This window comes from Theropithecus gelada, chromosome 5, assembly GCF_003255815.1.
Source record: "Theropithecus gelada isolate Dixy chromosome 5, Tgel_1.0, whole genome shotgun sequence".
Lineage (NCBI taxonomy): Eukaryota > Metazoa > Chordata > Mammalia > Primates > Cercopithecidae > Theropithecus > Theropithecus gelada.
In genome coordinates, this window is record NC_037672.1 from 13,308,441 (window position 1) to 13,380,529 (window position 72,089).

The following is a 72,089-nucleotide window of genomic DNA, read 5'->3' on the forward strand; positions in this document are numbered from 1 at the left end:
ATGTAAGTTAAATGTTAAACATAACAACAATATCCACAATCTGTAAGAACCCATACACATGAAAGAAGAGAAGTAAAATAAGACTAGAATGGTTGGTTTTGTAAAATAAGGAGATAAGAATAAGAATGGACAACGATGCTCAGCAAACTAACACAGGAACAGAAAACCAAACACTGCATGTTCTCACTCATAAGTGGGAGCTGAACAATGAGAACACATGGACACAGGGAGGGAAACATCACACACTGGGGCCTTTTAGGGTGTGGGGAGCAAGGGGAGGGAGAGCATCAAGACAAATACCTAATAATGCGGGACTTAAAATCTAGATGACAGGTTGATGGGTGCAGCAAACCACCATGGCACATGTATAACTGTAACAAATCTGCATGTTCTGCACATGTATCTCAGAACTTAAAAAAAAAAAAAAACTGGAGAATGATAAAATGTAATAAATAAATAAATACAGCCAGATTGTATTTATCAATGGAATCAACAATAATCTGAGGAGTATGACAGATTCAACCTAATGCAATGTGAGGTTAAAAAATACATAAATTAATCATAATACACGGGGAGGTATATTATGAAAACTAACAGGATCAGAGGCTATAAAGAAAGGACTACAATATTTCATAGGAAACGTGATATAGAGGATGATGGAGAATGAAGGGTAAAAAAACCTCAACGATTATACCTATAAAAAGAAAAACAGCTTCCAAGTTATTCTTTTATTCACCACGTGTTGTTACATACATTAGAAAGAACTACATGGATGTCTACATTATTCTAAACAAATCTGAAACACTAGGTTTGTGAACTGTGAACTGTGTGGGCAGAGGTACAAATTCAGTAACGTAGGGGAGTAGATATCAGGACTATCAGCTTTTTCTTTCGGGATGCTAAGGCAAGACTGCAGCCTTGAGGAAGAGGAGGAAAAGCAGAGAAAGCTATCCAGGGCAGGGGTATCTAGGGACCCGGTCACCAGATAACACAGGGAAAGATAAGGAAGGGCTTACCATGGGAGCCAGGTAATGGTGTTGTGGTTTCTCTACACTCATAGGCCCAAAGACAGGCAGGAAATGGGGTATTTTTTTTCTTTTCCACATTTCTTTCTAGGTGATAAAAATTCTATTGAATGTAGTAAAATATTTTTTGTTTAAATATTTATTATGAGAGTAATATTTGCTTATTATGCAACATTTTAAAAGCAAAGAAATGCAGAGAGAAGAAAAAAACTGTTCATAATCCAGTGAACTATCATTATCATTTCAATATGGTTTTTTTTCCTGGTCTTTTGCAGTATAAACCTACTTTAAAAAGTTATAAAATATGCTTGCATGCTATTTTTTTCTGATTTAACATGATTATTTCAGCATTTTTTCAAGTAACAATTCACTTTTCACAAACATCTATTTTAATATCTAAATAACATTACACTGAAGTAGATAAACAAAATTTACATAACTCTTCTCATTTTCTTGTCTTAGGATATTTTTTCTCCTCATAATATAAATTAATGACTATTCTCTGTACTTAGAGATTTATTTTTTCTATATTTCATACTATTTCCTTGGGAGAGATTTCCACAAGTCAAATTGTTAAGAATAAAGATGATAAACATTTTAAGGATATTGATATATGTAGTAAAGTTACTTCTAAGAAAGGCTGGGCCAGTGTATACCATCACCAGCAAAGGATGTAGGTGCCTGAGGACATATTTGAGCAGTTGCTATAATAGGTCAGAAATTCCCAAACTATTTTATTTATAAAAATCATATGAGCAGCTTGATGAACTCCAGGTTTCAGACACAACTCATATACAACCTGATTCAGTAGATTCATGTTTGCAGCTTTAACAAGTAACCCAATGTGACTAACATAAGAATTACAAAGAATTCATGTTAAAGATACCATTTTGAGATATTACTGGGGAGCCTTTTATGTAGGATTTGTTTCTATAGCTAATGAGATGTTATGAATCCAGAAATCCCCCGTTTTCAATAGAACATGTAAACTTTAAGATTCTGATCACGCTACCTTGTGTTTTACCCTGAACCTGCACAGTTCCTTTTTCCTGGATGAGTCCAAATCAGGTAGCTCTTAATTAAATGCTGACTTCATGGACATAAGGTAGAATTTTAAAAGTATCGTTACATTACTAGCTAAGCAAAAATGCTAGTGAAAGTTTGTCAAGCGCCAATATTTTTGGTAGGAGAAAAAAATGTCGGCCGGACGCAGTGGCTCAAGCCTGTAATCCCAGCACTTTGGGAGACCGAGACGGGCGGATCACGAGGTCAGGAGATCGAGACCATCCTGGCTAACACGGTGAAACCCCGTCTCTACTAAGAAATACAAAAAACTAGCCGGGCGAGGTGGCGGGCGCCTGTAGTCCCAGCTACTGGGGAGGCTGAGGCAGGAGAATGGCGTAAACCCGGGAGGCGCAGCTTGCAGTGAGCTGAGATCCGGCCACTGCACTCCAGCCTCGGCGACAGAGTAAGACTCCATCTCAAAAAATAAAAAAAAAAAAAAAAATAATAATAATAATAAATTCAGTAGAAGAAAAAGAAATGACACTTGAAGCATCTGGACTTCAACATGTTCTGCATCTTGGAGGCACTTCTCTCCAGATATGCCTCCCCGTCTCCAATTCTGGCCCTGTTGAATACCAATACACAGGGATTCCAGGAGTGACTGGGGTATCTGTGTCTAGTGACCTATGTGAGTCTTCCTCCTGTACAGCAGAACGGTTTATTTTCTTCCATTGTCTTAGCAAAGTTGCCCATTTAGTGTCCTTAGCAGCGGCTAGTGGTTGGGAGCTGTCTATGGTCCTGTCTGGATTGAAGCCGGCATACAGAGAATAACAAGCAGGATTAGGAAATAGAGAAGCAGCTCTAAAGTCCTTTGTTCTGGATTTTTGTTATATCCATCTGTTTTCTTGTCTTTCCATCAGCTTAGAGCTATTCTATGGGGTACCCTAATATCAATGAATAATTTTTTTTAATGTATAAGCTTATTAGAGTTGGATTTTTATGACTTGCAGGGGGGATACTTTTAATTCACTCATCAACACAGTCACACTTGCTTCCAGAGACTGTTGGCCACACCACTGGGCTTTGTGGAAAATGAGAGTAGAGGGTGTTTTGGGTGAAAGCAGGTGTTTGCTGTCTTTAGTAAGCCCTGTGACAGAGTGGAAAGTGCTAAGTATTTTTGAGTCATACAGGTAGAGATTAAATCCTAATTCTCCTACCTCATAGTTGTGTGGACTTCAGTGAGTTGTTAACTTCTCTTAGCCTCCATTTCCTTTCTATATAAAATTGGCATATTTTATCTTACATGACTTTACAGTTTTAGTGAGATTTTACGTGCAAGTGCCTACGATGGAGCCCTTGGTATAGCAGGTGCTTCATATAACCCACTCTGGATTGTAGCTCTAGCATCTTTCTTCAAATGATGACTTTGAAGTCTGTATTTCTTCTGCTTCTATACATTTTGCCTTGCCTAGCACCGCTGAAACCAAGCGTTCTTTATTTCTTCCTTTCATAACCAAAACTAGATTTATTGAAGTGAAGGCAGGAATAATCAAGTTTTTAAATTGGCTTTGGAAAATTTTTTTCTAATAATCATTTTCCTAGGGGGTGATTCTCTCAGAAAAGTCAAGTTCACTTATGGATGAGAATGATTATGAGTAATCCCATGAGAAAAAAAAAAAACTATTGTTTTCTACCACATTTTAATTCTATACAGTTTTCTGTGCATTATCTCATTCAAGCTTCATAACATCCCTGCAAGATAGTTAATGAGAATATTATCATACTAATAAATAGAAGTCGAAACTGAGACTCTCCCACTCGTTAATTTTCTCAGAATCAATATTGCTTTCTTGGGCCAGGCACTATCTTAGGTACTGGGAATCGATGAAAAGAATACTAAGTTGTGGTCTGAACCTTCGAAAACCAGGGTGGAGGAGAGAAAAACAAATAGAAAGTATAACTTGGAGTTATGGAGGAGTCAGGGGCACACCTGGGGTTCACATCACCAAGGGCTCACACTGCAGAAGAGTAGGAAAGCCAGATTTGAAATAAATTACTTTGCTTCAGGATCAGAACTAAAACTAAAGATGAAAAGTGATGGCTCTTTCTGATATTTAACATTTGTTGTGCCATGGGAGATAGATTTGCTATTGTGTGTTCTGGTTAATCTAATATTCCACATAATCATGAATTCTATATACTATATGATAATTGAAGTTTTTAAAAAATCAAATAGAAAAACAATGTAACAAACCACTTTTGGTTCTGGCCTTTAGAGATGTTTTTCCAAACATCAATTTGCATCTAATATACGCCAGAAAGTCAGTAAGGTGTAGTGTGGTAATTAAAAGTAAGGGCTGTGAGATCACGCTGCCTGTACTAAAATCCTGGCTCTGTCCCATGCTGGGAAAAACTACTTAACAACTCTGTGCCTTGGTTTTCTCAGTTTAAATGGAGATAGTGATGGTATCTACTTCATAGAATTTTTGTCAGCATAAAGGAGGTAATTAATTCGCAGCCTTTGGCATAGTGCCTGGTACATGGAAGACAATCAATAATGTGTTAGTGCTGGAAAAAGTGATGGTTCATGATGGATAAAAGGGTTCCTAGGGCCCAGCACAAAATGGTCTTAGGGTTCTGACTGTGCTTCCCTGGAACCTTCCCTAGTCCTGTTATTCCATGGGTTAGGAAGAGTCTCAAAGCCTGGGTTACTGCTCTGTCAGTACAGGCAGAAACAGTAAGATGACAAGGGTGTAGCAATTCCTCCCATTCTCACCATCTTCCTTATGAAATAGGGCTCTCTGGCTGTAAGACTGAGCAGTTAGCCTACCTAATCCTGCAAGTGGGAGCTTCACAGACTAGCACAGTGGTCCAGATGTGGTTCCAGAGGGTTTCATTACATCCTTATCTGCTTAGGAATAGATAACCAAGCAGCCCATCAAAAAAGTTTTGGAAAACCTTAGTCATTTTAATGAGTAACTTAAGAGTCAATTCATTCACATTAATAGCTCATAGTTATTAATCAGTAGGACTGATTAGCAGGCAAATTTAATGACCCAAGATGGAAGAAGTAAAAATTCAGCTTTTTGAATTAGGTATTTTTTAAATGACTCATGTCTATTACACAAAGAAAAAGAGTCTTAACCCCTGGAAAAAATTAATTATGCATTACTAATCTCCTTTATCAATATCATTTTCCTAATTTAATGCTGTTTACATTATTGAACACTTCATGAAGGCTAGGAGTGCAAAGTCTACGCATAGAAAGCTTTCCCACCATGATGATTATCTCAGAGTACTCAAGACCACATAAATCTGCTTGAGCCTTAATTATCAAGCCAATGGCAATTAGAGATACTTCAGAATGTTATATTTTGGGGTTCAATTTATTTATCTTTCATAGGGACAAAAATAAATGTTACTTTTTTTTTTAGATGGAGTCTCACTCTGTTGCCAGGCTGGAGTGCGGTGGTGCCATCTCGGGTAAAGTCACGTGCCCAAAGGCCACTTAGCTGGTTAGTGACTGTGCTGGGACTTGCCTACCACCAAAACTTCTGCTCCTTTTACACTATGGCTTAATTCCCTGCTGCATGTGTTGTGTCCTGGTGCCTAAGACATTGCCTAGAAAATGGCAGGCACTCAACAAACATCTGTCAAGTGGACAATGTACAGCACCCACACCAGCTTCATCCTCCCTTTGTTGTCACTAGCTCTCTCTCTGGAACATCTGATCAATCCTGCTCACCTGTCCTGTCCATATTTGCTGTTTCTGCATCAGTCTTAAACAGATAAAGAAAAGGTCCTTAATCTCAGCCCTATCAACTGATAAGGGTTGGATATTTCTTCTCACAAAAACAAAGATTCCCCTATCACAGAAAAGGATTCTAGAAACCTATAAAACCCCAGAATTGTAGTGTTTCAGATTCATTTCCCTGTGGGACACTCAAAACAAAATTCATGCTTCCTCTCTGGTTTTCCTTTCCAAAGAGGCACACCATGTGCTCTGAAGTGCTCTTACACATGACAACCACAAAAATAATTGACATCAACTGGGCCTGAGTTTGCATTCTGGTTCTCCACTTGGGGCTTATTAGTGTGAGCAAAGACATCAAATTTTTGGAATGTTTTTCCCATTTTTTTTTTTTTTTTTTTTGAGACAGAGTCTTGCTCTGTTGCCAGGCTAGAGTGCAGTGGTGCAATCTCAGTTCACTGCAACCTCCGCCTCCCGGGTTCAAGTGATTCTCCTGCCTCAGCCTCCTGAGCAGCTGGGACTACAGGTGTGTGCCACCATGCCCAGCTAAATTCTGTGTTTTTAGTAGAGATGGGTTTTCACCATGTTGGCCAGGATGGTCTCAATCTCTTCACCTGTGATTCACCAGCCTTGGTCTCCCAAAGTGCTGGGATTACGGGCGTGAGACACTATACCTGGCCTACATTTTTTTTTCTAATTTAACTGTTTACATTAAATCTATTTGTAACTATAATGCTCAATTTTTTAAATTTTGTTTTTGTTGGCAGATATATAGCATTCTCTTTGCTGGAAAACATACCATGGCACTTTGATTTTCAATCAAAATAATCTCCCTTTTCTTGAAAAACAAGTAAAAATATCACTTTTCCTTGATATTCATGGCTTTATCAGTAGTATAAGCTTGTATGTTTTTCCTTCCTGATAAAATATTTATGACGGGGAAAGATACCCTTATCTATGAAATTATATATTATAATTCAGCAAATACTTTATCTTCTGGAACATGAGTTTAATTGGCATATTTAGGCTTGGGCAATTCTTGCTAGATTAATTCAGATTAAGATCTCCAAGGTTTTGCTTTTATGCCAATCTCTTGAAGGAAAAAAAAAAAAAATCTGTTCTAACTTCTCCCAAAGTGTTTTGACTTTCTGCAAGCTGTATAACAATGGTTTTATTCAAATTGATGCAAATTTGAAAAGCCCTTGACATTTTCCCTTAACCAGGCATTAAAAAAAAATTGCAAGCAGCAGGTGCTGGGTTTTATGCAACCAGCCATCAAATGAGCTTCCTATTTTATTTTTCTTAAGTTTTCAGCAAACTCTGAACTCACTTTACAGTTTAGGGAAATAGGCCATTGATTCAGCCACACATAAAACCAACTGAGTTTTTGCCCTGAAGTAGTGTTTGGCAGATGTTTCTGTGGTGATTTGAGGAGCATCCTAAAGCAGATTGTCAAGGACACTCTGGAATAACAGCTGCTATAAATCAAATTCTTCCCTCTTCTTCCCTCTCCTGCTCAACTTCATCTATTAACTGTAAAATAATGACAACTGAAACTCTTCAACGAGTACCATGAGTACTACAAGGACTTGCATTTACTGCAAAGCCTGTAAAACTCCAATCTAGTGTTTAATAAGGTGGGAGGAGGAGAGGGGGGAGAATTCCCACGAAGTTAGAAGTTTATGGAATTCATTACTGGAAAGTTTCACTGTGTGAAGTTTATAGACTTGTGATTTGATGCCTGCTAACTTTAAGCTCCTGGTGCTTCTTGTTATTGTATTTGGTGTTTTGCTTTGTGATATGGTTGGAATGTTTATCCCCTCTAAAACTCATGTTGAAATTTAATTTCCATTGTAACAGTATTAAGAAGTGAGATTTTAAGAGGTAATTAGCTCATCAGGGCTCTGCTCTCCTGGGTGGGATTGGCAACTTTATAAAAGGGCTAGTTTCGTCCACCCTCGCCCTCTTACCTTCTATCATGTGATGATGCACCAACAAGGCCCTTGACAGATGCTGGCACCTTGTTCTTAGACTTCCCAGCCTCCAGAACTGTGAGTCAATGAATGTATATTCGCCGTAAATAATGCAGTACCAGGTATTTTGCTATAGTAGCACAAAATGAACTAAGATATTTTATTTTTAGTGTTTTGGGTGGTACTATTGATTTCTTTTTCCTTTGTGATCTTTTAATTCAATATTTTGATTTACTTTCTGCCTTTCCTTATAATTAAAGGCCAAAAAAAAAAAAAAAAATGACTCCTTCTCACCTTTCTATGCAATTTCCTCAAAAACTTTCAACACTGTCTTCTTTTGTCCCGGTCTTTGAGGATTTGGAGGACACCAACAATCTAGTTTCAAGAGATGGTATTTGCTTTGGTTTAATGTTTTGTGCCAAGTCATTATTTTTTACAGGTTCAGAAATGACTCTATCATCTTGCAGGCCTTTGAGTCATTCCAAAAATTAACCTCATAGTGTCCTGGCCATATTTTTATCCCCCCACTATTTTTGGTTCCCATTGAACTCTATGCAGCTTTGCCACCTTGATTATCTGGTGCCATAATTACCTGGGAGGCAGTCACGGGCAGTGGGTGAGGTTTAGGATTTTCTATCAAGCAGTCCCTAACTCTGACTTTCTGAACATCGTGACTTCACACATGGATAGGGTAGGTAATCACAATGTCAGCTTCATGGGAATATTGTGAGAACTAATAAAAATTCACCACAAAACACCATACATAGCATGTACTCATGAAATGGTCACATTTAGCTGAGTTCTTGATTATCTTTTCAGGTATCCAAAAGCTCCTCCAGAATAGAGGCAGCATCTTAACTCTTCTACCTTTCCAGCCCAGAAGAGTACTTTTCACATAACTCAAACTCAACGAAGAGATGTTGAATAATCACATGACTGAACCAAATTCTGGTCTCAACTGCTTTCCTTAATGACTGCCTGGCTCAGGAACACAATTTGTGTTTAATTTACCCAAATGTAATTTCCCTTATCAGGTGTTTTACACACCCTTTAAGACTCATCTCCTCCAGACCAATTGTCTTAACTGTTCTTACCTCTGAACTTTACAGTCCTTTGTCTACTGTCCATGCTATTTTAGACCTCTTTCTCTATGAGGAATAGATGTAATATTTCCCATATCAGAAGCCTTTGGTAGATTCCTAGTATCCTCAGGATGGAGTTGTTAACCCTCACTGTGGGATGCAAAGTCTCTATTGTCTGGCCACTGTCCATCTCTCCAGCCACCTGCCATGACACTGTCATGCTTTTTCAAGACTCTTCTATTTAAAAACTTCAAATTACTTTTTTCTCCCTCTCTGTAATACTGACACAGAATTTTAATTGTTGGATTACCTCTCACTAATCATTCTGCCATAATGGTAATCTTTTTTTTTTTTTTTATCCTGCTTGCAAACCCAGTTCCTGAAACATAGTTAGATATTTAAAAATGGTGATTGCAATCCCAGCACTTTGGGAGGCCAAGGCAGGTGGATCATGAGGTCAGGAGTTCGAGACCATCCTGGTTAACACAAGGAAACCCCGTCTGTACTAAAAAATACAAAAAATTAGCCAGGTGTGGTGGCGGGTGTCTGCAGTCCCAGCTACTCAGGAGGCTGAGGCAGGAGAATGGCGTGAACCCGGGAGGCGGAGCTTGCAGTGAGCCGAGATCATGTCACTGCACTCCAGCCTGGGCGACAGACCCAGACTCCGTCTAAAAAAAAAAAAAAAAAAAAAAAAAAAATGGTGATTGAATACATAATTCTCATATATTTGGAATACCAATCCCTGTACATAGAATGCAATTTTACCCTTTGCCACCTTAAAATAAATGTTCATGGTTAAAATCCTATTTAGTCTCCATCTTCATTATCAGGCTTTCCTGACAACACCCAGAGGAAATGATTCATGCTCTCACCTTGTACATTCCTTTTTAAATGGCATGTTTTGCTCAGAATTGCTTGTTTACATGTGCATCTCTCTTCTACTAGGATGTGAGTTTGTGGTGTGCAAGGACAGTATCAACACACTTTCTGGTACTCGAAACTACAACAGACTTGGCATATTAGAGACGCTCAGCCAGTGTGTTGATTCGTTACTCTGATTTCCAAATACTGGCAGGTTTCTCATTCATCTAGCAAATCAATCTTCAGCTATTCCAGAGCACTGTAAAGGGTAATCCCATCATCTTTAAGCTATTATTGAGCAATTCATGAAAATGTGCTGATTAATAAGCCACCAAACTGGAAGAGATTAATATTGCTAAAACCCTTGTTAGGGAGAGGATTTTACAGCCTGGTGGCCAAAAAGACATGTGCCTGGAATATCTGAGAGAGACAGAGAGTCTTTTAAAGTGTGAATGATGGAATGACAAACATTAGGAATGTGCTTAAGTTTCTTTGAAAGATATAAATTCAGGTAGGAATTGGCACTGAGCAGAACCCACACCACCTTAAGATTCTAGAAGCATGATCCAGGGCTGCAATACTACTCCATGAGGGAAACACACATGGAAAATATCCTGGGACTGGAGAGGAGGGAGCATTCTAAGGTAGTGTTGTGTAGTGGAAAGAGCACTAACAAGCTGTGTGATCTTGGGCAAGTCTGTTGACCTTCCCTGGCTCCATTTCCTTTATTTGTAACATGAGGGCATTAGAACAACTAGCAGTTTCCAAATATTTAAGTAGATACAAGCCATATATAAACACCAATGTATGACATAGTTAAAACTGGTGTTGCTCTGATTGATGCTGGAATGGATCCTGGAAACCACTTTTCAATCCCTTTCAGAAATGGCCTCTAGGATACCCCTAAGGGACTTTAAGACACCTAGGAACACAGTTTGCAAATCAGTGGTCTAGATTAAGCCAAGTTCACATGTACATCTGGCATGCTCAAATTTTGTGATTCTGTAATTTAATGCCACCTCTCTGTAACAATAAGTGTAACATTAACAATAGCTACACACATTCACATACACAGGCATACATATGTGTGCACACACACACGCAAATATTTTTGTGTTTACACATATATTTATACAATTACACACAATTGTATAATTACAATTATGCAATTATCATTTATACAATTATATCTATTATTGATTTCAGTTTCACTTCTGAACTTGGAGGAAGGTACGGCAGGAATTGATAGTCTCATTTTACAAAAGAAGATGCAGCAATGGATTGCTGATGTGCACTTGGCGATTGTGGGTCTTGGCAAGGCTTCTGATAGGCATTAAGTGGATGGCAGTCTTTTAAGAGTTGCATGATATTGAACAACTTGGATGTGCTAAGACTATATTCAGCAATGGTCACACAGGGAAAGTAAAAGAGTCCCTGATGTTTAGGTAGTTATGGTCTAATGGGTGATATAAGCACAGAGTTGAATTTCAATATAACATATTATAATATAAAGTTCAGCTCAAGGTCCACAAATAAAAAGAAAGGCACTTAGTATAGTGTAGGTTTAAGTAATCACTTTCTGGGGGAGATGTTGGTTGACCTGAGTCTGACAGAATTAAGAAGAACATTTCAAGTAGAGGGAACATCATGAGCAAAGACACCACGTCTTAAACAGCATGGCATCCTGACAGTATAAGGTAGGAGATGAAGAAAGGCAGGATGGGGACTGGCGTGGTAGATGGGGACCAGATGTCAGGGACCAGGATGTCATGCTATGACTTTGCACATTAAACCAAGTGAAAAATTTTAATTGGAAAGTTAAAAGTTTGGATTTTTATTTTAGAAAGATCACCTTGGCTTTAAGGGATTGCAGGAAGGGATTGGAATTGGAAAAGTTTGGAAGTGAGGAGAGAAAATTAGGTTGTGGTGGTAACAATCCAGGAATGAGATGATAAGGAAGTAGTACAGAATGATAATTGTTACTTAAAACAAAACAGGTGAAACAAAACTAAAACCCCCTAACTAGGGACTCAAAGAAATGGAAACAGTGTTAGACACTTTTGCTTCTTTCCTAATTGTTTGATGCCACCTTGTATGTGATCTCCTGCCTATCTCTCTGGCATCTCTCACCTGAACTTTCTACCTCATCACCACATGCCAAAAATACAGCACAAAATTATTTTAACATAGAGGTGGCTATTTGAATGATCTGGGGATGAAAGTATCTTAAGAACTGTAGAGAAAATCACAAAGGAGACCTGAGAAGGATTTGAATGCCTACATATTTTAAATGTCAAAGATACCATGTGCAAAATTAAAATAACTTCATAGAGTATTTGACATTAAAGAACAAGAGGAAAATATCATTAGTGTTCAAACAATTTATACAAATCAATGGAAAAAGCACTTAAGAATATCAGTGGCTGAAGGACTTGAACAGAACATTATAGAAGAAATTTTTTAAAAAGCCAATAATATAAGGACAATATTCAACCTTACCAGTGTAGCAGAAATGAAAACAGAAGAAATGATGCAACAACTTTTCTATGGCAAATTCTCATAGCTATTTTACAACTCTACTGCTTCATCCTGTTGCTGGTGAGGAGGAACCTACCACACCTCCACATGGGCTTGGTGTGGGCTTGAGAGTATTTATTCAACCATTCTGAAAAGTAGTTCAGTTTTCTATTCATATCTCTATATAGGTCTGTTTCTATCTAAATATCTCTATGTCTACATATCTGAGTATGTTTTCAAAAAGTTATATCTTTTGGGACTTTTAATTTCTTTACTAGGAATTTATTCTTAGGAGATACTAAAGATGCAGTAAATATTTATTCACAACAATGTGCATTACAACAGTGTATACAGTGGCCAAAATCTGAAGCAGTCAAAATATCTACCAAGAGAGGGTTGCGTAAGTAGTTTTGTTAAGAAAACTGTTTCAGTATAACGACAAAGAAGGAAAGGATACAAAATTGCATAATATGTAATGTTGCTTAAAGTGACTTAGAAAACGTATTTTGCAAAGCTTATTAAACCTAGCTGACATTTCTGATTTGACATCACAAAGTTTTGCTATTGTCAATGTATTGTGCGAGGAAGTGACTTTTGAAAAGTAAAAATGACTTTATTACTTTGAAAAAGACGAGTCATTTTCCAGTGACATATGAAAGTTCAATGACACTTGAACAGTTGGCTAAATTTGTCCTGAGGAGAGATCTGTGAAATATGTGACTCTTGGCAGAAAAGTGATTGTGGAAAACCCCAAGAACCTTGATTTACAAAGTTAGGGTCTATGGATTATTCATGTTAAATAAACTGAAACAAAAATATGGAAACATTAACAGTGGAGACATATGTGTTGGGTGAGGGAAATTTTTTTTTTTAATTTTTTGATGTTGAATTTTCTTTGAGGATGTACTGCCTTGGAAATAGGAAAGAAATGCAGTGCTGAAGTTATAAAAACTAAAGTCACACTCTACTGATTTTTTCACACCTTCAGAGCTTCTTAAAAGAGACAAGGGAAATGCAGGTCCACATAATTTTGTTCACAACCTCGTTGGGTTTTACTATCTTGACTGCATCATCAGAAAGCCTGGAATAGATCTCATTTTCAAATTAAAAGAGCGAGATATGTTATTTTTCCTTCTATTAAAAACTTTCCATTTCCTGCTGCTACTTCTCCCACTGCCTCTCCAATTACAAACAACCTCCTATCCCAACCCCTCAATAGGTGACCAATGACCTCAAGAATCCCCTACTTCTGGCAACAGATTCTATCCTCCAGCTCTATAAGCAGGGCTGGTCTCACTGCACAGCTCTTCAATTGAACCAGCTCCCAGAGCCTGGTATCTCTGTCTACACACCCTGATTATGCAGCACTTCATGAATAACCTACACCACGATGTCCTCCCTGCAGTAGCCCAACCTGGCCTGTGATATTACTTGATCCTTCCTCACAGCAAATCTGTAAAAGTTTCAAATTTGCAAGCAATAATCCACCAGCTAGGGTGAACTGAGGACATGTCTGACTCCAGGGTGGCTATAAAAACAACAAAAACCACTCTCCCCATACAAATCAGAGGATCCCTCCCTTGGAAAAGAAAAATAACCCAAAGAAAAAATCATCCATGAATTTATATTTACTCAAAGAATTTATATTTATGTGCCAGTAACTAATTACTAGAATACCACTGAATAGAAATGATCACATTTAATTCTCACAACAGAGCAGATGCAATTGGGCCTCTGCTTTATTGGTTGACATACTGAGGTACAGAGAGTTTAAATAGCTTAGCTGAGGTCATAGAACCAGGACTTGCAGCCAGGGACCTGACCACAAAGGCATGTTTGCTCCTTGTGGTGAAATTCTATAGGCAGACAGCAAGGCCCTGAGTTAAAGAAACAGAGAACATTGAGCTTGATTTTTTTAAAGAAGACATATGCACACATATGTTTATGGCAGCACTCTTTACAGTAGCAAAGACTTGGAACCAACCCAAATGCCCATCAATGAGAGGCTGGATAAAGAAAACGTGGCAAATATACACCATGGAATACCATGCAACCATAAAAAAGAATTAGTTCATGTCCTTTGCAGGGACATGGATGAAGCTGGAAACCATCATTCTCAGCAAACTAACACAGGAACAGAAAAACAAACACTGCATGTTCTCACTTATAAGTGGGAGCTGAACAGTGAGAACACATGGACATAGAGAGGGGAATATCACACACTAGGCCCTGTCAGGGCTAGGAGGCAAGAGGAGGGAGAGCATTAGGACAAATACCTAATGCATGAGGGGCTTAAAACCTAGATGACGGGTTGATAGGTGCAATAAACAACCATGGCACATGTATACCTTTGTAACATATCTACACGTTCTGCACGTGTATCCCAGCACTTAGAGTAAAATAAATTTTATAAAAAGGACAAACAGCTATTTAGAAAGGACAGCCACTGGTCCTTGGCCGCAGAGGTAAAAAGAGGCGTGAAAACAAAGAAAGGGTCAGGGACACACATATGGGGACTGTTAGGCTGATGGACCACTCAGCCAGACATCATGAGACTGATCCTCTGGCTCTGAAGAGTTCAAGTGAGCTTGGGTGAGACATTTCTCCTGGGTCCCGGTAGCTGTCCTAATGTCAAGTTCAAATGGTACAGGTGTGTTCCTTTATTCTTCTGGCTGTTGAGTGGGGCTTCCCCTGTAACTAAAGAACCTGTAGACTATTCTGTTTTCCAAATATAACCAGATTCTGACTCGTCTTCACCACCTCACAGCTTTCACTCTGATCCAAACTACCGCCCTCTGCCTAGATTGTCACAATGGTTCTTAACTGGCCCCTCTTAGACATGTCCCCTTACTTCTCTAGAGCCCCTTCTCACCAGAAATCTGTGATTTTTAACAAAGTCTGTCATATGATGGAATTCTTCCACTTCCATTAGAATAAAAGAAAAAAGTCTTCAATAACTTAGAAGACCCTATTTCAGAAGTCGGCAAGCGTTTTGCTGTAAAGGATCAAAGAGTACATATTTCAGGCCTTGTGAACCATTATGATCTATCACAGCTACTCAGTTACGCAACTGAGGTGTGAAATTGGCCATAGACAATATACAAACAAATGAATATAGGTGTTTTCCAATACAACTTTATTTATAAGAGCAGAATCTAGCCTGCTTTCTTATTCTTGTTCCTGACTTTATTTCTTGCAACTCTTTTCCTTGCTCACTGCACCTCAACCACACCAGCTTTCCTCTTGTGCCCCAAACATGCCATGTGATCTCCTGCCTCCTGGCCTTCCGTCACCCTAGAACACTCCAGGGAGCCAGGTATCTCCACGACTCACTCTCTCACTTCCTCCAACCTCAGATAAAGATTACCTTCTCTGGGAAGCCTAAGCCAGCCCTCTTTTGTCTCACCACCCCAATTCCTCTTTCCTTGCTCTAGTTTTTTTTCTTTTTCCATACTTATCACCTTTAAACAAAACATAATTGGTTATTGTATCTATCATACATTACCTTTCTCCCCTACTACAGTGTTGTCTCCACGTGGGCAGGTGGTTGATAGTTTTATTCACTCACATAATCCAACTACCTAGAAGAGTATCTGGGGATGTAATACATACTCAGTACACATTTGTGGAATTCAAAGATTAAAACAAATTTAAAGCCACAGAAGTTACAAAAACGTACAGAACATCTTGCTGATATCACCTAATCTCTCCCTTGACTCAAAGGAACAGAACACTAGAAATGCATGTAGACTGCATTAGGCCAAGGATTCGTCCATCAAAGAGAACAACATGACATTTTTCCTCTTCTCTCTATGTCTACCCCACAAAAACTAAGTAAGGATTGTTCAATTGCTCAAAGAAACTACCAGTAGTAATTAAGGATATGTTTGAGTTTTTGCAAAAATGTACCAATTAACCTTCCCCGGTCCCTTAATCCATGCCCTTTGCAATGTTACTTAGCTGCTCCCATCAAGTAGTGAAACTTATTCTCCAGCCCTTGAAGCTGGGCTGGGCTTGTGACTCGTCTTGGCCAGTAGAATCTAATGGAATGCCGTTGTGTCAGCTCTCACTTGAAACCCTTGCAGACGCCATGTGAATTACTTCAAGCTAGTCTGTTGGAGAATGAGACACACACAACAGAGTCCAGTAGTTCTAGTAAGACATGTGGAAAGTCTCAGACAAGATCAGCCAAACCTTTTAGTCCACCTATAGCTGATCACAGACGTGTGAATAAGCTTAACTAACATCAGAAGAAGGGCCTAGCTGCGTTTATTCAATATTGCCCACCTGAAGAATTTGTGACTTAAATATTTATTTAACCAAAGGTTGGAGTTATTACCTGTCAACAGCCAATTGATACAGGTGTGTCTGCAAGAAAGAGATATTGGCCTTTCACTCATTGGTTGGTTGGATATAAGCAGAACTGAAGAAACCCAGCAACCAAGTCAGGTTTTGCTGGTGGAAAAGAGCATATGAGCACATTCTTGGGAAAGTCTGGCACACATTCCAGCAGTTTAGGGATGAGATGTGGAAACTGGATGAGGAAACTGGGTTCTGTGGCCAATAAAAAACACCAGCCCAGGAGGAGCAGAATCTCTGTTGAATGAAAGTGAGGGATGAAGATTCCAGCAGTGAGGATTCCCTAGATTATCTGGGAAGTAATCAATAGATAACATAAAAAGCCCTGGCTGTTGGCACCAGTGTTCATGAAAGAAGATCCTGGAGGAGATGAGAGTAAAGGGGCTGGGTGTGGTGGCTGGCGTCTGTAATTTCAGTGTTTTGGGAGACTTATGTAAGAGAATTTCTTGAGCCCAGGAGTTTGAGATCAGCCTGAGCAACATAGTGATACCTCATCTCTACAAAAAAAATTAAAGAATTAGCCAAGTGTGACGGTGCATGCCCATAGTCCTAGCTACTCAGGAAACTGAGATGGGAGGATTAATTAAGCCCAGGAGTCTGAGGCTACAGTGAGCTATGATCATGCCACTGCACTCCAGCCTGGATGACAGAGGAAGATCCTGTCTCTAAATAATAATAATAATAATAATAATAATAATAATAATAATAGTGAATTTGATGGAGAGCCCACGTGAAAGGATCAGTGGTGCACAGTGGAGGGGACATCTGTGTTTGAATCAGAGGTAAGGAAGGGAAGATGTATAGAAAGGCAGGTGATTGTGTGCTTAGGTGTGGAGGGGCAAAGAGGATGAGGATGTTTAATGGCTTTAATTATTTTAATAAACTGGGAAGAGCATTTTACATGGGAGTACTGATTATTAACTGAGTCAAGATTGAAAAAAAAGTGGCCGGGCGCGGTGGCTCAAGCCTGTAATCCCAGCACTTTGGGAGGCCGAGACGGGCGGATCACAAGGTCAGGAGATCAAGACCATCCTGGCTAACACGGTGAAACCCCGTCTCTACTAAAAATTACAAAAAACTAGCCGGGCGAGGTGGCGGGTGCCTGTAGTCCCAGCTACTCGGGAGGCTGAGGCAGGAGAATGGCGTGAACCCGGGAGGCGGAGCTTGCAGTGAGCCGAGATCTGGCCACTGCACTCCAGCCTGGGTGACAGAGCAAGACTCTGTCTCAAAAAAAAAAAAAAAAAAAGAAAAAGAAAAAGAAAAAAAAGTAGTGGTGATGCTTCAGAAGAGTTTCTGGGAGTAGAAGTTGACCATAAGCAGTAAAATGATTGACAGGCGAGACTGAGGACCTTGTCCATTGTTTCCTTTTTACTATCATGCTCTCTGCTGTGCTTAGCGTTTTCTTTCACTTGCCCAAGTTAAAGAAGAAGAAACACTGTCATGAAAATGTAGACTCCAGGTGCTGCCAGGCAGGTGTGGTAGAAAACAGGAATGTGATGAAGTTGAGGTTGTTAAAAATAATAATAATAAAAAATTTTTTAAAAAAGCAGGCCAGGCTCGTTGGCTCCAGCCTGTAATCCCAGCACTTTGGGAAGCCAAGGCAGGCGGATCACAAGGTCAGGAGATTGAGACCATCCTGGCTAACATGGTGAAACCTCATATCTACTAAAAATACAAAAAAATTAAAAATTAAAAAAAATGAGGGAGTGGTGGTAGGTACCTGTAATCCCAGCTACTCAGGAAGCTGAGGCAGGAGAATCTCTTGAATCTGGGAGGAAAAGGTTGCAGTGAGCCAAGATCATGCCACTGCATTCCGGCCTGGGCTACAGAGTGAGACTCCATCTCAAAATAAAAAAATAAAATAAAATAAAAAAGCAATTTAGGTAACCAAAATGAGCACCAGCTGGTGAGGGGATTGCTTGAGATGAGCAGGGCATGATGAACTGATCAAGGTGGGAGCCACTGAAAGGAAGTTGGAGCTAAGCTTCAATTGAGTTGGGAAAGTCAAGCTACTTAAATTGTACAGTGTTTCGATGGAAGTCTCATAGAATGACAGATGGACAAGAGAATGGAAGGGAAGTTATAATGTGCTATTCTTATGACCCTGATAAAACCCTCAACTCTTGGGTTGCAGGCGATACCATCTAACAACACTGAGCCCATGGAAAATTTTCTATAGATACATGTCAAATGGCTGCAGGGACCTCCTTTTCCTGTGTTTGGCTTCTCAGTGGCAACAGAGTATAATGAAATAGGTGTCTGGTAAGTTCTGTGGAGGGGAGGAAGAAGGGCTGTGAGAGTCTGGGTGCCTCAAAAGCTAACCTCAGGATAACCACAACAACAAAAAAAGGCACAGACACCTTTGGGCAGGAGTTTGCTATTTCTGGATAAACACTGGACAAGCATAAAATTTTCTTCTCTGCCTCTCTTAGCCCTCCAACTGCCTCAGGAAGGAAGCTGCTTAACATAATATGCTTTTCCAGACAGGAGAGCCCAGGGTGAAGTGAGGGTTTGAGAAAGCAGCATCCCTCCCCAGTACAAATAAACATCCACAAAGCGCTGTGTGTAGTGCGGAAGCAGAACATTGGTCTGTTTCATGCTGTTTTAAATGCCCAGGCACAAAAGATCTAAGCTACCCTCATTTCTGAGATAAGAAAATTGAAAGTCCTAGTTCTATAATCAGAAAGGTTGTGAGTCTCAGCTCTGACACTTCACAGCTAGAGACCTTGGGCAAGTCACTTTTTTTTCCTAACGTCAGTTTTTCTCATCCACAAACTGAAAATAATGCTATTAAACTCAGATGTATGTGGAGGATTAAATGAGATAAAGTACCACCCAGCACAGAGTTGGGACTCAACTATTTTTAGCTTTGTATATATGCATATATATTAATATCAACATATCACAAATACTATTGTCATTACATATCATTCCACAGGCTGCTAAATGTACAACAAGGGTGGGGATATAGAAGTGAAACCCTTTGCATTCGGGGTGGCTATCCTCCCTCCCAGTCACTGAGAAGTCGGGGATCATTAACATGATTTTCAATGACTGCACGATGTCACATATTTTGTCGTGACAGCATAAAGGCAAAACAAGCTCAATCTGATGTGAAAGTCTAAATTCATTTTTCCTCCCACATATAAAAACATCAGTTGCTACAGGGATTTGGTAATATGCTGAAAGTTTCTGATTCTATATGACCAGCAGGCATATGTGATAGAGTTTCATCTTCCTATGCATATTGGTTTGGAGTGCCAGTTATTTCAATATTTGGTGCCTCATATGAGAACTGTTCCCAAGTCGTGAGATAAAGAAATAGATACACCATCAGCAGCACCAGTATTGAATGGATGGGATTCTATTCAAGTCCTGATGTACAAGCTGTTATGACAGTAAGGCTCCATTATGATCATGTTCTTTTGCAAAAGCAACTGTTCTAGCCTTTTTTTTTTTTTTTTTTTTTTTTTTTTTTTTTTTTTTTTTTTTTTTTGAGACGGAGTCTCGCACTGTGTCACCCAGGCTGGAGTGCAGTGGCGCGATCTCGGCTCACTGCAAGCTCCGCCTCCCAGGTTCACGCCATTCTCCTGCCTCAGCCTCCGAGTAGCTGGGACTACAGGCGCCCGCCACCACGCCCGGCTAGTTTTTTGTATTTTTAGTAGAGACGGGGTTTCACCATATTAACCAGGATGGTCTCGATCTCCTGACCTCATGATCCACCCGCCTCGGCCTCCCAAAGTGCTGGGATTACAGGCTTGAGCCACCGCGCCCGGCCGGCCTTTTTTTTTTTTTTTTTTGGCTCTCCTTTTAAAGCTGATGTCACATTTTTTAAGAAGTTGTTTAATAGATGATGTCAGTTGAGCTTTTTGTCTATTTTCATGGACTAGGTAGCATCAGAAATACATTAAACCACAGCATAATCAATGCCCAGGGATTTATTTATTTATTGCCCATTTTATATTGAGGGAACTGCAAAAGCACAGAAAAAGAGGAGATACCCTCGTCAGAATTAGAAATATGTCAACCCATCTCAAATAAAGCTATCACTTTGGCTTTAGGGAAAGGCATTATTACTTGGCTGTGAGGGTTGATCTCAGTGGAGGTAAAATAGATTATAAATTGACAAATGGCATCTCCCAGAAAAAAAAATAAGAATTGGTCTAGCCTTTGTATCTAATAGCTTAACATCAAAGCCTCCATAAAATTAATGGAACATGATTTTGTATCTCCTGGAAAGACCTGCATGACCTTGGTCAAGTCTCTTAAAGTTTCTGAGTCTTAATTTCCTTATTTATAAAATAGGGTTCATAATAACAATTTCGAAAGAACACAAAGGCTTTAAATGGCAGAACATTGTCTAGCAATGTGTCTGAGACCTGATGGATGTTTTCTTAAATGTTAATTTCTTAACTAGAAGTACAGAGAAATTCACCTCGCAGACTTCCTACTTCTATATAGATACAGGGCCTAGAAGAACCAAGTACTTTTTAGTGATACCCAGGACAATGTGATACACCACTACGTTTTCCCAGACGTAAGTAAGATGAAATGTTCGTAGGGTTAATAGATGAGAATAGATATTAGATGTGAATGTGCAATGAAGACTGTTAGATACTATGTACTAAATCTAACTTACTCTCATTTTTATTTACTTATTCCTCCAGTAAACATTCCTGAGCTCCTGCTGTGGGCCAGTTACCAGAACAGATGTTGAGGGAGCAAAATCTTGAGCATGATTCTTGCCCTCCTGGAATCAGGGTATAAAACATGAAATGATTGCACAAACAGAAATAAAGTTTTAACTAGGCAAAGTGCAGTGAAATGGAAGAGTGGTACGCTATGGAGTTGGGAGAAGTTGGCCTCATCAGAGAGGCCCAGAAAAATTTCCTAAAAGTGATGCCTGAGCTGAAATCTGAAACACAAGAAGTTTTATGTAGAAAAACAAGTAAGGAGGAGAGAACAAAGAGCACACATGCTTTATATCAAGGGCAGCAGGCAGGTAAGGGGACTGAGACAATGCTGGTGTTTTTGGTGTCCAAAGATGGTGGAAGATGAGCTTTAGGCAGGAAACGTTGCTTTATAAGTCATGGTATGGAGTTCTCTTGTTATTTTCTAAGTTCTGAGATCTGTCTGAAGTTCTTTAACTGGGCAGTAAAGATACCTTAGCAGATATACATTTTGAAAAGGTTACTCTGGCTACAGTGGGATTTTTAGGAATGTATATATGGTGGAAAAGCAGTTAGGAGGCAATTGGTAATAGATGGTAGTAAAGGAGAACCACTAGGATGATTTGTGCAATGTTTCAAAAACAATGGAAAGCCCTTCATGATGGATTATCTATAACCGCTAGAGAGAGAAGTGTATATCTGGAGGATGTCTAAATTTCTGGCTTTCTTAACTAAGTAGATGATTTAATCTTTTAGTGAAATAAGGAGAAGTAAAAGAAGCCCACATTGACTGGGGAATAATGAAGTAGTCAGTTTGTTGCCTTAGGACTGTGGTGCACTTAACAAATACAAAAGTAGATGTCAGGTAGACATTTAGATACATGAGTTTTGATTTGAAAAGGAGGCTGTGAGCTTTGAAATCTATTTATTAGTGAATTACCTGGCTATTGCTGGAGGCAAGGGGATGGAGAGAGGGATACTAGTGGTGTTAGAGTGAACAACAGTGCCTGAAACGGAATATTGAGAAGCAATTGGTGTAGCAGATGAAGAAATAACAAGCAAGAAGGCAGAGAAGAGACAGAAACAAAAGTGGTTAGTTACCCCTGAGAATAGCAGAAAAACCAAGAAATGAGATGATTTTCCATAGAAGGCACAGTCAACAAGGTCAAATGATGCTGAGGTTAGGTAGGATGAAAGACTCTAAAGTGGCACTGTTTTATTTCCTGAAGGTAAATGGTAATCTACATTTGGATATACAAGAACTGAAACCAGTACTAATTTTATTAACCGCACCCCCCTCCCCATATAAAACTCCACTTCCATCACATACACACATTAAATGACCCACCATTCATTAAGTCATACGGAGAGTCCCTAGCAATAGGATCCATAAAACAACATTTCAGATTAAAGATAACAACTCTTTCTGGAACAGTGTTGTATTACTCTTATAAGAGTTACTGTATACCATTAAAATAATCCTTGGGCCAGAATATTTATTGAACAACTACTTGGTGGAAGAAAAGAGAAGAGGATAGGCACAGGTCAGCACTCATAATCAGCAGTGGATACAACTCCATGCTGAAGACAACCAGAGTCTTGTTGATGACCAATTGCCTCCTCAGGTCTCATCCAAGCTCTCTTCCCTTGCTAGTAGACAGGGACGTGCTTAAAATTTCAGAGGTATATTTTTCTCATTTCCCTCCACCAAAGCTGCATTGGAAAAAACTGTTTATTTTCTTCTATTTGCTTTATCTGTTTTTCTCTTATTAACTCCTAAATCCTTTTTTCCTCCTAATTCTTACTAATAATTTCTTATTTCTTTGGTTCAATTGTTAAAACTCATTTGACCCTCATATGAGGCATTATCATTGGTAAAACTGCCTCAACACTAGACCTCATAGACTAAGCAGCTGATCTGAATTTGAATTCATATCTCTCGAATATCACTAATTATAATGGAATTATATTCCCCAAGGTGTCAGCACATGAAATTTTCACATAATTAAAATCTGTATTCTTCTGACTTTTAGACTCACAATGTCACAGCTATTATGCATCCAATGACGCTGTGGTTAGAAAAGAGGAGGAGGAAACCCTAGTGGTTTTGCAGGTACTCTCTCTGTCTTGAGGATCAAAGAAAGCTGGACACTGAAGGAAAATGCTAAGAGAAAAAGATAAAGCACAATGGAAAAAGATCTGTAAGAGATATAAAGATGACAGTAAAGTCAAAAGTGAAATTAAATTCTGCTTTGGGTACCAAAATGAACAGAAGTGGCATTGCACAATGTTAAATTAATGTTGGCTAGTAAAAAATGAAAATAATATCTGACAGAATAAAATAGAAGAACAAAGAGGTAAAACTTATGGTAAATAAAATGAGAAATTAGGATAAGACAGAAGAGAATCCTGACAAAAAAGGAATATTATTTGAATTTTGGAAGATGCTTTGAGATCAGTAAAAAATTGAAGCTTTCTAGAGGAAAGAATATCTGAAAATAGAAAGCTAAAAAAAAATCTCATTACATTCTAAGGAAATTCAAAAAATTGAACAATTTTTGGACACATTAAAAATAACTTTTGATATAGTTTGGATATTTGCCTCTGCCCGAATCTCATTTTGAATTGTAATCCCCAGTGCTGGAGGGGGTGCCTCGTGGGAAGTGTTTGGGTCATGGAGGTGGATCTCTCATGTTTTAGTGCCGTCCGCATGATAGTCAGTGAGTTCTCATGAGATCTTGTCTAAAAGTATGCGGTACCTCCTCCACCACTGGCTCTCTCTCTTGCTCCTACTTTCCCTGTGTGAGGTGCCTGCTCCCACTGTGCCTTCCACCAACATTAAAAGCTCCCTGAGGCCTCCCCAGAAGCAGATGCTTCTATGCTACCTGTACAGCCTGCAGAACTGTGAGCCAATTGAACTTCTTTTCCTATAAATTACACAGTCTTTGGTATTTCTCTATAGCAATGCAAGAATAGCCTTATATAATTTTAAAAATCAGGAAAAATTTTTTACAACTCTCCAGACAGGGAAATGTAGGTTACTTCTAGAGAAATAAAACCAGATCTCAGACTTATCATCTGCAATGGTAGAGAATGTTTACAAAAAATGGCCATGAACCAAGAATCGTTTAACTTGACAAGTATAAGAGAATCATAAAATATCAATTTCCCACATGAAGGGGCTAAAACATGGTCCTCTGGACCATTCTTTATTTTAAGCAATGCTCTCAACAACCAAAACAACAAACAAAATTACTACGCTAAGAAAGAGAAAATTATATAAAATGATTGGTGTTCACTTTTTCATTATAACAATTATAAAAAGTCAGATATTCACACATTTACCTCTGCAGAAATGATACTTTTATAACAACATGGAAATAAAAAGAATATGTCATATTAGGGAAATTTCTAGGAGTAAAATTGAATAGTCATTAAATATAATTTTTGGAAATGATTCTAATAACATGGAAACATGCATATGACAATATTATAAGAAAATATAAATACACAGCATTTAAGCCTTTATAAGCAGCTAGATTTTTACAATGGTAAGAAAGAGGGGCAGATAAGACAGGAAGCAATATGTCTCTGTGATGCAGTTCCAAAAAAAAAAAGGCAGGCTGGGCAGTAGCTCACACCTGTAATCCTGGCACTTCTGGAAGCTGAGGCAGGTGGATCACTTGAGGTCAGGAGCTAGAGACCAGCCTGGCCAACATGGTCAAACCCCATCTTCACTAAAAATACAAAAATTAACTGGGCATGGTGGCACACACCTGTAATCCCAGCTACTCGGGAGGCTGAGGCATGAGTACCACTTGAACATGGGAGGCGGAGGTTGCAGTGAGCCAAGATCGCACCACTGCCCTCCAGCCTGGGCAACAGAGCAAGACTCTATCTCACAAAAATAAAAAATGAAAAAGCATGGCAAGGTAGATGAAAAATAGAAAGTGAGGTAGAAAAGAGATATCGGGTAGGATCAAGCAAGAATGAGACTCTTGAGGGAAAGACAGACCAGGCCAACTATTTAGTATTTTCTTCTAAGAAATTATGAGATGAGTTCTAAAGATTTTGCAAAGACAAGCTAAAATTTGATTTTTTAAAATATGCTATTGGCGATATGAAACATCAGTGGAGAAGGTTATGAATGAGAGAGAAACAATCAGTTATAAGATGAAAGGAGAGTGGATGTTGGTTTAAAAAGAATGGGAGACTGAAGACAATGCAAGAGTTATTTGGAAAGAGAATTATAGCAATGCAAGAGTTATTTGGAAAGCAGAATCATTAATACTTGGAAAATGAGAAAAGAGGAGAAAATGATTGTCAGGTGGACATCGATGATACTTGCTGAAATGAGAAACACCTGAAAGGAAGCAAGTTGGAGCTGGAGTTGACTAGTACACAAATCTAGAATCAGTCAGGGGAGGAGAGCCAAGATGAGTATCAAATGTGGAGGGATCAAAAGTGTCACAGAAGCAGAAATTCAGACCTGGAAGACACAATTTAACCAATGCAGATTAGGGCTTCTTACTCTGGTGATATGGTTTGGCTCTGTGTCCTCACCCAAATCTCCTTTCAAATTATCTCAAACTGTAGTCCCCATGTATCAAGTGAGAGACCTGTAATCTCCAAGTGTCAAGGGAGAGAGGTGATTGGATCATGGAGGTGGTTTCTCCCACGCTGTTCTTGTGATAGTGAGTTCTCACTACATCTGATGGTTTTATAAGTGTTTGGCAGTTCCTCCTTCACATTCTCTCTATCCTGCTGCCTTGTGAAGAAGACACCTGCTTCCCCTTTGGCCATGATTGTAAGTTTCCCGAGGCCTCCCAGCCATGCAGAATTGTGAGTCAATTAAACCTCTTTCCTTCAAAAAGTTCTTTATAGCAATGTGAAAATGGACTAATACATCTGGGTAGGATGTACACCTGTTGTATGTCACCTCTCCCACTCCTTCCAGAGATACCATAAAAATGCTAGCATAAGAATACAGCAATATAAATAATGATATTTGAAAGAATCAATAGAAAATAGGTTTCAAAAAATTTCTGGGAAATAGAAAGTCAATGGAAGGAACGTGATTGATGAAACAGGGAAGATAAGTCAAAGCCTGGATTTCAATACATGATTAAGGCTACAGATGAAAAGGGAACCAATATGTAGGACCCTGCAGAACCCTGTGGTGATTTGGGACTTGGAAATGTGAAGTACCACAAAGAACAGAAGGGAGAAGAGGGTCTGAAAAGAGGCATTAAATTAAAACCTGTTTATGGGACAGTTGCCTGACTCTTCAGTCCCATCCTCAGGCACAGAACACCAAGAAGCCTAGCAAAAAAACAAATCAACAGAGAAAACAAAATCAGAGATTCTCTTCTTAAAAATTAGAATAAGCATTGTGTAGATAATCATGGCAGCAAAAGAGCAAATCAGAATCCCAAAGCTAAACCACACTTATTCTTGTATCTAGTAGTGCCATGCCAGCTTCCTAAAATGAGACCTGTTACTTTATAGGCTATACCCATTATCACAGAGCTCAAAGTCAGCTTTCCTACTGTTCACTCTTAAATAAGAATGTACCACTAGAAATCAGACACTTGAACCTATGACATCGTGGTGGATAGTGTCCAAAGACAGTATCCATTGATACCTGTCTTCCTATGGGCTCATGTTAGTCTTTCAATCAAGAAATGGAGTCCCATTACCTTCCCTTTTAATCTGGGCTGGATTTCATGGCTTGTTTGACCAATACAATGCTGCAAAAGTGTCATTCTGGTACTTCTGAGTTAGAGAATCTGTGGACCTTTTGCTTGGGGTTCTTGACATGCTCACTTTGGGGTAAGACATCCACCAGGTAAGATGTTTAATTATTCTGATAATCTAGTCTACCATGCTGTGAGGGAACTCGAGGTAGCCATGTAGAGGGTCTATGTGGAGATTAATTCCTGAATTCCTAGCCATACCCAGGTGTTCCAGCTATCCCAGCTCAGGACTCAGATATGGAGCAGAAGAAACTAGGCTTAACTTCATAACCAGCAAATTCTTTACAGGACTCCAACTGTTATAAGACTGCAACTGTATGAAAGTCACCAGGCAATCACTGTGCAAATGAGCTCAGTTAACCCACAGCTCCATAGGACGAGATGTGTTGTTTTAAGCTACTAGTTTTAGGGTTGTTTGTTATGTAATGTACTTATTGTTAACCTTTAGAATCAACATAAAAACAAGTGATCTCATTGTTCAACTCCCACCTATGAGTGAGAACATGCGGTGTTTGGTTTTCTGTTCTTGCAATAGTTTGCTGAGAATGATGGTTTCCAGTTGCATCCATGTCCCTAGATCACTTGGACACAGGAAGGGGAACATCAAATACCGGGGCCTATTGTGGAGAGGGGGGAAGGGGGGAGGTATAGCATTAGGAGATATACCTAATGTAAATGACCAGTTAATGGGTGCAGCACACCAACATGGCACATGTATACATATGTAACAAACCTGCACATTGTACACATGTACCCTAGAACTTAAAGTATAAAAAAAAAAAGAATCAACATAAAGACAAATCAAGGAAGGTAGTTACAGACTAGGGTGCAGAAATACCTATTTTTGACTTTGAAACAAAAAAGATGATGACATTTGGAATGTGAAATCAGGAAGATAGCTGAAGGAAAGAAAAGGGGCATTAATATTCTTATCATACAGGTGGGAGTCAAGAGATACATTCATATTTGATGAGTAAGAAAATGAAGTTGCAAATATATTCATAAAGTGACAAAGAAAACCAATAGACAAGCTGAAAATTGAGTAGATGGGGTGAGAGAAGTGAAGAGGGGGTTAAAGGAACCAGACCAACATCAATCACAGCAGAATATATCTAAAATTTTAAAATTAAGAAAGAGCAATACAAAAAACACCCAACTAACTACCTTTGTTCTTCTGAGGGGTGGGCCTAGATGCAGAAAGGAGTAAGACAGGGAGTTGCTGCATTTTATTTCTATTTTACTTCTTTTGTCTTCAATTTAAGCCAAGTGCATGAAAAATTAAACAAATTCAGCAAGTGAAGATAATTCAGCCTCCATGGGGTCATGAGTAGATCTGGGATGGAGGCAAGGTGGAGGCTGTGAGAAGTGCCCAGGGCTACTGGCTGAAGATCAGGGAAGGGAGAGAGAGAACAGTATTCAAGACACCACATCCGTTGAACAGGGCAGAGGTGAAAGGATACAGAAAGAAGCAAGAATGACAGGGAATGAATAAAATGCCACAAGGCTTTGGGTTGCTGTTAACCTTGAAGTACCTTTTCTTTGAAAACGCTTCCATGGGCCTGTCATTTATGAGTCATGGAAAGAGAAATTTCAAGATCATCAAGGGATCTTCCTCTAGGGTGAGGAAGACAATCCCAAGAAACTCAACGGTTGAGACATGCTTTGTCAATCTGCCATGGGAATCTATGTGCTCCCAATACTTCCAGTGTTCCAGAATCTGAAGACAGTAAGAACGTACCTTGGCCAGGTTATCTAATTCAGCAACACCAGGGGCAGGTTTGAGCAGGTCACAGTCATGAGTATGTCAATGGGTAAAGCCAACTTTTCCTCCCAATTCTACTGAAACCTAGTCCATGGCTCTGCCCATAGGTATTTCATCTTCAACGTCTCTTTAGTTCCTCTGATCTTTCTTGGGAAATACTAAGGTGACTAACTGTCCCAGTTTTCTTGAAACTGTTCTAGTCTCAGCACTGAAAGTCCTGTGTCCAGGGAAATCCCTTAGGTTTCGGAAAATGAGAATAGTTAGCACACGCAGGAAGAACTCGTGAAGTCATCATTTGAGAAATAATGTCACATGGCGAACATTTATGTCTTAGAAAGTGCTTTTTGTTCCTTGTGGTTAGACTTGTTCTCCACAAGCCTGTGCAGTAGGCATGGCATGATTTATGTGCCTCCCCATTTGATATGTGATTAATCAAAGATGATTAGTCATCTGTGAATAATCAGAGTCAGAAATTAGTTGACACTGCATTTTAATTTTATCACTTGACTCTAGATCCTGTCCTCTGTTCCATGTGTAAAGTTGCTGGGTTGACATTTGTCTTCTCATAAATAATGAGAATAATACTCATTATCTCATCTCATTAGTAGGTGCTAGTATTAGCCTTTTGTTAAAGATTAGAAAATTGAGGATCAGAAAAATTAAGCAACTCACCAGAGAACACACAGCAAGTGAGTAGTAACCAGCATTCAAACCAGATTCCTCTGATACTATGCCTTTGCTGCCTGAGCAGACAATTTGCAGTACTCCTGATCTTCAGGAATTCCTATACACCTTCTTAAGAATCCCAACCTACTTTCACAATTTTATCCCCCACTAGTTCTTTTTCATAGAACTTACGTGCTGGCTGAGCTGAACTGCTATCTGGTTCTGGAATATGTTAATGGCTTCTCTCACTCTGGCTTTTGTTTTGGACAAGCTCCTGACTAGACTTTGTTTATCCAGACTCTCATTGTAGGGTGAAAAAACAAAACAAAATAAAACAAAAACACAGCTTATATAATCAGAGGTAGACTTCATTCACAAAAGTGCTACCTTGTTAGCATGGGAGCTCTTTGGTGAGTGTCCCAAACTTCCTTCCCAGAGCCTTCATTTCATTATCTGTAGATTGAAGACGATCATGTGAAATCATGGGCAGTTAATAATTCATGAACATGTGCTCCTAAATTGTCCAACACTGCACATGGCACACAGTCTGCGTTCTACCTCCTAGCTGTGGGCATAATAGGGAAGACTGTGTGCAATTCTTACCATTGTATACTTTGGGAATGGCATGTCAAGAAAAATTGCACATTCTATTTGCAGATCTGTATTTTGTGTATATGTGTGTGGTTGGCGACAATCATCCATGCTTTTTCGTAAGTAGCCCTCTGCCTCTTAGGCAGTTACGTAAGAAGCATTGCGGACCCTTGAATACAGTTATGAATCATTGGCTGTGGACTGAGTAGAGAGTGCCACATGCTATATCCAGTGCATTTGAAAAGACCTAAGTGTATGTGTGTTTTAGGGGATAGTGGTGGTGGGGGGTGTGTGTGTGTGTGTTTTAGGGGATGGTGGTAGAGCCACACATCGCATGGACAGCAGTGGATTGGCAACCATGCATGTTGAAAACAGTGTTTCATTTGGAACCCATCTGGCGAGAGGAGCTTTAATATCACTCTGGTTGTAAACACATCTTCAATGCCCTGTTGGTTGCCAATTTGTCTCCTAAACTCAGTCAGTTTTCTCTTTCGGTTTAAAGACACGGCCGTGAATTTAAGTTTGGACTTGGGCTCAAAAATCTACTAAAGTTCTCCTATTAATCCTTTTTATATTACTCTGTACACTATATATACACAAATGTGTGCATGTGTGTGTATAATCTTCCTTTAGGAAACATAGAAATTAAGGTTTTAAATGGTTTATTTTCAAGATCCTTTTCGGTTTAATTTAGCTTCCACTAATTTCTTACTAATTCCCCCTCAGCAGAAATGTCACTTATTAAAAGAAAAAAAAAATGCAACAGAGAAGATGGAATTATTAGATCCAATTTAAAATCTTGAATCTCTGACATATTAAAATCTTGAAAAAAGACAAACTCTACAGTGCAGGAACATTAGCAATATAGCAAAGACTGAGACATGTCTTTATTTTTTCTTTCTGGGCACAGAGCTAGACTACAATTTTTGGCCTTACTTAGAAATCTAAGCTGTGGCTACAAGCCTGAGTTCTGGCCCAAGCCAGGATCCACACTGAGTCAACCATCCAAGATCCATTAGCTCAAGTAATCTTCATGATTCCCCTGTGAGACGCATATTGGTCCCATTTTGAAAATAAAGAATCAAAGTCTCAAAAAGGCTAATTTTAAAAGATCTTCAAACCAGTGCCTAGGATATCAAGGAATTTATCTCAGTTTCAATAGATTATTTGAATACAGAAAATCCAAAGTATTTACAGATGATCTGCTCAATATAACTAGAGAGTTTGGAAATGTTTCTGGAAATAATTTCACTATATACCAAGAATATCAACTCGAGAAAATCTACCATTTTCAATAGCAATATAAATTATAAGTCTAAAACAGTATTGCAGTTTTTGTAGAAAAAAATATGAAAGTATTATTGATATAAACAAAATAAATAATTTTATCTTGGGCAAGACTAACCCCAGTGCCCAAGTTCTTCACTACACATTGAGACAGAGAGAGAAAACAAGAGGCCAAAACAGACACAAAGAATTGGAGGAGGGGACTGAGAGGCAAGCAGAAACATGCTCTCTATATGTTTTTCCAATTTTGATAGTCAGGGAATGGGCCAGTTACTAAAAGGCTCTACCCTCCCACTCAGACCAGAAGGGGGAAAGAACAGAGTATAAGATACATTTACCTGTTTGTATATGTTGCTATTTCTTAGACTGTAAGGGCCCTTTTCAGAACCCAAGGGGCAAGCAGAGAACAAGTGCAAATAAGTGATTCATAAAAAGGAGGCTTCTGGTCAGGTGCAGTGGCTCATGCCTGTAATCCCAGCACTTTGGGAGGCTGAGGAAAGTGGATCATTTGAGGTCAAGAGTTTGAGACCAACCCGGGCAACATGGCAAAACCTTGTCTCTCCAAAAATATACAAAAATTAGCCAAGTGTGGTGGTGCACGCCTGTGGTCCCAGCTATTCAGTAGGCTGAGGTAGGAGGATCCCTTGATCCCAGGAAGTGGAGGCTGCACTCCAGCCTGGGCGACAGAGTGAGACCCTGTCTCAGAAAAAAATAAAAATAAAAAAGGGAGGCTTGGCAGCCTTGTGCTGGGGCTGAGCACAGAGCCCTTCATTCCTCTCTAGCCAGGACTCTTTAAGGTTGATTGGCACATGGGACAGACCCAAGGCCTAAAAGTTCCCCAGCCAGCCAGAGGACAGGCTTCTGACTCCACAGCTATACCTTATACTCATTTCAGGCGCTCTTCCTGGGAATTAGGTTCATATTTTAGATAAATCTTGGAAATTCAACTAACAAAAGTGTCCTTTTTGCCAGTAGAGACTTCTCTGAATGCCCTTTCCAGCTCAGCTCCTCTAAAGCTATGCTCCTATCTTGTTCCATGTGGAAAGGCTCTTCCATTTTGCAAAGAGAACATGCACACTGGACTTCTCAAAAGTGAACTTTGTGGGCTCATCTGAGGTCTCTTGGGTTGACTCATGAACCTTCTGTGTCCAAGGACATTTTGGTCAAAGACATGCAGAACTGGCAGCCTGGGGAATCCAGTTGCCACTTTGTCTGACACCTTCATCAGGGTCCTTATTAAAGCTGAGGCTCTATGGAACTGCCTACAATGCCCTGCTGTGGCCACAGTGGCATTCTGTCATAGAGACATACAGATTCTACTCATGAACTCTTTGGACATTTTTCTGATTTTCAGTAAGAAAATGCTGTAGCCCCACGGACTATCAAATCCTCTAGGGGTAGAAAACCCTGGGTTCACCCCCTGGCTCTGGCTCTCCTAGGTTGGGAGATAAAGGGAAGCTGCCTGATTCTTATAGCATAAATGCCATAAGTTTTCAAAAGGAAATTATTGGTTTTATCTAAAGAGATTGTTGTCATGAGGATGTGAGATGCTATATGTAGAAGGACTGCATTGCACAACTTTGCTGTCTAATCTTCAGACTATTTGCTCATATTTTGGCATATTTAATTCTGGATTCTTCAGCATGCCATTTCTCCTGTCTGAGCTGGGTTCTTCATCTTAAAAAAAGGTGATGAATGCTATGTATGTCATAGTGATTAATGTAAAAATAAATTCAAATCAACCTATGTAAAATAGTTACAAAAACGTAAAGTTGCCCTATTACCCACCTTGAATTTTAGCAAGTAAAAAGAAATTGAGGCCTGGAGACTCCAACTTTTAAAAGCCTGATATTTTCTAGTTTTCTTAGATGAGATGCAACAAGGTCAACCTTTAAAAATTAAAGCTTTTCCTCTGGTTTCTTCACAATGGAGAAACTATAATGAAATCTGACTAAATTGCTTTTTAATTGGCAAAGCAATAAATCAGTGAAAATGTATTCTTGCTGTATTTCAGGATGACTCTACTGGATCTGGAAATAAATCACTTCATGTGGTATTGTTTTGTCTTTTCTTTATTGGTTCTTTTTCACAAATTTATAGAGGTACCAACACTTAAGGGTGAAGAAATATAAAGTCACATATGACTCCTGGCATAATGATTTGCCTTTTCGATCAGGTGAGAAAATCACTGAAATTTTTAATTCAATCTAGGAATGAAGCATTTCGCAAGTGTTTTTCAATATCCTAAGAAGATTATTACAGGAACTGATGGTACTTTAGTGATAGTTAAGTGGCTGAAAGGGCCAAAGGATTATGGACAGGTTTGGTCTATGCTTGGATTAAGAGACACAAAAATGATAATGGCAAGGTGATGTCCTAATTTTTCTGTACATTTACAGAGCATGTTCTATGTTAGAAAGCGCCTTCTCATTCATTGCCTAATCTGATTTTTCTAACAACCCTGGGAGGTAGACAGGAAAAAGATCTTTTTTTTTTTTTTTTTTTTGGAGATGGAGTCTTGCTTTGTTGCCCAGGCTGGAGTGCAGTGGCACAGTCTTGGCTCATTGCAACCTCTGCTCCCTGGGTTCTGGTGATTCTTCTGCCTCAGCCTCCCGAGTAGCTGGGATTACAGCTGTTCACCACCACACTCAGCTAATTTTTTTTGTTGCTGTTTTGTTTTGTTTTGTTTTGTTTTGTTTTGTTTTTGTATTTTTAGTAGAAATGGGGTTTAGCCATGTTGGCCAGGTCGGTCTTGAGGTCTTGACCTCTGGTGATCCACCTGCCTCGACCTCCCAAATTGCTAGGATTACAGGCTTGAGCCACCATGCCAGGCCTCTTGCTCTATTTTTTCAGGAAACTGAGGCATGAACAGTTTTAATGACTTACTCAAGTCATTGGCAAAATTGAGATTGAAATTAAGCTCTGTCTGATACCAAAGCCCAAGAGAGAAAACTATTACCACGTTAATAGACTATTCCAAAATGGATGATAATATCAACCTTAAAAGAGTCACTGAGAAGAAAATCATAATAAATAGTCAGAATGCCAGTTTGAACATCAAGCAAAAACAGTTTGGTCCAGCACAAAACATTTCAAGAAAAGGTTGGTTGGGAAGCAGAAACACAACAGTCAGTCATTACAGCATAGACTTTGCAAGACAACTGCAGACACTGGCTTGGACACTTACTGCAGATGCTTTGGGCATGTTGCTTAACTCCTCTGTGATAAACAAGGGATAGTGACTCCTACCTTATCTGTAAAAAGAAGAAAGCAATTTCTCCCTCATGGAGCTATGGCGAGGATTATAGGTGATCATATGCGGATGTGTTTGAGACAAGAAGCATTCCCACAATGTAAGCCAGAATGAGCCATCTCTTCTCAGCATGTAACGGCTTGTGAAGTCCTTGGCCCAGTCTGTGGGCCCTGCTTCTCAATGTATTCAAGTGACAGAGAGCAGTGGTATCTGCCTACACAAGGCAGAGAATTATAGACTCCAGAGCCTGAGACATCTTACAGGGAATATGGAGAATCCAAATGGCATATTCAGTTTGTGCTACATAATGGAGATCTTGGTGCCAGAGCTAGGAATTTGGGCTCTGCTCCGTAGGCTGCAGCAAACCACACAAGGGATTGCAGTAAGTGGGTGGCACTCTCCAAGCTGTTCTTCAAAAGCATCCATCAGGCAGCCACTGTCAGAGGTAGGGGACACATCAGAAACTTATTTTAGGACTCCACCCTTAGGAAGAGAAGGAGAAGTTAACTATAAAAGAATTACCACTCTCAGGGGCAACTAGTGGCCACAGGCCACTCAAGAGCTGGACATACCTCAAAGCCAGACTCACTTTTAAAATTTTATTTATTTTTTTGAAATTTGCAACTCAGCTCATCCGGCCGGGTGCTACACACAGTCGTCAGCAGCTTCACACAAGTTTGTGGTTGTTTTTAAATATCAACTTTCAACATTTGCTCTTGTCCTTTGTGCCCATCTCCAGGTGATTAAAATCCTATCTGGTTTTTTCAGGACTCGAACATCAATACCTTATCAACGCCACTCTCTGCTGGCGTCCCCGGCTCTTCACTGACCTTGTCTTCCTTTTGTGTCTGAAATGCTTTCATGATGGACTGGATCTTCTCTCACCCCTGAGCACTCTGCCTTTCATCCTGAAATCCATGCCGTTAGGCATTTTTTCCACTCCCTTAGCTCAAGACCTGTCTCTTTGTACCCTGTTTGGCTTTCTCGCTATTCCTTGATTTCTTTTCACTCCTCCGTATTCATGCTGACCTTTTTTTTTTTTTTTTTTTTTTTTGCTTGCGTATTTATTGCTTGATGGTATTCATCATCTCTGGGTATAGAATCATTTATCCACTATGTCTCCTTTCTTCCCACTTGAACTTCACTCAATGTTACCTTTATTTCCCCCGATTCTACACTGCTGTAATCTGACTTTCCATTATTATTCTTATCAGCAGTCTGTTATTTATAGAGTGAAGAAATAAGATAAGCTCCTTCTAATATAAATGGGGCACAGGCAATGGAGCTGGGAATAAGAAATGTAAAAAGGAAAGCAAAGCTGCAAAAAGCAGAGCTCCAGGGGCATTGCTGATGGCTGGATGAAAAGGGAACTGCAGAAAGGATTTAGGGTAGAAAAGTGAGATCGCAGCAAGGGTAGTTACCTTCCAGGAAAGGGGAAGAGAAAACAGTTGCTGATCATCTGTTTTTTGCTGAGTACTGTGTTAAATCCAGTGAATGCACCTTCTCCTTTAATCTGCACTCTAGACTATAAGGTAGTATTAGTCCTTATTTTATAGGTGAAGAAACTGAGGCTTACAGAGTTTATTTTCCAAGATAATGCAGATACTCTGGAGCAGAGCCTGCACACAATCCCAAATTGTATAAAGATGTAAAACACTCGTAGATGGGTTACTTGGCTGTATCTCAAAAGGGCTCAGATTTGTGTCTTTGAATTCAGTTTTCCTGGGTCTGAGACTCTATTGAAAGAGAATATTCTGAGATCCAGATAAAGATTTAGGCACACACTGCTCATGGTATTCCTACTTGATACTATCATCAACCATATGTCTAATAAAAGGGAAATGACAAATTAAATAATAGCATATCCATAAACAGAAATTCTCAAAAAACACTCCAAATGACATTTTAGTGATTGTAATAAAAAAGGAAAACTTCTCCTGTAAAAGACGCATTAAAAATGAGCATCCAGAATTGTGTGCAATTGAAAAACATAAAATTATGCAAATTAAATATCTGTATTTTTTATCTCATAGTTTCTCTTTTAAGATATAGTATATAAGAGATTATCTCTCATTTTATAGGAACTTGGAAAAGATTTCAAAATAAAAAGGTGAAGAAAAATGATAGCCCTGAACTTTCTACTGCTTAGCTTTCCTTATCTTCATACTATGAGATAGACAAATGTTTATATATATACTTATTTGATTTGCTTGTTCTCACTTTAAACATTTTGAACAACACATACAAAAGAGAAAATAAACAAAAATCTCAGAATTTTGCCAACTAGAAATGACCACCACTAGTATTTTAGAGTGTTTCCTATTGCTTTTCATTGTGTTATTTTTTCATGGTGGAAATCAGGTTCTGTATACTGATATTTTAGCAACAATATAAAATGTCAACACAAGATTAGTTATAGGAGATAAGTTATCTAAAAACACTTGTGATTACCTCCAATAATTACTATTGCCAATGTATTTATCTGTATCACCCACACCTACTAGACTATAAAGTTCCTCCTACAGGTATCATACATATTTTGCTCAGAGACACAGTCTTAAAGTCTAGAATAATACCTGGCATTTGCAGGCACTCAAAACATACAGTGAACAAGTGAATGATACAGGAGAATTTTTCCTGTCTGCTTTATTTACCTGATTTTAAAAAATGACTTTAATTAATTCAAATGTGTTTTAGAGATGCAGAAAATAATTTTCATTCCCTTGATTGTAAAAATGATACCTGCTTTATTTGGTGAGAGAGAAAAGCAAAAAAAAAACCCATAATTCGTCTGACAATTTTTCTGGCACTGTGTATCAAACATTTGGTCATAGTTAAATAGAGGAAACAAGCAGTATCAGTAATGGTTTTAAATGATATGAAACACATCAAGAGTAAAGCTTGCCTATTTAGAAGCACAGTTGTAAATACTGCCAAAAGACAAAAGCAAAACAGGGCCAAGTTTTTCCCCATGGACAGAGTACTCTGAAAAACATATGGCCTCGATTATTATAGAATTTGGGGTACAAATGAATCAAGAGAAGACCTGAAAGTCTTTGAGAACCACAATTTTTCTATTATATTCTTTTCTAGTTTGTAGTTGTCTCTCCACCAATTGAAACATATCATTAAGTGATTTTTTGAGGTAATTTACCATATATATGTGAGTATTTGCATAATAACATTTGCATATTATTTACTTTTTACTTTGATTTTCAGATATAAATGACAACTTGGCTGGTATAACATTCTTTGACTACTTTATATTTTCTTCTGATTCTGAAGTCTTCTTTCTTTGTCTTTGAACATTTAGTGATACACAGAAGTCTGATAATAACTAGTATTTCTACAAGTAGCTATTTATTAATAGTTTTTTTTTTTTTTTTTTTTTTTTTTTTTTTTCCGAGACGGAGTCTCGCTCTGTCACCTAGGCTGAAGTGCAGTGGCGAGATCATGGGTCACCACAACTTCTGCCTCCCGGGTTCAAGCAATTCTCCTGCCTCAGCCTCCCCAGTAGCTGGGACTACAGATGCACGCCACCGTGCCCAGTTAATTTTTGTATTTTTAGTAGAGATGGGGTTTCACTATGTTGGCCAGGCTGATCTCAAACTCGACCTCCCAAAGTGCTGGGATTACAGGCGTAAGCCACTGCTCCTGGCCTAATAGTTTTCTTAGTAATCATAAATTTTTTTTTTCTGCTTTAAACTCCAATTAACATATCCCTCAGATTATGCTCAGATGTATTTCTTCTTATTTGTTATTTTTTGTTTGTTTTATTTTTAATGAGTATTTTTAAGCAATACATTTGGTCCATTTCAACCTCAGGATCTTGGAAAAACAAATACATCATTAAATGTTATTCTCTTCTAATTATTCTCATACTATCTCAAAATAAACAGACAAACAAGCAAAACCCCTCAATTTTTAGTTCAGATTTTTATTTTCCAAACTTAGAATTTTGTCTCTCTCTTATTGTTATTCTCCATATACAAATAAAACACTTTCATATCCTGTCTATCATTGTTATTAGTCCATTTGCATTGCTATAAAGAAATGTCTGATGCTGGGTAATTCATGAGAAAAGAGGTTTAATTGGAAAACGGTTCTGCAGACTGTACAGGAAGTATAGAGACATCTGAGACCACGAGGTCTCAGGAGGCTGATAATCATGGCAGAAGGCAAAGGGGAGCAGGCACCTCACATGGCAAAAGCAGTAGCAACAGAGAGAACGGGGAGGTGTCACACACTTTTAAATGTCCAGATATTGTGTGAACTCAGAGCAAGAGCTCACTTATTATCAAGGGGATGGCACAGATCATTCATAAGGGGTCACCCCCATGATCCAAACACGTCCCACCAGGCCCCACCTCCACAATGGGGATTACAATTTAACATAAGATTTGGGCGAGGATAAATATCCATACTATATCAATCATCTTTTCAATGTCATTGTATTGTCTTTTTATCTCTAATGCTTGGCATTCTTTCAGAGAATGCCTTCTTGTAGAAATCTGCTTGACTGAGCTCTAAAAGTAATAAGAACATAAAAACAGTTCCCTTTATAAATAATTTTCAGAAGTAAGTCATCCACAAGCATTCAAGTACCCACTTTTTTACCTTTGTCTGTAGTACATTTTTCATGACCCTCAAGTTGTTGTTCCAATTATTGCACATGTCACATTTTATTACAATTGCCCATTTATTTGAAAATTGCATTTTACTCATTTTTAAAAGTTGGTGTCTACCCAGAACCAGCATTTGTCAAATGACACACTGTATATCTTGTCTTGGGTTCCATCCTATCCCTGGTTGACCGAAAATCACTTTCCGTTTGTGGATCAAAAGCAGGTCATCGTCTCATCTCATAGCCCAGTGAACAGAAACTAAAGAATTTTCACTTAGAAGGTCTTCTTAGATAAGGTGTAATCTTTTTGTACCCTACCTCTCTTCTTAAGATAGAATATACCATTGCCAGCCACATGCAAATCCCTATCCCAATCTCTAAATTCGTTGTTTCTCATTTTGCATTTTCTGAATTTGGAGTCACCAATTGGAGAACGCAATACGAAGCCAAGAAAAACTGACAATAACCCAGTTTTCCATTACAAAACAAATTGTACCTTTGAAATCTAGGAAAGGGTGACAAAAAGTCTTCCTAGCTGTTTTAAGGGGTCTGTTATAAAACATTTTTTTTTAATGCCTGATTTCTGAATCAGCTGATGATCGGCATAGAATCCAGGCATATTGAGATTAAAATTCACTTCGTTAATAATAAAATTGGTGGAGAACTTGGATTAAGATCTGCAGCCAAGTGGAATTACTGTTATTGCACCCTGAACTAGACAAACCAGCCTTCTCATGTGGAGCAAGACAAGCTCAGGCGTTCACCTGGTGGTGCTATCTCTATGACCTAAGCCTGAAGGAGGAAGAGAGTATGTGTTTCCTACAGGGAGGAGTGAATAAGGGGTGTTGACAGTATAGCACTCTCAGAAACAGGAAAGGAGGATAAGAGCACCCACCCTAACAAATAATTGCTCCCTTTCTTTTTAGCTGGAACCACTAGAGTAGATGGGCCACCAATTGCATATTAAATTCTGTTAAATAGGATAAATGTTTGATCAAACTTTCTCTTAGATTCTGCGATTGGGTTGGTAAACTTTCAAAACTGTTAATTGTTTTTTTTGTTGGTGGTGCCTTGGAGATTTTAGTAAGAATTTAGAATGTTCATTATGAGATAAGCTAGCCTAGCCTACTTTTTTTCCTTTTTATTCCTCTCTTTTCCAGATTTTCTACAAATAACATATTTAGAATCAGAAAACAATAGCAACAAATAAGCGATTAACAAATCAATGTTGACTTTAAGAATAAGGCTTACTCTTAAAAAAAGTGCACTGTACTGGCCAGGTGTGGTGGCTCATGCCTGTAATCCCAGCACTTTGGAAGGCCAAGGCAGGTGGATCACGAGGTCAGGAGATCGAGAGCATCCTGGCTAACACAGTGAAACCCTGTCTCTACTAAAAATACAAAAAATTAGCCGGGCGTGGTGGTGGGCGCCTGTAGTCCCAACTACTCCGGAGGCTGAGGCAGGAGAATGGCGTGAACCTGGGAGGTGGAGCTTGTAGTGAGCCGAGATTGCACCACTGCACTCCAANAAAAAAAAAAAAAAAAAAGTGCACTGTGCCTTTATTTTGCATGCATTAATCTGCTCAGGCTGCTATTAAAAAAAAAAAATCACAGGATGGGTGGTATAAGCAACAGATATTTATTTTCTTAGTTATGGAGGCTAGAAGTTCATGGTTGAGGTGCTGGCAAATTTGATTTCCACTGAGGGCTTGCTTCTGGCCTTATAGAGAACTGTGTTCTCACATGACCTTTCCTCTGTACTAGCATAAAGGGAGAGAGATCTCTGGTATCTGTTCCTTTTCTTATAAAGATACTCAAGCTTAAGTTAGTTAGGGCCACACCTTTATGACTACATTTAACTTTAGTTCTTCTTCAAAGTTTCTATCTCCAAGTACCATCACACTGGGGGCAAGGGCTTTGGCTTTAACATATGACTTTTGAAGGAACACACTTCAGTTCATAACACTGCAATTCTAATTTACTATAATTTACCTTGAGATCAGTGTGAAGAAAAAGTTTGATCAAGTAAGGATTCTGTTCAGTATTGTGTAAGTGACCATAAATTACCCCAAACGTAATTTGAATTAATGTTTCTCTTGAGTGCATAAATACCATGACTAAAACCCAATTTGTTCAGAGTCAGATACATGGTGGAGAAAATCCTGTGTCCTTCCCAGCTCTACCTCTGCTCTTCATACTAAAAGAATCAGGTTGTTTATACCACCAGTTATTGGTGACTATCATTATCAAATATGTCACTAACTTGCATTTAAGTTTGACAAGTATTTTTTAATTAGCTATGGGCAAACGGTTGCTATAGGACACATAAAAATAGGTAAGATATCTTAAATACTTGAAGACATGATATTGTGGAGCTACAACACATTTCTGTAAATAATTTTAACAAAGGCAACTATTATATGTAATACAATAAGGAGTGCATGAGGTAGTTGGGGAGTTTAGGAATGGTAATTAAGCATCTGGTACAGTGACTTATGTAGGGTAGGCACTCAATATTTGTGCACTGAAAAGGAAGGAGTAAGTGGATGATTCAAAAGACAGTAGAATGCTTTTTTAGGGACATGGTCTCTGGAGTTGAACACCTATAAACATCATGATTTCTAAGGAAGCTAGACTCCAGCAATCCCCTTGGACAAAATACTATGTGTACAGACAGGTAAAGAAAAGACTTCTGTCCCAACCACCAACCAAGATGGACTTAACACAACGTTTATTTTTTTTTAACTTTTACCTTAAGTTCAGGGATATGTATACAGGCTTATTCCATAGGTAAACTTTTGTCATGGGAATTTGTTGTACAGATTATTTCATCACCCAGGTATTAAGCCTAGTCCCCATTAGTTATTTTTCCTGTTCCTCTCCCTCCTCCCACCCTCCACCTTTATAATATGCCCCACTGTGTGTTGTTTCCTTCTGTGTGTCCTTATCATTTAGCTCCAAATTATAAGTGAAAATGTGTGGTATTTGGTTTTCTGATCCTGCATTAGTTTACTAATAATGGCCTCCAACTCCATCCATATCCCTGCAAAAGACATGATTTAATTCCTTTTTGTGGTTGCATAGTATCCCATGGTGTATATGTACAATATTTTCATTATACAATCTATCATCGATAGGCATTTAGGTTGATTACATGTCTTTGCTATTGTGAATAGTGCTGCAATGAATATATGTGTACATGTGTCTTTATAATAGAAAGATTTGTATTCCTTTGTATATACACAGCCATGAGATTGCCAGGTCGAATGTTCCATGTTTAGGTCTTTGAAGAATCTCCACACTGTTTTTCACAACGGTTGAACTAATTAACACTCCCAGCAACAGTATATGAGCATTCCTTTTTCTCTACAACCTTGCCAGCATCTGTTATTTCTTGACTTTTTATTAATAGTCATTCTGACTGGTATGAGATGGCATCTCATTGTGGTTTTGATTTGCATTTCCCTAATGACAGTGATGAGCTTTTTTTCACATAATTGTTGGCCACATGTATGTCTTCTTTAGAAAAGTGTCTGTTCATGTCCTTTGCCCACGTTTTATGGGATTTTTAAAAAATTGTGTATTTGTTTACGTTTCTTACAGATGTTGGTATTAGAACTTTCTTGAATGCACAGTTTGCAAAAATTTTCTCCCATTCTGTGGGTTGTCTGTTTCTATGTTGATAGTTTTCTTTGCTGTTCAGAAGTGCTTTAGTTTTATTAGATCTCATTTGTCAATTTTTGCTTTTGTCATGATTGCCTCTGGCATCTTCATCATCATGAAATCTTTGCCCTTGCCTATGTCTTCAATGGCATTTCCTAGGTTGTCTTCCAGCGTTTTTATAGTTTTGGGTTTTACATGTAAGTCTTTAATCCTTCTTGAGTGGATCAGCACTTTTTATCCATGAACATGGAATATTTTGCCATTTGTTTGTGTCATCTCTGATTTTTTGAGCAGTGGTTGGTAGTTCTCCTTGTAAAGAACTGTGACACAATGCCTCTTTGGAGGTAAAAGGGCCAGGGAAGGAATTAAGGAATCATTACTGCTGAATGATCCAAAGGAGGTCATGAGAAATTGGTTGGAAATACATATCTGTAGCTGAGAAGAGAGTTTTAAAGTTGTAGATTAATGTAATAATAAACACATTGAGTGTAGATGATATGGTCAAATGAGAGAGAATAATGCGGGAGAGAGAATGAACAAACTAACCTGGGAACATCATGAGAAAGAACAAATAAAGAAATAAGTAAACTTGACGGAGATTGAGAAGAAATAATTTCAAATGTATAAGGAGAAGCAGACAAAAGCAATATCATTAATGCCCCCCAAAAGGAATAGCTTTTGAAGGAACTTGTAAAACTGGAAAATCACTGGCTGAGGCAACTGTTAAAGGATAAAAAAATCTTCTGAGGAAAAGTTTTTACAGAATGGATGGACAAAAAAAAAGCCTCATACAAGAGTTTAAAACTGTGTCAGGGGAAGCTGAGGCCATAAGTTTATAATGTTTTTCTAAAAAGTTTGTTAATTAAGGAAAGGAGCAAGAAAGGAACAAATAGCAAATTTATGACTTAATGAAAATAATTGCACCTGAGTATGTGGAAGCTTGGATTTCCCATTAAAAAGCCATTGGTATTTTCTGCATTACTATTTTCTGATACAATTTGTTGGTATCTTTTTTGAGCAAATTACCTCAAGAGTGTAATGAAGGGCAAACTATGTACCCAGTGAAAATAATGAAAAATTGATGCTCTATTTGTAGACTTGATGATTCAGTGGATTTGGTACTCATCAACACAGTTACCTGCTAGCAGTTTGACAAAGCCACAAAAGGCTCATTTCTTACAGAGATAAGCCCTTTCCTACTTTTAAGACATTATTTTTAAAATTTTATTTCCACATTTTCTACTGTGGTCCAATAAGGAATGTTGGTCCCGTGTATGATACAGGGTGACTTTTCTTGGTCTCTCTTTTGAACCAAATTATTTTGAGCCATAAAGATTAGAGATGTTTTACCTCCATTTTCTTTTAGGGATGAACAAAGAAAATGAGTTTAGTTTGATAGAGAGTAAGGAGATAAGACACAAACAGAAAGAACCACCTTAAGGAGGGATATTAGCCATTTCATTGATATCTTTTTACATGAGTCTTAGTAGATGTAGCAGAACAGTAAAATTGCAGAGTGTGCACTAGAATTTGGAACTCAGAAAAGGAATGATAATGGCTACTGTTTATTGAACATGTACACTGCAACAGGTGTTTTCCACGTATTCCTTGTCACACTGAATATTATCAGCACCGTCTTTTTCTTCATTTTAAGGTGAAGTTTAAGTAAATAGTCAAGAACTGAAAGTAGTTATAGAAGAATTAGGATTTGAGGTTTTGTTTGTACAACACTGATGCCTGTTTATTACATCTTGCTTTTTCTCCAGAAAGAAAAGGGTTTATGGATCATTTAAGCATTTTCCAAAACATTTGTGGAAATAATTTGTGTTGCGTTAATAAATTTTCCTGGGTATTTTTAGGAGGAGCCATGGAGGAGTTTGATCATTATTGTTTGTTTGTTTGTTTATTTATTTATTTATTTTTATGGTTGGAGGGAGTACTGTATTTGATGATGCTTCCAGTAAACAAAATCTCCAGGTTGAAGGCTGTGATCTTTGATATCTGTCTCCAGGGAGATTGCTTTTTATTTTTTATTTTTTAAATTATTATTAATTTTTGCTATACTTTATGTTCTAGGGTACACGTGCACAACATGCAGGTTTGTTACATATGTATACATGTGCCATGTTGGTGTGCTGCACCCATTAACTCATCATTTACATTAGGCATATCTCCTAATGCTATCCCTCCCCTCTCCTCCCACCCCACAACAGGCCCCGGTGTGTGATGTTCCCCTTCCTGTGTCCAAGGGTTCTCATTGTTCAATTCCCACCTACGAGTGAGAACATGCGGTGTTTGGTTTTCTGTTCTTGTGATTCAATTCCCACCTTTGAGTGAGAACATGCGGTGTTTGGTTTTCTGTTCTTGTGACAGTTTGCTGAGAATGATGGTTTCCAGCTGCATCCATGTACCTACAAAGGACATGAATTCATCCTTTTTTATGGCTGCATAGTATTCCATGTTGTATATGTGCCACATTTTCTTAATCCGGTCTGTCATTGATGGACATTTGGGTTGGTTCCAAGTCTTTGCTATTGTGAATAGTGCCGCAATAAACATACGTGTGCATGTGTCTTTATAGCAGCATGATTTATAATCCTTTGGGTATATACCCAGTAATGGGATTGCTGGGTCAAATGGCATTTCTAGTTTTAGATCCTTGAGGAATCGCCTCACTGTCTTCACAATGGTTGAACTAGTTTACAGTCCCACCAGTAGTGTAAAAGTGTTCCTATTTCTCCACATCCTCTCCAGCACCTGTTGTTTCCTGACTTTTTAATGATCGCCATTCTAACTGGTGCAAGATGGTATCTCATTGTGGTTTTGATTTGCATTTCTCTGATGGCCAGTGATTATGAGCATTTCTTCACGTGTCTGTTGGCTGCATAAATGTCTTCTTTTGAGAAGTGTCTGTTCATATCCTTTGCCCATTTTTCGATGGGGTTGTTTTTTTCTTGTAAATTGGTTTGAGTTCTTTGTAGGTTCTGGATATTAGCCCTTTGTCAGATGAGCAGATTGGAAAAATTTTCTCCCATTTTGTAGGTTGCCTGTTCTCTCTGATGGTAGTTTCTTTTGCTGTGCAGAAGCTCTTTAGTTTAATTAGATCCCATTTGTCTATTTTGGCTTTTGTTGCCATTGCTTTTGGTGTTTTAGACATGAAGTCCTTGTCCATGCCTATGTCCTGAATAGTATTACCTAGGTTTTCTTCTAGGGTTTTTATGGTTTTAGGTCTAACATTTAAGTCTCTAATCCATCTTGAATTAATTTTTGTATAAGATGTAAGGAAGGGATCCAGTTTCAGCTTTCTACTTATGGCTAGCCAGTTTTCCTAGCATCATTTATTAAATAGGGAATCCTTTCCCCATTTCTCGTTTTTGTCAGGTTTGTGAAAGATCAAATGGTTGTAGATGTGTGGCATTATTCCTGAGGGCTCTGGTTCTGTTCCATTGGTCTACATCTCTGTTTTGGTACCAGTACCATTCTGTTTTGGTTACTGTAGCCTTGTAGTATAGTTTGAAGTCAGGTAGTGTGATGCCTCCAGCTTTGTTCTTTTGGCTTAGGACTGTCTTGGAGTTTTATAAAAATAAGAAGTTTCATTATAATTTAAAGCATACCTCTAAGCCAAAGGAAAATACTTTCTCAGACTCTTGAGAACTATAGAGGACTTATTTCTGAATTCGATATAATAGTATTCTATTATTTTTGTTCATTTAATTTTGTGATTGCCAAACTTTTTAGTATCTTAAATTCAGAAATTGAAAATTCTCAGCAAGTTGTCATTAAAACAATATTTTATTATCACTCTGTTGAAAAGTGGGCAGTGTCCTAATTGACAGTGGCTTTCACATATTGGTAATCTTGTTTGGATGGTGTACTTGGTTGGCAAAGAAAAATTAATTCCTTAGCACTCCATTCGTATTGTAACTTTTTTCTTGAGTCTGTAGTCTAGTGATTATGTTTAATCCAGCATAATTCTCTGATTACCCTAGTGTAGATTCCCAGAGTTACCCATAACTGCATCTGTCTCAGATCCCAACTCCAGCCTCTCAGGGCCACCTGCACCATGATGCCTGACAGAGTGCATGGCAAATGGGTAATAGATACTCAATAAATGTCTCTGAATTGAAGTGAATTGAAACAATGTAATGTTTAAAGAGCCAACTACATGTGAAAATCCATCCAACAAATAGGTGGCCTTGATGTTAATTTCTGGTTTACTAGTTAGAAACACTATTTGTTTTACATTTTTGTCTATGATTTCATGTTTTACACGGTCTATTTCCTTTTATATTTTTTCTTGCTTTTTAAATTTCTTTCTTCCTTCCTTTTTTCATCTCTTCACCCTTATGTAATGTAAAATCTTCTACCTTTTATTGAACACCCATTCTGTTAATGTTTTCTAATTATCATTATACCTTTGAAATACAGGAATTTCCCACCCTCAATGATGAAGGTAACTTGCTTAAAAATTTAAGTAGCTTTGTCAATATCACACAGCTCATAAGTAGTAGAGTCATGCTCCTGGTTCAAATATGTATTTCCATAGATATAAAACAGCATTAAAGTTGCTTCTTCCTTATGAGGCTGGCTAAATTGTGATCTCTGCCAATGAGGGCTCTTGAAGCTTCCATGTGACTTCAGGCCATTCTCTCTTTCTTTTTCTATTTAGTTGAGTGACACTGCTAGGCCATAGATTTAATATTTCCCTCTGGCTCATTAGGTATGAAAAAGTTTAAGAAGAGATCATGGATGTTTTTATTCCTCTTGGCAAAATACATCAATGCAAACATTATCCTGTAGAAATACCAACAACCAGTAGTTAAATAATCAATAGAAATATCGTTTTGTCTTTTCTTCATCATCATTCTTCTATCAGACATTTCTTGGGTTGAATTGGGTTAATTCTGCAGGCCAAGTGGCAGATATCCTGAACTTTAAGTTGATTTCTAAGTCTTTGGGATGGAAGTGGGCTTCATTAATAATTTATCCAATAAATATTTATTATGAATAATTCAATAAACATTTATTATGCAGGGTTTTTTTTTTTTTTTTTTTTTTTTGAGACAGAGTCTCACTTTGTCTCCCAGGCTAGAGTGCAGTGGTCCGATCTTGGCTCACTGCAACCTCTGCCTCCCAGGTTCAAGCCATTCTCCTGCCTCAGCCTCCTGAGTAGCTGGGACTACAGGCACATACCACCACGCCCGGCTAATTTTTTTTTTTTTTGGTTTATTTATTAGAGACGGGGTTTCACTGTGTTAGCCAGGATGGTCTCAGTCTCCTGATCTCGTGATTTGCCCGCCTCGGCCTCCCCAAGTGCTGGAATGACAGGCATGAGCCACCACACCTGGCCCCGCACTATACAATTTTTGTCTTATTTCATTTGATGCTACTAACACTTTATGGAAGAAGATTAAGCTTTGCCAAGTAATATGTAAATGTACATGTAAAATTTCTGATTCCAATGCCCTCAACTATTTCAATGGTTTTATATGCCTCTAAATCTCTGTATTGTATATTTTGTTCGAAATTTATTGAGTGGTTTGTATTTTCCTAATACAAATCTGATTGCTTGAAAATATGGTGTCAGAAATAGGGAGTTTCCTAAGATAATATTTCTCTCTGAGATTTTGGCCTAATGGATGGCAAGGAAAATGATGTTATAGGCTGGAAAGACAGTAAGCATGTTACACTGTGACTAAACAATTTGTATTTCTAGGGAAGAAGTGGTAACACAGAATGTTAGTTATATGTGCTGGTAGTTACTGACTCTACCAAGGTATGTAAGAGAGAAATTAATTCAGGAAAGAATCAACAGGTTTTCAAGCGTAAATGAAAAAGAAGAGTTTAGAAATCTCAGACTTTAAATTGGAAGAAAAGCCAGCTTCTGGGCTTAAACTGTAGGAAAGGAGATTGAAAAAACCTTTGGGAAGCAAAGTCCAATCAGAATCCAGTATTGAAATAAAGATTGGATTAAGGGCGTAGCCTTCTCATTCAATCTTAATAGCTTTAAGTTACCATTAAGCTAAGAGGAAAAGTGAGAGGTGGGGGGGAATAGAACTGTCGGTAGAGTAAGAAAGGTAAAGGCACAAGGAAAATCTATGCCTGGGGAAATAATATAGGTGTGGTTCCCAATATGTGGAGCCAACTGGAAGCCAATAGATCAGAAGCCTAGTAAGGTATCAAAGGAAAAGTGTTTCTGAAGATAATTCTCTTGACTAGTTGAGACCAAAAGAAACTTTTAGACCTTGGTTTATCATTCAAGGGATCCCTCAAGATAACCCATGTCTTTATTTAATGTGTGCAAGGGAGCTTTGAAAAGGAAGCAGGCAGAGCCAGAGGAAAAAAAGCATTATAGCCTAGGATGCCCCTCTCCCACCTAGAGGTCAGAAGCAGTGCCTAGCCAAGTGAATATCCCACTCCCAGGACAGCCAGTCTTCACTGCGTGCCCAGCGGGATTCCATCACTGTGATTGACCTGTGTCTTCTGTGGATCTTTCAGTCTTCTGTTATTTGAAGGAAATATTTTACTGGGGTCACCCTAAACCCATTTAATCTTGTATCTGAGCTATATGTGTTAGTGGGTGTGAGCAGTTAACTTATGTTTTTAGTTCATACGTTGCTGGATGCAGGGCAGCCACACCCCAGTCTGATGACAAGGACTACAATTAATTTTAAAAAATCCTGAACTTTAAACACAGTGACTGAAGGGAATGCTTGATTTTATTCACTGGGGAAGAGCTGAGTGTATTCTGTAATTAGAGGAAATACATTTTGGTTGCTCCCATGGTGCTCACTGCCTGATAATAACACCCTTGTATAATCTCCTTCCCTGGCAGATTGGCAGGACCTGTGACTTGATTCTAAGCAACAGACCAATAGTAATCACCAACCACCAATAGCAAAGGGGATGAAATGTTTCTCCTGTGATTATACTAAATGTGAATAGTGACGGGACGTTGCTTTCGTGATTATGTTACATTACATAAAACTGTCTGCTAGCAGACCCACTCTAAAGTCTCTCTCTGTCCATTGCTGGGCTTGAAAATGCAAGTTTTTGTGAATCCTACAGCCATAGGAAAAAAATTCTACTACTAGTGTCCTGAGAGAGAACTAGGAAATGCTCCCGCAACCCCTCAACTTGAGCTTGCAGACGAGAATGCAGCTGTGGCCCACACTTGATTGTAGCTTTGTGAGACTCCTAGTGAATGACCCAGCTAATCCATGGTTGAATTTCTGATCCACAGAAAATGTGGTTTTAAAGATCTAAGTATGTTTTAATTTATTGTGCATTACAGTAGTCTCCCCTTATCTGTGGAGTCTATGTTCCAAGACTCCCAGTGGATGCCTGAAACCATGAATGGTACACCCTATGTATTGTTAGCCTTTAATGCCCTTTTTATCCTAACTGAGAACTGCAGCTGTAACTTTTGCAGTTTGATGTATGACAGCAAAACTACCATAAATTAATTATTCCTTCTTCACAATTTCAGAGTTAGAAGATCTGTTTTTACCTTAGACCTTGACAACTTCAGTATGTGATTTTTTTTCTTTCCTTATTAAGACACCTTTCACCTTTTCAGTTAAAGAAAGCACTTTGTGGCTGCTCTTTGGCATATTACAATTGCCAATATCACTATTTTTGCACTTTGGGGTCATTATTAAGTAAAAATAAGGGTCACTTTGAACACAAGAACTGATACTTCCATAGTTGATCTGATAACCGAGGTCACTGCTAAATGACTAATGGATGGGTAGCAAATACAGCATAAATACACAGAATAAAGGGATGATTCTCCTACAAGGCAGTATGGAATGGAATAGTGTGGGCTCTCAACACATTCATAGGAACAGTGTGCAATTTAAAACTTATTAATTATTTCCGGAATTTCCCATTCAATATTTTCAGGCTGTGGTTGAGCATGGAGAACTGAAACCATGGAAAGCAAAACCACAGGTAAGGGGGGGACTACTGTAATAGAAGCCTAATACAGGTATACTTGGATATGTGATGACCAGAAGGATACACAGTGAAAAAGATTGTTTGCAGACCACCAAAAATTATTTGGCTTTTTTCCCCACAGTTTAGAATCGCTATTAGGAAAAGATTCCAGTAAGGAATATATTCCCCTACCCTTTTATCAAGATAGGGCCACATGACCAGCTCTGGTTAATGCATACTGGAAACAATACATATCACCTCTGAGTGAAGGTTTCTGTGTGCCCTGTATGCATGACACATAGTCTCTTTCTGTTGAATCATATATACTGAAGATAGTCGAAGTCCATGAAGAAAGGATCTTGGATCCTTGAAAAATTGTATGGGGCAGAAGACATTCCCCTCCCACATTTTCATCAATGATTTAAGCTATAAAATGAGAGAACAATAAACTCACACTGTGTTAATTCATCAACACTTTGGATTTTTCATAATATAACCTCACCTATTCTGACTAACACCATAAAAGCAAAGTATTTTTATTGTCATTTTATTTTAATAAAGACAATTTCTTGAATTAATTTCGTAATATTAAAATGACAAATGTTGTTATGCATAAACACCAGTGCATTTTATTTCTGAAGTGAAACAAAACTAGCATTGCTTCCAACTAAGTTTATGAATACATCAGTGAAACAAACCAAGCAAGTCATTTTTATATCAATTTTCTAGAACTATATATGCATATTCCAAGATGAGAGTAATGTATCCATTGGCTAATCACAATATACAATTGAAACTATGTAAAGATCATGGACTTTGACAACTAACAGATTTGAACTTAAAGCCTGGTTTCAAAAAGTACAAGGTGTTTGACCTTGGCAAAGTAATTTAACCTGTTTCTCATTTTTGTCATCTTGTAAATATGCATAGTATTTATAATATAGAACCATTAGGAAAAGGTAATGATGAAAAATATCAAGTGAGCACAGTTCTTGTCACTTAGTAGGTGGGCAAACACTCTGGATTTCTTCTCTTTCCCTCTTTATCTTTGTGTATCATAGGATGTCAAACAGATAATGAATAGCATCAATTATAGCTATGACATCCCCAGGACATTACTAATGAGAGTCATACATCAAAAAATTAGGATTATGTGTTATGCAACTATTTGCTGAAGCTGTTCCTACTTTAATTTTTAAGACAGTAACTTCAGAGCTTTCTAACATAACAAAATTTATATTTACCTTGAAAGCTATGCAGTACTTTGATTATAAAAGCAAACTGACAAAACTCTGCGTTTGGAATTACTACATCTTTACAAAATCCTCCAAAGCCTTTTATGTCCACATATTTCTAACTAAAAAGTAAAAATTCTGTGAAGTTCAGTAACAGCTATGTGTGTGTGTGTGTGTGTGTGTGTGTGTATGTGTGAGCATGCACACATATGTATTTGGAAATAACTCAAGAACTAAAGAAAGACCGAAGACACATTTGTGGTGTGGCAACCTTGGAATTTAGTGAACAATATTTTGCTTCTTGCTCATTTTCCTTGTACACACCAGACCCACTCACCTTTATTCTTTTAATTTTGCTCTCTCTTCTTTTCACTACCAATGTCCCTCCTCTTATCTCACCCATTCTTCAAAACCCAGCTTAGGTTTCTCCTGTGCTAGAAGGCTCTCCTTAAGATTTCTCTCTTCATTAGCTGATTTTGGTCCTATTTGTTTCTATAGCAGAGGTCACAACTGGCACAGAAAATGGCACTTGGATTCTGAGGATCCAAGTCCATAGCAGAAAATTCCAATGCTACAGGAGATATTAGTGGGGAGAGGTGAACTAAAATATCAAGGAAAGTGTCCGCACACACCAATTCTGGAGGGGTCAAATGTGAGTTTGAACTCGAAATCCCAAGAGATGAGACCATAATAAGTGGAGAAAGATGCAGTATCTTTATGTAAGGCTAGATGATAAAAAGTTTCCAAGAGGGCAAATTTCCCTAGACTGTTCTACAGAGGATATCTTATCTTTGTGATCATAAGACTTTATTGTTTATATTCACAGATTAATTAGGATGTCAGCCTACATGGCCTGAAGTGCTATGTCTTGGTAGATAAATAACAGTGTTCTAGATATGGCTTCACAATTTATTAACTGCATTATCTTAGCTATGATGCTGAACTGCTCCTGAGTCTTGGTTTAATAAAATACAGGGAGGTCAAGTAATGCCCATCTCATGGAAGGATTGGAAATTCAAAGAGATAATGCATGGAAAAAATGTTTGCAAATTCAAAAGTCTGGAGATATATTAAAGAATGTTTTAATCTGTGTATCTGAGTCCATTTGGTGTTCCTATAACAGAACATCTGAGGCTGGATAATTTATAAAGAAATAGGTTTATTTGGTTCATGAATTGGGTGACTGAAAGTCCAGGAGCATGCCATCAATCTCTGCTTGGCTTCTGGAGAGAGCGTTTTTCTGTGTCACAATGTGGTGAAGAGGCAGAAGGAAAAGTAGGTGCAAGCAAAGAGGCCAAGCATGAGACACAACCTCAATTTGCAACAACACAGTTTCACCAGGACTAATCCATTCCTGAGAAAACTAATCCAGTCTCATAAAAAGACATTAATCTCACTTTATGACCTAATCATCTCTGTAGAGTATCACCTCCCAACATTGCCACAATGGAAATTAAGGTTCCTACGTGAGCTTTGGTGGGAAACACTCAAACCACAGCACTGTGCAACAAAATTGAGCACTCGTTGAATGCTATTTATTAACGCCACTATAGACATAAAATACTCATGTTTTAACTTATAGTGAAAGCTTTTTGATGGGAGAAATCCATATATCATTATTACTAAGTTGTGTTTTAAAGTATAGGTCTAGGAGTACATTTGATATTCAACACGTTTGTTTAGTGTTCAGTGAATGATTACTCTTCTCTCTGCACAACACTTTCTAATCTTCTGGTTTCTTTTATGTTTTTTATTACAAAAAGAAATGTACATAAATGATCACACAATAAAATTAAGTTGACAATGTAAATGATGTGATTTATTACTGCATAAAATATCTGAATTCAAATCCTGGCTTTGCCACTCACACAATTTTTGAGTAAGTTGCCTAGCTTCTCTTTGTCTCTCTTTTTTTTTTCTAGTAAAATATTTTTTATTATTTTTTATTTTATTATTTTTATTTTACTACTAGTAAAGATTTTTTAAAATTATTATTATTATACTTTAAGTTCTAGGGTACATGTGCATAACGTGCAGGTTTGTTACATATGTATACCTGTGCCATGTTGGCGTGCTGCACCCATCAACTCATCAGCACCCATCAACTCGTCATTTACATCAGGTATAACTCCCAGTGCCATCCCTCCCTGCTCCCCGCTCCCCGTGATAGGCCCTGGTGTATGATGTTCCCCTTCCCGAGTCCAAGTGATCTCATTGTTCAGTTCCCACCTATGAGTGAGAACATGCGGTGTTTGGTTTTCTGTTCTTGCGATAGTTTGCTGAGAATGATGGTTTCCAACTGCATCCATGTCCTCCGAAATAATACCACACATCTACAGCCATCTGATCTTTGACAAACCTCAGAAAAACAAGAAATGGGGAAAGGATTCCCTATTTAATAAATGGTGCTGGGAAAATTGGGTAGCCATAAGTAGAAAGCTGAAACTGGATCCTTTCCTTACTCCTTATACGAAAATTAATTCAAGATGGATTAGAGACTTAAATGTTAGACCTAATACCATAAAAACCCTAGAAGAAAACCTAGGTAATACCATCCAGGACATACGCATGGGCAAGGACTTCATGTCTAAAACTCTTTGTCCCTTTCTTAACTTAAAACTATGCTTTTCTCCATTATTCAACTGTAGAATGGAGGTACAAATAGTTTTCTCAGGGAGTTTTCAAATGGCCAAATGACTTAAGGTATGTGAAATATATAACACAGTGCTTTGCTTAGCACAAAATATTTGAACAATAAATTCTGCGTTCCCTTATCTCCCTTCTGCCAATGTTGTCTCTTCCCTTGAAGGATGTGAGAGCATGGATGTTCTCACTACCTAATTGTTGATGGCATATTTTCCTGTAACCATCTCTGATTTTAACGATTATAGATATAGAGGAGGTATGTCACAATGAGTGGCTAGAAGGAAGATTTTCTTTTTAAAGTTTATATATTTTTATAAAAACAATAGCCTTGGTTGTCCCTGCTTGATAATTCCCACAGCATCCTCCTAGCTACAGATAAAAGGACTTTCTACTTCATAACAAGAAGGTTGTTTGATGTCATTTGGAAATTTTTAAAGAAGCCTATGGAAGGAAATCTAGAAATAAAATAACAGTGGCTGAATCTCAGGAGTTACAGAGTGAAACAATACTTTATTTCTGTTCACAGGAAACTTCACCATTCAAATGAATTCACTTTTCATACAGCAGCTCCTCAATTTCAGACAGAATGTTGAAAACTGGGCACATTAAATCAGAACAAAAACACTTTTGAAAACATCTTTGCAAAAGTACAATTTTGGCACAAAAAGAAGAGAATCAAGAAGGTGAACAAAATCAAAATGGAATTCAGTTCAAGGGAGACAAGTTCTCAGGTGGTTAGTTATTTGTGAAACTTGCAAAGTACCAATCAAAGGGGGAGACTATACCCATCAGTGCATATTGTTCCATAATAACTCTGATTCACTCTTTCAAACATTTAGAGTCAAGCAATTATAGGGGCCAAGGATCGTATTTTGTAGAAAACAGAGGACATAGAATTGATGGTAGCAAGCATATTTATCAGAAGTCTTTCTTCATTCCTCTCTATTCTTTTGAATCCTCTCTCTTCTTCATGGCCTCTTTCCATGCCCTACTGCATCTACAAAGCATTCCCTGACCACCGTGCCTAACCATGTTTCCTTACTCTTTCAAAATCTGCGAAGAAAGATTCTCTGCATTGTTTAGGGCTGTTCCATGTAGTAAAGTATTGGCTCTGGACTCCAGACTCCATGGATTGAATCCCCGGCACTTGCTAATTGTGAAATCTTAGGTGACGTTATTTAAATTTTTGTACATACATTTTTTCACCTATAGAATGGGGATATTGTTAGTATAATAAATTTAACTGATAAAGGTTAAATGAGTTAAGGATGGCAACACACATCAAAAAGTACCAGAAGTGTGGTTAATAGTACACCCTGCGTTAGTTATTTTTAGTTAATATGACCATTCAACGTTCATTGGTTTCAGACCTAGAGCTGTGTAATCTTTCTAAAAGCAAATTTATCTTAGCCACCTGATGCTGCAACTCATTCAATAATTTTACTAATCTTTAGAAGGAAGACCAAACTTCTTAACATGATGTTATGGTGAGCAATGCACACCTCCCCCCACCACCCAAAAACCATTCACACCCTAACACTGGAACCTATGAATATGTTATATTCCATGACAACAGGGGCTTTGCATGTCTACTATGGGTATGAAGCTTGACATTATCCTGGATTATTCAGTCTAAGCGAGTGTGTCCTTTCCTGCCTATGGTTATGAGAGAGAGACTGATGATGGAGAAAGGTCAGAGAGATGGAGGAAATGAGGCCACATACCACTGAGTACAGGCAGAATCTAAAAGATGGGAAAGGGAAGGAAAGTGATTCTCCCACAGAGCCTCCAGAAGAGAATGTAACCCTGCAGATACCTTGCTTATTAGTCCAGGTAAATCCTATGCCAAACTTCTGATCTAATGTACTGTCAGATAATATATTTGTGTTGTTTTAAGCCATTAAGTTTGTGGTAATTTGTTAGAGCAGCCATAGGAAACCAATACATGTGATATACACAGCCTTTGAGGTTTCATGCTTGTCTTCTTCTCAGCCTACTTTCAGGGCCCTGGAGAACAAGATGGGAGAGAGGGTCTGAGGCCAATGGCCAAGCTTCTTTGTGTATAGGCAGCATTCTCATGGGTCTGATGGTGTATTTCCAGGAAAGAGACAATGCAATTATAAGGATAATGAATAGATGTCTGGTGCAGAATGAAGGGAAGGAGAAGGGGATGAGAGAATTTTAAGATGTTTTCAGATAGTCCCTTGGTTTACATGTCCTTACAATGCCCAGATCTGCAAATATGATAGATTGTCACTCCCATGATTACAGTTGTTTATATAGCCAAGGAGATTTTTCAGATGTGATGAATCTCCCAAATCAGTTGATCTTAGAGAAATCATCTGAATGAGGCTTACTTTATTACATGAGCCTTTTGAATATGGATCTAGAGATCAGAGTAAGAGGAAGTAAGAGATTGAAATCTTGAGAAAGACTTCACATGTCTTTGCCTTTGAAGCTGGTTTCCAGCAAGGAACTGGGGACCTCAGTTCTGCAACCACCATAATTCTGCTAGGAATTTGAATGAGTGCTAAAGTGGACCCTTTCCCAGAGCCTCCAGAAAGAATCACTACCCTGGAAACTGTGATACTCTGAGCAGGGCAACTGTTGTGGTTGGGCCATGCTTCTACATACAGAACTATGATTTCATAAATGGTTGTTGTATCAAGCTGGTCAATGTAGGGAAATTGTGACATAGCAATAGAAAATGAATACAGGGGACAAGCTAAAGCTGCAATGGCACTTCACCCCAAGTTGCCCTCAGAATATAATGCAACTGGCGCCATAAGGAGTTTAATTTCAACCCAGTGTAACGTGTGACTAAGGGCCTGGACTTTGAGGTCAGAGAGTCCCAGGTCAAATAATGGCTCGATTCTTGACTACCTGCGTAAACTTGAAAAAATTACTTAACTTCCCTAAGCCTGAGTCTGCACACATGGCTGTGATGAGGATTAAATGAGATGATTCACATAACAGATTTTGCCTGATTCCTGTTACACAAAGAGTTTGATCAAAGGTGGTTATGATAGGTCTTCGTCCTCTTCTTCTTATCATCGTTTCCCTATCCCCCCTTTCTTTCTGTTGAAACTTCCCAGTACAATTGGAAAAGAATAGCAGTCAATCCTCTGGGAAGATGAAAAGGAGCAGGTTGCAAAGATTCTTGAATGCAAAGCTAAAAAAATTTACTCTGTTCAGTAGGCAACAGAAAAATCAGTCACATATTTTAACAGAGTAATTATTTTTTAGTTATTTATTTATAAATTAATAACTAGAAAGGCCTCACTCTGTAGTCCAGGCTTGATTATAGTGGCATGATCACAGCTCACTGCATTTTTGAACTCCTGGGCTCAAGTGATCCTCCCACTTTAGCCTCCAGAGTAACTGGGACTATAGTTGTGTGCCACCATACCCAGCTAAAGAGAAATTGCTTTGAAGTTTCATTATATATACTGCAAGAGCTATGTGATCTCTACATGTTTTGTTTTCTCAACTATAACATTAGAAATATATGAAGACCTACCTACCTCATACAATTGAGTAAATTAATACATGCAAAATGCATAGAAAAAGTGTCTTAGATGGTAAAGATTCAATAAGTGGAATTTTAATCTACTTATTTACTTATTCATTGTCCAATATTTAGCAATGGTGTCAGAAAATGTTCTAGGAGTTGATGATATATTTGGAGAAAAAAACAAACTTCGTGAATCTGACGTTATGGTAGTAGTATTCAAACAATGAATTGAAATGTACTTTTTAAAGTGTGTGTGTGTGCACGCGCACATGTGCATGCATGTAGCATGTTAGGTGGTGACAAATGTTCCAGAGAAAAGAAGACAAAATTTATAAAAGGGAATCAAGAATGTCAGGGAAGGAGCAAGGCAGACAGGCTTCAAGTGTAAATGGATTATTCAGGAAGTTCTTACTGGGAGAATGACATTTAACCAAGACTGAATGGAAGAGGGAGAGTGCAAGCTATGAGACTTTCTAGGGGAAGAGCATTGCAGGTAGAGAGAAGAGTTAGAGCTCTAACTGGGAGCCCACCAGACATGTATAAGGAATAGCAAGGAAGCCAACAGGACTGAAGTAGATGTGGCCAAAGGGCAGAGGGAGGGCCAAAGGAGAAGAAGCCATTGAATTAGAAGGAGAGGTAAGATTTTGTAAGTACCTCATTGCATCTTTGCTAAGCAGAGGAGGAAGGAACACAGTCTGGCCTATATTTTGACAGCATCAGGCTGGATGCTGTGCTACAAATCGATGTAGGAGGATGAGATCTGAACCACTGAGACAAGTTAAAATAATTGAGTAGTATTTCAAATAGTATAAACGTTAAACTTCAACTACAGGTTTTAAACAAAATATTTGTTTTGGAAATCAAAATCTGCTTGCCCCAATGAATAATTTAATACATTTTGTGTAGCTGAATTAGTTTTCTTTCTCTCTCTCTTGAAATAATACAGGTAATAGATCTTTCTTATTCACAGCTCTTTGTAAATTACATGAAATTCAGCCAGCGTTTAAAGCTGGATTAAAATGCTGGCTGCCTCGTCCTCTGTTAACATTTGCTTTGTTCAGAACGTGACTACTGGATGAAGGATCAGGATGATTCAGAAAAGAAATGTATAGCATTTGTAAAGGACTTGAATGATAAATTACTGAGCATTCCCAAAATGCCAGCATCACATCACAGATCTCCTTACCTGGACTGAGGCAGCATCCAGGGTTAATCATTTCTTCTTTGGGTGCCTGGGTAGTAGAGTCTGAAATACAGGAATATCTAAGACATCGGTGGCTCTTGAGACTTTCTTTCAGCTGTGAAGTTTAGAAAGGAACAGATTTGTTACTCTGACTCACTCCATCGTTGATGGCAATACCAAATATTTATTATTTCTCTTGTTAAATGTAGACATTTAAACATTAAGCATTTATTGAGACTCTGTTATACATTAAGCACAATGCTAGGCATTGTGGTAATTTGTATTTGAATTTTAATCCTGCTTTTTAAAAGCTATACGTCCTTAGGAAAATTTTAATTCAGCCTAGCCTCAATTTTCTTATTATTTAAAGTCAGTAGAGGCAATTTCTGGCAATATGGCAGAGAAAACTTGAATAGATTCCCCTTCTACAGTTCTGTGATAAAGTTATAAAAGTTCTGGCAAAATATTTTCAATATTTTGAAAACATTAAACAATTTTAGATTAAAAAATATTTTTAAATACAAACCAATTTCTATGTAAATATATGTTGATATCCAAATTCAAAATAAAGCAAAATATACATGTGAAAAAAATGTAGATAGAACTCAAAGTCATAATAATAAGGACCACTGGATACCATGGCAAAACCTAGAGGTGTTGGTCTCATTTAAAAGACAGAATGAGACACAGGATTAAGATGGTGGATGGGAAGTAGGACTAGCTTTCAGCTCCCACTTGGATGGACAGAGCAGTGTATGGAGACATATAGTGAACTTTTGTTCCAAGAACCTCAGGAAAATAACAGGAAATCTGAAAGAATTCACAGACCCCTGGAATGAACTGCATCACCACTGCAGGCTCCCCAAGATGTCAAAAATCTGTGAATCTGCTTGCTTTCTCACTGGGGAGGCTTGTGGTCTAGGGCAACTTCTCAACCCTGGTCACTGGCTACCTGGAAATAGACTTGGTGCTCTTGGAGAGGCACAGTTGGAGTGACACCAGCCTTTAGGACTGCCTGTTGCATGGGAGCAGGGTGAAGCCAGTGACTGCCAGCTTTCCCCACTTCCCTGGTGACCTGTATGACTCAGCAGAGGCAGTCATAATCCCCCTGGGAATATAACTCCACTGGACTGGGAACCATACCCTTATCCCCCACATCAGCCACAGCAAGCCCCATTCAAGGAGAGGTTGACCTCAGACATGCCTATCCTTGCCCCCTCCTGGTGGTCTTTCTCTACCCACCCTGGCAGCCAAAAACAAAGGTCATAATCTCTTGGGAGTCCTATGGTCCTGCTCACTACCTGAGAATCCTGAATGCTTTACCAGGTGTCCCTACAGCAAGTTTGCATCTTCCCTATAGGACCACAGCTGATAGTCTTGAAAGCACAACCTTTCGGCTGGCAGCCAACGAACACAAAAGCAGTGCACTAAACAAAAACACAACCAAGGACCCTCACAGAGTCTACTTCACTCCCCTGCTGTCTCTGCTGGAGCAGGTGCTGGCATCCATAGCTGCAAGACCTGAAGACAGATCACATCACATGACTCTTTGCAGACACTCAGACACTCCCCAGTAACAGCCCGGAGGCCAGTAGCTCCACTGGGGGGCTAGACCCAGAAGAGCAAAAGCAATTACTACAGTTTGGCTCTCAGGAAGCCCCATTCCTAGGAAAAGGGGGAAAACACCATATAAAGGGACCACCCCATGGGACAAAAGAATCAGAACAGTAGTGCTTGAATCCAAGATGATCCCTCTGACATAGTCTACCCAAATGAGAAAGAACCAGAAAAACAATTCTGGTAATATGACAAAATAAGGTTATTTAACACCCCCAAAAGTTCATACCAGCTCACCAGCAATGGATCCAAACCAAGATAAAATCTCTGAATTACCAGAAAAATGAATTCAGAAGGTCAAATATTAAGGTAATCAAGGAGGCACCAGAGAAAGGTGAAGTCCAACTTAAAGAAACCAAAAGCATGATTTTAGATATGAAATGAACATTTTTCAGTGAAATAGCACAAATAAAAAATAACTTCTAGAAATCAAGGGCACAGAAAAATGCAAAATATACTGAAAATCTCAGCAATAGAATCAAACAAGCAGGTCAAGAAAGAACTTCAGAGCTCAAAGACAAGGCTTTTGAATTAACCCAATCCATCAAAAACAAAGAAAAAAGAATTAGAAAAATGAACAAAGCCTCCAAGAAGTGTAGGACTATGTTAAATGTCCATATCTAAGAATAATCGGTGCTCTTCAGGAAGAAGAGAAATCCAAAAGTTTGGAAAATGTATTTGGGGGAAAAATCAAAGAAAATTCCCCCAGTGTTGCTGTAGATCTAGACATCCAAATACAAGAAGCTCATAAAGCACCTGAGAAATTCATTACAAAAGATCATCTAGGCACATGGTCATCAGGTTATTACAGTTCAGCTGTCAGAAAGCCCCAGATTCTCTAAAATCAAGACAAAAGAAAGAATTTTAAGAGCTGTGAGATGAAAGCATCAGGTAGCCTATAAAGAAAACCTATCAGATTAACAGCAGATTTCTCACCAGAAACCATACAAGCTAGAAGTGATTGGGGTCCTATTTTTAACCTCCTTAAACAAAACAATTATTAGCCAATAATTTTATACCCAGTGAAGCTAAGCTTCATAAATGAAGAAAAGATACAGTCTTTTCCACACAAACATATGCTGAGAGGATTCACCACTACCAAGCCAGAACTACAAGAACTGCTAAAAGGAGCTCTTAATTTTGAAACAAACCCTAAAATACATCAAAATAGAATCTCCTTAAAGCATACATTTCACAGGACCTATATAACAATAACACAAGAGGGGAAAAACAAGGTATCCTGGCTAAAAAAAAAAAAATAGCTTGATGAATAGAATAGTACCTCATCTCTCATTACTACCATTGAATGTAAATGGCCTAAAGGCTCCACTTGAAAGATACAGAATGGCAGAATGAATAAGAATTCACCAACCAAGTGTCTGTTGTCTTCAAAAGATCCACCTAACACATAAAGACTCCCATAAACTTAAGGTAAAGGGGTGGACAAAGATATTCCATGCAATGGACACCAAAAGCAAGCAAGAGTAGCTATTCTTATGTCAGACAAAACAAACTTTAAAGCAACAGCAGTTAAAAGAAAAAGAGACATTAATGATTAAAGGACTCACAGGAAAATATCACAATTCTAAATATATATACACATATCACTGGAGCTCACAAATTTATAAAGCAATTAGTACTAGACCTAAGGAATGAGATAGATGGCAAGACAATAATAGTGGGGGACTTTATACTCCACTGACAGCAGTAGACAGGCCATCAAAACAGAAGGTCAACAACAACAACAAAAAACAATGAACTCGCCAGGCATGGTGGCTTATGCCTATCATTCCAGCATTTTGGGAGGCCGAGGCACAGGCAGATCACAAGGTCAGGAGTTCGAGACCAGCCTGACCAACATGGTGAAACCCCATCTCTACTAAAAATACAAAAATTAGCTGGGCGTGGTGGTGGGTGCCTGTAATCCCAGCTACTCAGGACGCTGAGGCAGGAGAATTGCTTGAACCCAGGAGGTGAAGGTTGCAGTGAGCCGAGATCATACCATTGCACTCCAGCCTGGGTGACAGAGTGAGACTCCGTCTAAAAAAAAAAAAAAAAAAAAGAAACAATGAGCTTTAACTATACCCTACAACAAATGGACTTAACTGATATTTACAGAACATTCTATCCAACAACTGCAGAATATACATTCTATTCATCAGCACATGGAACATTCCCCAAGATAGGCCACAAAACAAGTCTCAGTAACTTTAAGAAAATCAAAATTATATCAAGGAAATTAAAATTATATCGCTCTTAGACCCCAGTGGAATACAACTGAAAACTCACTCCAAAAGGAATTCTCAAAACCATGCAAATACATGGAAATTAAATAACCTGCTCCTGAATGACCATTGAGTCAACAATGAAATCAAGATGAAAATTAAAAAATTATTTGAACTGAACTATAATGGGGACACAACCTATCAAAACCTCTGGGATATGGCAAAAGCAGGGCTAAGAGGAAAGTTCATAGCATTATATGCCTACATCAAAAACTCTGGAAGACCACAAATAAACAATCTCAGGTCACACCTCATAGAACTGGAGAAACAAGAACAATTCAAACCCAAACCCAGAAGAAGAAAAGAGATAATGATCAGAGTAGAAATAAATGAAATTGAAACAAAAAAACTACAAAAGCTAAATGAAAAAAAACACAGCTGGTTCTTTGTAAAGATAAATAAAATTGATAGACTGTTAACAAGATTAACCAAAAAGACAAGAGTGAAGATCCAAACAAACTCGATTAGATATGAAACCAGGGATATTACAGCTTGAGAACAGAACTACAAAAGATTATTCAAGGCTACTATGAATACCTTTACATTCACAAACTAGAAAACCTAAAGGAGCGGGATAAATAAATAGAAATATACAACTTCCCTAGATTAAACCAGCAAGTTATGGAATCTCCGAACAGGCCAATAACAAGCAGTGAGATTGAAATGGTATTTTAAAAAATGTCAACAGAAAAAAGTCCAGGACCAGATGGATTCACAGCTAAATTATATCAGACATTCAACTAAGAATTGGTACCAACCCTATTGACATTATTCCACAGGATAGAGAAAGAGGAAATCCTCCTTAAATCGTTCTATGAAGCCAATATTACCCTACTATCAAAACCAGGAAAAGACATAACAAAGAAGGAAAACTACAGACCAATATCCCTGATAAATATAGATGCAAAAATCCTCAACAAAATCCTAGTGAACAAATCCAATAGTATATCAAAAAGATAACCTACCATGATCAAGTGGGTTTCATACCAGAGATGTAGGGATGGTTTTACATATGTAAGTCAGTAAGTGTGATACAGTACATAAACAAAACTGAAAACAAAAATCACATGTTCATTCCAATAGATGTAGAAAAAGCATTTGACAAAATCCAGAATCCTTTTTTTTTTTTAATTCAAACTCTCAGCAAAATCGGCATAGAAGAGACATTCCTTAAGGTAATAAAAGCCATCTATGACAAACCCACATCCAACATTATACTGAATGGGGAAAAGTTGAAATCACTTCCTCTTGAGAACTGGAACAAGACAAGGATGTCCACGTTCACCACTTCTCTTCATTACAGTACTGAAAGTCCTAGCCAGTTCTATGAGACAAGGGAAAGAAATAAAGGGCATCCAAATTGGTAAAAAGGAAGTCAAACTGCTACTGTTTGCTGATGATATGATTGCATACCTAGAAAACCCTAAAGAATCATTCAAAAAGCTCCTAGAACTGGTAAATGAATTCAGCAAAATTTCAGGATACAAAACTGTTGTACACATATTAGTAACTTGTTATACACCAACAGTAACCAAGCTGAGAATCAAATAAAAAACTCAACCCCTTTTACGACAGCTGCAAAAAAAAAAAAAGGAATATACTTCACCAAGGACATGAAAAACTTCTCCAAGGTAAACTACAAAACACTGCTGAAAGAAACTGTGGATGACACAAACAAATGGGAACACATCCCATGCTCATGGATGGGTAGAATCAATAGTGTGAAAATGACTACACTGCCAAAGGCAATCTACAAATTCAATGCAATTCCCATAAAAACACCACCATCAAAAAAACAATACTAAAATTCATATGGAACCAAAAAAGAACCTACATAGCCAAAGCAAGACTATGTAAAAAGAGCAAATATGGAGGCATCACATTATCCAACTTCAAACTATAGTATAAGGCATAGACATCAAAACACCATGGTAGTGGTATAAAAATAGGCACATAGACCAATGAAACAGAATATAGAACCCAGAAATAAAGCCAAATCCAGTCACCTGAGCTTCGACAAAGCAAACAAAAACGTGAAGTAGGAAAAGGACACCCTATTCAAAAAATGGTGCTGGGATAATTGGTAAGTCACATATAGGAGAATGAAACTGGATCTTCATCTCTCACATTATACAAAAATCAACTCAAGATGGATCAAAGACTTAAGTCTAAGATCTGAAACCATAAAGATTCTATAAGATATCATCAGAAAAAAACCTTCTAGACATTGGCTTAGGCAAGGACTTCATGACCAAGAACCCCAAAGCAAATGCAACAAAAATAAAGATAAATAGGTGGGACTTAATTAAACTAAAAAGCTTCTGCACAGCAATAGAAATAATCAGAAGAGCTAACAGATGACCCACAGAATGGGAGAAAATCTTCACAGTCTATGCATCCAACAAAGGACTAATATCCAAAATCTACAAAAAACACAAACAAATCAGCAAGGAAAAAACAATTTCATCAACAAGTGGGCTAAAGACATGAATAGACAATTCTCAAAAGAAGGTATACAAATGACCGACAAGTATATGGAAAAAATGCTGAACATCACTAATTATCAGGGAAATGCAAGTCAAAACCACAATGCAATACCACCTCATTTCTGCAAGAATGGATGTAGTAAAAAAAAAAATCAAAAAATAATACAGTATGGTGAAAAGGGAACACTTTTACACTTTTGGTGGGAATGTAAACTGGTACAACTATGGAAAACAGTGTGGAGATTCCTTAAAGAACTGAAAGTAGATCTACTGTTCGATTCTGCCATCCCACTACTAGGTATCTACCCAGAGGAAAATAAGTCATTATAACATAGATACTTGCAGACATGTGTTTACAGCAGACACGTGTTTACAGCAGCACAATTTGCAATTGCAAAAATATGGGACCACCCCAAATGCCTATCAATGAACAAATGGATAAAGAAAATGTGGTATATATGTACCAAGGAATACTACTCAGCCATAAAAAGGAATGAAATAATGGCATTTGCAGCAACCTGGATGGAATCTGGGACTATTGTTCTAAGTGAAGTAAGTCAGGAATGAAACGTCAGACATTGTATGTTCTCACTCATATGTGGGAGCTAGGCTATGAGGACACAAGTTATAAGAATGATTCACTGGACTTTTTGACTCAGGGGAAAGGGCAGGGGGTGCTGAGAAATAAAAGACTACACGTTGCATACAGGGTACACTGCTTGGGTGATGGGTGCACCAAAATCTCAGAAATCACCACTAAAGAGCTTATTCATGAAACCAAACACCACCTGTTCCTCAAAAACCCATTGAAATTAAATAATAATAATAATAATAATAATAATAATAAACAGAATGGCTGGGGGCCTAGAGTTCTAAAGCCTTCACAGGAGTAAAAGCAAAGACCTCTGGCCACTGGAACCAAGATCCTAAACATTAAAGTAGTACCTCCTCCTCAAATATAGATACTGACAAATGCTTCTACAAGTTTATGGATGCAGTGAAAAATCCTGCCTATGTTCTAGGCTTTGGACAGTTTAAACTAAAAAAAAAAAAAGTCACTATTGAGAATGTGAAATTCTAGGGCTGTGCCACCTAAGATTATGGGATCTGAATTTATTAGGTATATTTGGGGCTAGAAGCCCAAACCAAGAAAATCACATACAAATAGGAAAGGACCTTTGAAATCCAGAGAAACTCTTCAGAGACAACACAGAACTGTTCGATAGGTTCATTCACAGGATTCTTGTGAATCCTGCAAGTCCACTGGAGATGAGCTCACATTCAAAAAGTACACAAGTGATGTCAACCATGCAAAAGGAAGTCAGGCTAGGTATGGTAGTTCGCACCTGTAATCTCAGCACTTTGGGAGGCCGAGGCAGGAGGATTGCTTGAGTCCAGGAGTTTGAGACCAGTCTGAGCAACATAGTGAAACCCCATCTACACAAAGAATAAAAATATTATCCAGGCATGGAGGTACGTGCTGGTAGTACTTGTTATTTGGGAGGCTGAGGTGGGAGGGTCACTCTAACTCAGAAATTTGATGCTGCAGTGAGCCATGATCATGCCATTGCACTTTAGCGTGGGCAACAGAGCAAGATCCTGTCTATTAAAAAATAAATAAATAAAAGAAAAAAATGAAGATACAATAAATAGAATCAGTGCTCTAAGAATTAAGATAATCATATATTTGGTATATATATTTATATGGAATATATATAATATAAATATATATACCACATATATAAATATAAATGTATTTATATATAATGCATTTATATATAAATGTATTTATAATTGTATTTGGAATGAATATTTATATTCTATATATATTCTAGATAAATATATATCAAATATATTTTGAGGAATAAAATAACCAAAGTTGTAGAGTGAATTTTCCAAAATCATGCATCTTTCTAAATTTAACAAATTTTCTGAAAAACATTTGGAAAATCCTTATAGAGCGATTATTCTAAAAGTAATAAGCAAGTTGTCAAAGAGCTATTTCCCACTTCCTGAAAACCATATGACCAAATAGTTTTACAGGGGAATTCTGCAAAGTTTTATATAATACAATATTTCAATAATAGTTAAGCAGCTCTACAACAAAAACAGAAGCTTCAAAAATTAATTTTTTAAAGTTAGCATAAAATTGGTGCCAAAACTTAACAAAGATTGCCTTGATTGTCTTAATATTTCAGTTTTTACGTGAGATACTACATGTTACAAATTTAAGGTAACCATTAAAACAATAAAAATGAAATCCATAACTTCCCACTAAACAAAGAACGAACACTTGTTTAAAGATATCTGCTAACAGTGATTCTCAGATTAAATGTATGCATTCCAGCTTTATGCTATTTATGAGATTTCTCTAAGTTAATGAAATAGAGTGGTTTGAAGTAGAAAAGACTATTTCAATATTGTAATAATAATACCTAATTATATATATTTTAAGATAAAATTTCCATTAAGTCCTAATACTATAATTATTTTATGATTAAAATTTTGCTTTTATTTACTTATACATCTGCAGAAATAGAATTATAGAAAAAAAATAAATAAAATAGTGGCTTTTAAAAATATACCTGCCTCATAATTTAAATATAAATTAACAAATGATGATCGTATAGATTTTTTTTTTCAACTTTTACGTTGCGGGATACATGTGCAGTATGTGCAGATTTGTTACACAGGTATATGTATGTCATGGTGGTTTGCAGCACAGATCAACCTACATATTAATACCCGCATCTATTAGCTATTGTTCCTGATGCTCTCCTTCCCCCCTGACACCCTGACAGGCCCCAGTGTGTTTTGCTCCCCTTTATGTGTTCATATGTTCTCATGGTTCAGCTCCTACTTATAAGTGAGAATTTCCAGCATTTGGTTTCTTGTTCTCACGTTAGTTTGATGAGGATAATGGCTTCCAGCTCCATCCATGTTCCTGCAAAGGACATGATCGTGTTCCTTTTTATGGCTGCATACTATCTTATAGACTATTTGAAAGGAGTCATTAGCAATATAAAATTAATGAAGTCATAAAAAACACTCTATCAATCTCTGCAGTCACAGAGTAATTTTAACAATATTGAATAATTGATAATTTATAGTACACCTTGCCTGAATATAATGCAATTAAGTTAGATATATAAATATATACTCACAATAAAATACCTGTCAAAAACAGTAGATTTTGACTAAATCTGTTTTTATTCAGACAATATGTATGTGTGTGTGTGTATATATACATGTATATATACATATAATGTATATGCACATACACACACAAAATATATATATATTATGAGATTGTCAGTCAACTGGGGCCATAAGAGAAGGCAGAGAAAAGGCTCAGGAAGACAAAGTTCATTACACTCAAAGGTCCTAGAGACAAGAGCCACAGCTACTGAAGAGGGTCTGGTGGACCAGGGAAAACCATTAATACAGAGCCTGGACTGGGGGTTTCACATGCTGTGGTCTGAATGTTTCTGCTCTTCCAAAATGCGTATGTTGAAACCTAACCCCAAAGGTGATGGTGTTGTGAGGTGAGGACTTTGGGAAATGATTAGGTCATGTGTCTGGAGTCCCTGCAAATGGGATTAACACCCTTACAAGGGGCTGTGTAGACCGAAGTTCTCTTCTACCATGTGAGAACACAGCTAAAAGGTGCTATCTATGAACCAGAAAGCCAGCTCTCACCAGACAGGGAACTGCCAGCAACCCCATCCTCCAGAATTGTGTGAAATAAATTTCTGTTGTTTATAAGCCATCCAGGTTACCATAATTTGTTACAGCAGCCCGAATGGATGGAGATATCAAGGGAAAAGCAATGCAGGTTAGGATGAACAGTTTAGAATCGGCTAGTTGGGATAGTTCTAGCATGCTCTGGGGCATGGGGTGGTCTCTAGTTGCCTGGTATCTGATGCTGGAGGCAGAGGAATATTGCCTGCTGGGGTACATAGGTTTAGTTTACATATCAAAGGCATGCTCCTTGCTGGGCCCTTTGTTATCTCTGAAAATTGGCTGGCTATGGGGGAAGAGGAGATAGTCTCTCTCCCACCTGTGGAAAGGTTTTTTTAAGATCATAATATATAGAGAATTTTAAACACACACACATATATAAGATTTTTAAATGTTTTGCTTTTAAAAAATGCTTTTGCTATTGTGCTATTGTGCTTATCAAAAGCAAAGCATTTAAAAATAATTCTTGAGTCAAAGAGAAAATAATGTAATTGTGAAATATTTAGGAATAAATGGCAAAGAAAACACCACATACAAAAAAATTGAGGAATGCAGTGAATGCTATACTTGTAGGAGAGGGCACAGGTAGACAGGATTTGTAGCCATAGATATTCATACAAGAAAAGAAGAAAAATTATAAATGGCCTTCAACTCAAGAACTTAATGATAAAGAAACAAAGAACCATGCACATCAAAAAAAGGAGATGAAAACAATAAAAACAACAGGATAAATAAGAGTAAGCAAAGATACCAGTAAAAAGAGCCATGCAACTCCAAAAAGAGCTGATGCCCAGTAAAAGTAGCTTCTGCCTTCACCATCGCAATTGCCTACCTTTGGCTTTGTCAAACTGATGGGAACTAGTTTTCTATCATATTCTGCTATAACATATGAAAGTTTCAGCTGGATGTTAAGAAAGTACAAAGCTGCAGAGAGTGTGTCATTTTCAAACCAACTCAACTGGTGGAAAATGCAGGGAAAGGAGTAGGCTCTGCTTCAAACATTTTGCATCTTAATCTCATTTAATCTTTCTAACACTTGTACCATTTAACTGTGGCCATAATAATGCTGTGTAAAAACCATTCTCAAAATTTCAGAAGCATATAATGAGCATTTATTTATCTTATATGTTCATAGGTCTGTTGGGGATTGGCCAATCCAACAGGGCTCAGTTTAAGGTAGCTCTGTCTCAGTTGTCTCTCATTCTGAGCTCAGGAGCAGTCGTGGTTCTGGGCAAGCTCTTGCCATGGTGATACCAATGATGCCAAAGAGTAAGCCCAACTGTACTAGTTATTTCAGGACCTCTGCTTATGAATGTGAAAGCAAGTCCTATTTTTGATTCCAAAATTCAGGGTGGAAAAAGTTATTCTGGCTTCCTAGTAAGAGGAACAATAAAGTCACATGGAAAAGTGGGTGCAGGTAGACACGAAAATTGGGACGATTAATAATACATTCTATACAATCCAGGATAGTAGACACTGTTGATATACATCTCAGTAAATTTCTGAAAAAAAGAAAGAAAAATAAGAAAACCTAGAAAGAGTGCTGCAGGGCACCTAAAAATCAATTTTCAGAGCCTAGTGGGGGAAATAAGACTTCCATAAATATGAGTGGAAGAAGGTTTCATAGTTTCTGCAGTTCAGTACTTACTATACTGAAGAAATCTTGCTAGGCACTAGGGACACACTAGTGAGTATAAGTTGACATAAATTCTGTCCTCAGGATGCTACCAGTACATAGCCAGAAAACAGGAAAATATTAGGTAAGTTAATGTACAATGTCATACTTTCTATTGTGATGAATGGCATGAAGGAAATGCCCATGCTGTTATTGCATAAAGGAGATAGTGACTTATTCTGGGTGTCAGATAGGATCCCTGAGGAAATCATGATGAAACTGAGACGTGAAGAATTAGCAGGCATTTTGAAGCCTTAGACAGGAGGGAAAAGCATTACCAGCAGAAGGAAGTTTATTTACCAAAACTGTCATCGGGGTAACATATGAGTGGCCAGAGTAAAGAGTGTGGAATAAGATGAGACTGGAGATATGGCCAGAGCTAGAGCCTTTGTGGGGCCATGTGGGACAGGTGGAGGACTTGGGTCTTTATCCCAAGAAAAATGGAAAGTCATTAAAAAGCTTTCACAGGGGCATAACATCATCAGGCTTTCACTTTGGAAATATTATTCTGGCTACAATGTGTAATAAAATGGGCATGATGCAGGAGTGAACGGTGGGAGGGCACAGTGAGGAGTTGCTTTCAGTGCACCTGCTGATGAGAGACGACAATAGCTGGAGAAGAATGAACCTGCACAGGGGGTGGAGGATAAGCTAGAATGTTGGAATAAGCAATTAAGAGGTATTACTTCGTTATTGTGGAGAAAATTGTTATTTCCCAAAACAGAAAGAAAGAAGGGTTGATGAACAATACCCTGAGAGATCAGGAACTAGTAGTGGAGGTCACTAGTAATCTTAATGTGAATTGTTTCAAGGGAGTGGATGGGAGGTGGCTAAATCTTGACTGTAGTGGGCTGAGGGATGAATGGAAGAGAGATCACTTTTGAGAATTTAATTGCTGAAGGAAAGTGAGAGAGAGCGGGAGTTA